General features: G+C 40.4%; 7 protein-coding genes across 11 annotated transcripts; 5 read left to right on the forward strand and 2 right to left on the reverse strand.

Annotated features, from left to right (window-relative positions):
- Nucleotides 1-4,737: 4,737 nt before the first annotated feature.
- LOC103723137 (protein YABBY 7) lies at nucleotides 4,738-6,349 on the reverse strand. Its single transcript, XM_008813958.3, has 6 exons — nucleotides 6,032-6,349; nucleotides 5,791-5,925; nucleotides 5,528-5,636; nucleotides 5,380-5,428; nucleotides 4,942-5,017; nucleotides 4,738-4,839 (listed from the first exon to the last, which is right to left on the reverse strand). Exons 1-6 carry the CDS (start codon nucleotides 6,188-6,190, stop codon nucleotides 4,738-4,740), a joined length of 630 nt encoding a protein of 209 aa, XP_008812180.3. The 5' UTR covers nucleotides 6,191-6,349.
- An 8,560-nt stretch (nucleotides 6,350-14,909) lies between these two features.
- Nucleotides 14,910-17,093, forward strand: LOC120113343. Its single transcript, XM_039134497.1, has 2 exons — nucleotides 14,910-15,117; nucleotides 15,175-17,093. Exons 1-2 carry the CDS (start codon nucleotides 14,910-14,912, stop codon nucleotides 17,091-17,093), a joined length of 2,127 nt encoding a protein of 708 aa, XP_038990425.1.
- A 5,093-nt stretch (nucleotides 17,094-22,186) lies between these two features.
- LOC103723125 lies at nucleotides 22,187-28,901 on the forward strand. 2 transcript variants are annotated; one of them, XM_039134449.1, is made up of 9 exons: nucleotides 22,187-22,516; nucleotides 23,465-23,816; nucleotides 24,408-24,441; nucleotides 24,626-24,853; nucleotides 26,227-26,316; nucleotides 26,943-27,008; nucleotides 27,106-27,197; nucleotides 27,298-27,345; nucleotides 28,313-28,901. In XM_039134449.1, exons 2-9 carry the CDS (start codon nucleotides 23,494-23,496, stop codon nucleotides 28,428-28,430), a joined length of 999 nt encoding a protein of 332 aa, XP_038990377.1. In that variant the 5' UTR covers nucleotides 22,187-22,516; nucleotides 23,465-23,493; the 3' UTR covers nucleotides 28,431-28,901. The 2 variants fall into 2 exon arrangements, with proteins under 2 accessions (XP_038990377.1, XP_038990376.1); XM_039134448.1 differs by lacking the exon at nucleotides 22,187-22,516 and having other exon boundaries at nucleotides 22,654-23,816.
- A 10,252-nt stretch (nucleotides 28,902-39,153) lies between these two features.
- Nucleotides 39,154-44,008, forward strand: LOC103723126. The gene is made up of 5 exons (XM_008813945.3): nucleotides 39,154-39,511; nucleotides 40,055-40,159; nucleotides 41,520-41,775; nucleotides 42,745-42,822; nucleotides 43,471-44,008. Exons 1-5 carry the CDS (start codon nucleotides 39,464-39,466, stop codon nucleotides 43,614-43,616), a joined length of 633 nt encoding a protein of 210 aa, XP_008812167.2. The 5' UTR covers nucleotides 39,154-39,463; the 3' UTR covers nucleotides 43,617-44,008.
- Nucleotides 44,009-46,369: 2,361 nt separating this feature from the next.
- Nucleotides 46,370-52,284, forward strand: LOC103723127 (ATP-citrate synthase alpha chain protein 2). 2 transcript variants are annotated; one of them, XM_008813946.4, is made up of 13 exons: nucleotides 46,370-46,529; nucleotides 46,772-46,880; nucleotides 47,165-47,341; nucleotides 47,453-47,614; nucleotides 47,787-47,867; nucleotides 48,038-48,089; nucleotides 48,216-48,330; nucleotides 48,465-48,546; nucleotides 49,643-49,738; nucleotides 49,822-49,923; nucleotides 50,187-50,303; nucleotides 50,398-50,514; nucleotides 51,886-52,284. In XM_008813946.4, the coding sequence occupies exons 2-13, from the start codon at nucleotides 46,782-46,784 to the stop codon at nucleotides 51,955-51,957; spliced, it is 1,272 nt and encodes a 423-aa protein (XP_008812168.2). In that variant the 5' UTR covers nucleotides 46,370-46,529; nucleotides 46,772-46,781; the 3' UTR covers nucleotides 51,958-52,284. The 2 variants fall into 2 exon arrangements, with proteins under 2 accessions (XP_008812168.2, XP_038990378.1); XM_039134450.1 differs by lacking the exon at nucleotides 46,370-46,529 and adding an exon at nucleotides 46,541-46,657.
- Nucleotides 52,285-53,770: 1,486 nt separating this feature from the next.
- Nucleotides 53,771-62,025, forward strand: LOC103723128 (anthranilate phosphoribosyltransferase, chloroplastic-like). 3 transcript variants are annotated; one of them, XM_026799979.2, is made up of 10 exons: nucleotides 53,771-54,508; nucleotides 54,661-54,804; nucleotides 54,887-55,048; nucleotides 55,153-55,236; nucleotides 55,526-55,609; nucleotides 59,434-59,524; nucleotides 59,709-59,768; nucleotides 59,978-60,096; nucleotides 61,455-61,589; nucleotides 61,703-62,025. In XM_026799979.2, exons 1-10 carry the CDS (start codon nucleotides 54,299-54,301, stop codon nucleotides 61,715-61,717), a joined length of 1,104 nt encoding a protein of 367 aa, XP_026655780.2. In that variant the 5' UTR covers nucleotides 53,771-54,298; the 3' UTR covers nucleotides 61,718-62,025. The 3 variants fall into 3 exon arrangements, with proteins under 3 accessions (XP_026655780.2, XP_026655781.2, XP_008812170.2); XM_008813948.4 differs by having other exon boundaries at nucleotides 53,772-54,508; nucleotides 55,526-55,714; XM_026799980.2 differs by lacking the exon at nucleotides 55,526-55,609.
- An 897-nt stretch (nucleotides 62,026-62,922) lies between these two features.
- On the reverse strand, nucleotides 62,923-68,036 carry LOC103723129 (glutaredoxin). Its single transcript, XM_008813949.4, has 4 exons — nucleotides 67,798-68,036; nucleotides 64,403-64,491; nucleotides 63,564-63,662; nucleotides 62,923-63,264 (listed from the first exon to the last, which is right to left on the reverse strand). The coding sequence occupies exons 1-4, from the start codon at nucleotides 67,914-67,916 to the stop codon at nucleotides 63,185-63,187; spliced, it is 387 nt and encodes a 128-aa protein (XP_008812171.2). The 5' UTR covers nucleotides 67,917-68,036; the 3' UTR covers nucleotides 62,923-63,184.
- Nucleotides 68,037-69,076: the final 1,040 nt, after the last annotated feature.

Genomic DNA, 69,076 nt, shown 5'->3' on the forward strand with positions numbered 1-69,076 from the left:
TGCTGCAGGAGATCCTCTGCCCTTTGTGAACTTGAAACCGGGAGGAAAGCCATGAAGCCTATAACATTTTTCCTTTGTATGGCCTGAGATCCCACAGTGGCTGCAAATTGGCTTGTCCTTCCTAGAGATTTGATTTTGATTCTTGTAGTTTTGTTTCTGTGTAAACCTTTCATTTGAAGAATAGGTACCTTGATTCCCTTGTTGCATAGATTTGCTGACGAAGGCAACTGATTCTACCTTTTGAGTCATTGAGGATACCACTCTTTGTCTTTCCTCTTGAAGAATTAAAGCAAATACCTTATTGATTTGTGGAATAGGATCCATTAGCAAAATTTGACTTCGAATTGCTGAGTAAGATTCATTCAATCCCATAAGGAACTACATGACTTGATCTTCATATTGATAAGGACATTGATGGTGAGGCCTGAAATTTGACAATTCCTCCCAAAATCCCTTTAAACAAGTAAAATATGGAATGACAGAGTCTTGATTCTGAGAAAGAGAGGAAATATTTTTCTGCAATTGAAAGATCCTTAGTCCATTGCTTTGATTGAACCTCTCTTTCAGCTCAAGCCATATCTTTCTGGCCGAATCCATGTAAATCACGCTTGAGCTCATTTCTTTTGGAATAGAATTCAGAATCCATGAGGAGACTACCATATTGCATCGTCTCCATGCCATGTATTTTGGATCATTTGGTGGAGGCTCAATAATGCTTCCATCAATGAATCCCTCTTTGTTCTTGACACTCAATGCCATGATCATGGATCTGCTCCAGGTAGAGTAGTTGTTTTCATTCAGAATCAATGAAACTAACTGTAACCCCGTGTTATCACCATGATGCAAGAAGTAGGGGCTGGCTGGATCTTCGACGAAGCTTTGCAATGGAGAAGAACCTGACTCAGACATGATCGGAAGTGTTTAAAGCTCTAATACCATGTCAATAATTGCTAACTGATGAAGTAGAACAGCAAGAACAGAGATGAAGATCGAAAGAAAAAAAATTTGATTAAGAATGGAGATGGGAAAAGAGAATCGTCGCAAGAAGATTGAGAGTAAAAGTGTTTTCATTCTCTACTGTTTTTAGAATACAAAAACTGAATACAAGAAGTCTAAACTCAGAATACTAGAGTTGAATACAAAAACACTTCTTTCTCTCTTCTGTCATACTACTCTATTTATATAACAGCCTCATTAACCACCGAGTAACTGGATGCAACAGTATAATAGTATTTCTAACTGACTAACAGTTCTAATTGAAGCTTAACAAACTTAATTGAATCAAATGAATTACAGCTAAGTTTAACAAACATAGTAAAGGCTGTATAAATAGAACTGCAACACCTCATCTTACGTGAAGGCTCCGAAATCATTTCATGCTCCATTCAATGGGGCTAAGTAGAACAAAGGACACATGCAGCTGAGTTTGGCCGCAAAAAGTTGGTCTAAGTTGGGCTTGTAGAATGAAGCTTTCTAAGCACCAGACACAGCCGAACTATCAAAAGAGATCAAGTCATAGAGCCCCTTTGTTTTCTCGAGCCCCACCCCGTGTGGCTTGGAATTCAAATTGGTGTTGGCTAAACCGAGTTCATTGGCTTGTTTGTTCACACTTGGATGGCTTGTGAATCAGGAACTACAGCCACCTGGATAAGGGATCGAGGCAGCCATGCACCTTCTTGCCGGATAGATCACCATCGCCTTTGTGGATCTTAGAAGAGGAAGGTGCTGGTCAAGCATCCTAAGGAACAACCTCCCGGTGGATTGTAGCAGCTCTTACATTCGAAGGTTCCTCGGTCATCTTCTGTAAAGTTCTCCTCCTGAAAGTCATCCAGGTGTGGCAAAGGATGGGGCCTAGCCTGATCATCAAGAGAAAAGGGCCCCTCTTTGCATCCAGTCACCTTCCCGATCAGATCTAGGAGCAATATCCGATGGCAAAGGTCTTCCTGCTGAGGCATCCTTGATGTTCACGTATGCCTTGAAGGTTGCATCCTCCAGGGTCATCCGGACGATCTTGGGGATTGCTTCCAAGCGCTCACAAAATGCAATGATTTAAGACCGGCATGTCTGTGCCCACCAGGGTTCTTGGATTCACTCTCTCGAGAAGAGCAGACCAAGCTATCAATCTCTTGAAGGATTTACTATCCCGAGCATGAAGCGGGACCTCGATCAGCTCCAAGCTAGCTTTGTTTTGCAGGTTGCGAGGAACAGCACCCTTCCTACAAGGCCAAGGTTGTACCCTGAATTCAAACCACCGGTCTCTTTGGTTAGCTTGGCGGAGAGCCCTAAGGATGCATCCTCTCGAGGCAAATAAAGCCATGAATGTGTTGTATCCGACGGGGACTGGATCCTAATCAAAAAAAGGATGGAAGTTCTTCAAAGTATAAACAATCCTCTGTGGTCCTGATGGCCAAGTTCTAGGTTTCCAAGAGAGTACCTCAACAGGAAAAACCAGCATGGCCATCTCTAAGACCACATCCGCTGACCTTAAAGAGTCTCTATTCCACCAGCCTCCTGGCCTCACAACTCTTCCTGATCGGCGATCAGTGTTCCTCCGACCTCGTTGTCCACGACCTCCACCTCAACCTCCTTCTCTGCATTGACATTCCTCCCACTTAGACTACTGGTTTTTCATCTTCCAAAGAAGGTTTATGCAAGGAGTTTGTGCAGGAAAATATTTTTCCAAAAATAAAGTATTTTGCTCCATACACGTACCTATAGTGCCAATGATCTGCATCATGGTGCATGCCTTAATTGTGGCCGGTCATTTCCCAGCTTTAATATCCCAGAATACTGCTCTATTTGTTTTTTGTTTCCTGCTTTATGAGTTCTCAAGTGGCTCTATCTTTACTTTTCCAATCCCAGCTTTAAGATCCCAAATGGCTGTACCGGCTGTGTTTTGCTAAAATCCTTTTTTGTAATAAAAGAAAGGGCCTCACACAAAAGAAAATGCTAGTAGCCTTTCCCATTCACATTAGTTCATCAAGAAGGTTATGCACTATTTGCTTAACATTTAATAACTGCAATTATTGGTTTTATTACTATGCATTGCCTTTGGATTGATTAGCCTAAACTTGTTATCAATCAGAGTCATGCAGAATGCGTTCTACAATCATGTAAGGGTGGAAGTTGGAATCCTAAGATACTTTCAATCTTGTTATTTCAATTACTTTTTTTCTAAACCGCAATCTTTAATTAATCTTCCAATTCACATATATATATATATATATATATATATATATATATATATATATATATATATATATATATATATATATATTAATTACACCATTGCTGTAATTTTTCTATATTAAGCATGAGAAAGACAAGATTGATCTAATAATTTCCACCAAAAGAGGGTGATGGACTATAAAAAAGCTTAAAGTAACTGTTTTCAAATTGATGAACTTGGGTTTGCCCCAGTGGTCATGTCTCTTAACGACAAAGAGATTCTGGATCAGAGACTTGGATAACGCAATTCTAAGTATTGGACCTTAGCAATGAGGGTCTCTCTCTCTCTCTCTCTCTCTCTCTCTCTCTCTCTCTCTCTATGTGTGTGTGTCTACATATATATAATTAAAAGAAGAAAAAAAAGTTAATTTTTGAACTATCTACCTCTTTTAGTGTGAGTTATTAGATGAATCTTTTCTTCCTTAAGGTTAATATAGAGGTAAGGAGGATATTTATATTTTCCCTCAACAATACATACAAATTTGTAGCATTTAGAGTTATCACTGCCATCATCATCATTTGCTTATCAATAGAGGAGGACATCTCAATTTTCTGAAAAAAGTCATGCCATCATTGTGCCTGTATTATATATAGGTTGTTGTAGATGCATATAAGGAATAGCTACCCTTGCCAAGGACTTCTTTCCACCAGCTAAATCCAGCTTCAGAAGCATCAACTATAAGAGGACGGGTCATGACATCATATGTAACAGTACATCTTGTAGAAGGAAGAAATTAAAGATAGCTTCAAATGTAGCTAGCAAGTCTTTTTGAAAATGAAATTCCAAGCCAATATTATGATATCCGTTAACCTAACTCCATGTCTTAGCTTTTAGAAAAGACCCATTTCCACCTTGCTCGAAAGGATGTCCCTATCAATAGAAGTTACCTTGATGCCTTCCTCCTGCAAATACCTTGGCTTCTTCCATCCACCTGAAAGAAATGGAAGTCCAAAACCCCATTTCAATGGCAAGTAGTGATAGTATTTCAAACCCTATCGAAGATTATAGAGCTTCCCAAATCAATGTGAACAAGAAAACTTCAACCATTACTCCTATTTCTCCAAAAAATGCAAATGATTGCACTGGTGTAAAAATGAATCCTTTCTAAGTGTTTGCAGCATTCGAAAAAAATATAGTGGCCACTTGGGAAAAGAGTCTAATCATTATATATCTTCAAGAAGCCATGGCCAACCAAATGTATGTAAAAATTAGAAAAATGTATTTCAAAGAGGAGAGAACTAATATACTGGAGTCCCTTTAGGGTGCTTACACCATTTTTTCTCTCTCAAAGAAAGCATTGCCGAAAGCGATGTCGACACAAGGAAAGAGTAACTTTTCCCTTTTAAAGAAGATTAGTGTTTGAGTCAACTAATCGATGACTGCATAATGTTGTATAACTCTCGTTAGCCACCATTTGATTGCCATTCATCTTATGGCCATGGAGTATTGTATAGCACTCTACAGTGCAAACCGTGCATCCTAGAAGAATTATGCTTGAGTCAACTAGCTTATATATGCATACATATTACCTCCTCATCCGTGGCGTTTTCCCCTTTTCCCATGCTGCAGCTCTCACCTCCCTTGTGCTGAACTCGAGGGAAGTGAGCCCACTGTAATTTTGCAACAAACAAGAGCTAGTGAAACAACTGCCTTCTTGTGACCACCCTAGCCATTACGACACAATAGTAACAAGAGTCCAATTGAAAACTCACATTTTTAGCAGCCGTGCTAAAGGCCTCCTTGTGGGTGATGTTGGGTTCTTTAGCTTTGATCCTCTGAATCTCTTCTCTGCATAATATTTTTTATCACCAATTTGGTCTTTAGATTTGTATCTTTCAGCTAGTATAACGTGTTATATCTGACCGTCGTATGTAATGTAATGTGGGTGGAAGCGGTTTTTAGTGACTTCAGAAGTTTTCTTTTAAGTAGTAACTTGCGAGTTTGAAAGTTTTGATCTTCTCTAGCTAATCGGGGGGGAAAAAATTGTGGAACTTCAAAAGCATACTCGGTTGGCAACTTGATCTAATACTCTATTGGGAGGTCTAAATGATCAACTAAGTCTGTCTGAACTCGATGACTATCACCATCACAAAAAAAAAAAAAAAAAAAAAAAAGGAGGAAGAAAAGTCGATGGAGAAGAGTTCTTTTACTTGATGAAGCGGTTATAAGCTGATGGAGCTCGCTGTCTCTTCTCTGGAGCTGTAGAGGAACCAAATGAAAAATATTATGCCCTGATTCTTCTTTCTCTAGAAACCTGAAAAAAGATGGATATGAGTGGGGAGGAAAATGAATGCTTACGTTTATTTACCACAGGGGTCTTAGGGGGACCCTCTTTTTCATTGTCTTCTTCATCGTCTCCATCTTCGCCGGCCCTGGGAGGCGCATCCCCACATTCTTCATGTTTTTCCTACGGAAGTTTAGAAGACATGATTATTAGATGTAGATCCATGGAACGATTGGCAATAATTGTGCATGAAGTTGTAGGAGAAGGTTGACGACATTGTCGATGCAGCATATACAACAATGATGCAGGAAGTAAGGTCCAGGTGGTCAGAGACTACCTCATCAGTCCCTAGGGAGGCTAGGAGCTGCAGAGGAAGAAAGGAAGTCCGCACCAAGCTAACAGAGAGGAGACCAGTGCAGTGTCCACATCGAACTGTCACCACCTTCAACAGGCTGCTGCATGGTACACTGACCTGTAGCTCATAGGAGGAACAGAAGGAACTGAGAAGCATGGAAAGATGCCGTACGATCAAACGAGTAACCGATGAATTCGAAAGATCATGGAGGGAATGCATCTACCAGCAGAATGGTTGTGCAGAAACTGCACTGGACATAGCCTAGTTGCTCTGGGAGCTCCAGGAACGAGTTGCACGCAGACATGGTTTCGCTTTGAGCTGAAGACTGCTTCAAGGATAAAAGATGAAAGAAGCACGGTGGCCGCTGGGCCTGTTTGATCATAGCAAGGTGGTCTTATAGGGGGCTATAGGACATGGTAATGACGATGGAATGCTCGCTGTTGTTCTGTCACATTATAGAGAACAATCGGTTCTCTCTGATTAAGGAATTTTTGTTTCCAAAGCATGAGAAAAGCTTCGCAAAGCCAGCAGTGTCATGATCTTATCCGAATCAAAACTATGCTTATCTAATCTGGCTGTTACTGTAAACGACATTAAAGTGCCCCACAGGTGTGCTTGAACTTTTTATATGCCTAGCTAGCTGGCCGATCAGCACAAAATTCAAATAGAACTGCCACATTATTTTGGAGGCTATATATATATATATATATATATATATATGGTGAAGACATCCGACTGCGCTGTCAGTGGTATCAGCCAGGATCGAAAATAGCATCCCTGAGTGAAGATGGTGAAAGTGGCTGTTTTTGGATCCAGAAAAGACACAGTGCTCGTTTTTGCTGTTTGCTTCATACGTTGTTTTCTCCGCAATTACTCTCCACTCGTCTCCTCCCCTGCCATCTTCAAAGGAAACGGCATCTAATCTCCGTCTCAAGTTTCTTCCCTCGTTCCAAGGCCGCTGCCTGCTTTGCCGTGGTCGATCCCATACAGGGGAAGTGGATGGTTCTAGAAAGGGGCATTGGGCGAAGGAAGATGGCATCTCCGCACCACTAGATTTGTCTTCCCTCGAGGGTGGGTCGCTTTCGCCAGCCACAAATGCCTCCCCCATTTCTCCAGCCGACTCCTCTTCTTTCGGGGCGTCTCTGAAAACGGATGGATTCCCATCCGTCCGAACTCCCACCTCCCCTTTTTCTTTGCAGTTTGCACCTGGGCTGCAAACTTTAAAAGCGGCACCTACTCCCCTACCACGAAGAGGCATCCCTGACGGGGTACCTGAACCGCCACCTGCTCCCTTACCAATCTCGCACCCGAGCTGCTCGCTTCTCGCTGCATTGTCGCTGTAACCTTGCCGCATCAAGCCACCCTCGTTACTGCCTCAACGCCGGAACCATGTGCGGCGCACCGGGCTGCTCACGTGCAACATGCGTGAGCTTGATTGGTGCGGGGTGTCAACCTTTTGAATTGTTAGAATGTGTCTAATGAGTAATGAATCTCCACAACAGTGTCCTGTTCTTTGGTTGCGGTTTGTTAGGATAGTTATTTCAACACTTACTTAGATAATGTTTGTTTATTTATTTATTTATTTATTTTTTTTTAGGATAGTACGCTCAGAAACTCGAACGAGATGAAGAAGGTGGAAGGCCATGACCTCAGTTGAGATGGCAGGGAGGAGTCGAGGTGGGGATTCGAAACGGAAGGTAGGTCAAAAAAACAGGGGAGCGACGGTGGTTTTGCGCACGTCCTCCGGCCACGCCAGCATACCCAGCCAAAGGTCTCCGGCGGCAGATGAGCACCCGTGCCCCCCTTCCGGCTGGCGTCCGCCTGCTCCCATCCTTTCCGGCCGAGGATTCCGCGTTCGATTTCCTCTTTCGGGCGGAGCCAGGGAACTCGCCCAGCTTCCAGCTAGACGGTTCGAGCAATCCGGTCCATTCGAACCGGCCGTTGGCTAATGACGGTCGACTCTTCACATTTCAGCAGTGTATCTAAAATTTTTGGTCTCTCAGCGCGCGCGCGCGCGTGTGCATATACCATCATTATTTCTTAAACTTCTGATCTGATACAGAAGTTTGATTTTGTAATTTTGTTTGACTGCAGTTTAAATTGCCCATGGATCTTAACTTCATGACAAACTCTCTGGTGTGCATATTTTGTATCAAGGATATTTATGTATATTCTTGCGTGGATGTTGCCGATCTTAATAATGCACATGCTTCTGTCCCTAATTACTCAAATCAGAGAAAATGAAAAGGTGTTGATATTGCTTGGTACCGAGTATAAGGCGTGCAACCGCCCCTTTTTTTGTTTAATTTTCACATCCTAAGCTTGCCGGTAAAGGATTTTAAACTCCTGGAGCATAATGGACTGCACTAAATTGAAAATTTATCCTTGGAAGCCATCATCTATTATTTTTGATGAAAATGCAAAGAATATTTAAAATCAAATTTCATTAAAAAAAATACTATTTTTCTTTTGCACACAATCGCATCACTTAATTTGACTTTTTCTAAGGGATAATTGGCAAATGCTATTGTTGATGCCCTTGTGAGTAATGGTAATAAATTGAATATTGCCATGCTCAGTCCTGTTATGAAATAAAATAAGCCCAATTTTATCTGGGGATAATGGTTTGGTGGTAAGTGCAGATTGATGGCTCCTTGTGAGGAATGGAATGAACGTTTGCCATGCTTTTCTCTTTCTCTAATTTATTACTTGTGTGCTTTTTCTCTCCTTTTATGCTGTTCTCTCATGTTATATAAGCTCTTTGCCATCTACTAGTGCATACATTAGCATGCACATATGCTTGTGTATGCTTTCAAGGTATATACTGTTACACGCAATTAACTCCCTAATCTTATTTCTATAAGATCCCATTTGGTAGCTGAATGTAGAGTCAAAAGTGTTTAGATTAAGGGGAGGAGACAATCAACAAAAGGGTAATATTTTTTCTGCCTATTGGATTAGAATCACTAAGGCCCTGTTTAGATTTTCTTATAAAATTATGCTGAAAATTCTGTAAGAACCGAGCTTGTTGGCCCATGTAGATTGCATTTTCTAAAGGACTATCCAAATCCAGCCTAGATCTTAGCCTTTGAACTGCAAGAGAGATTTTTTTTTTCTTTCCATAGAATTTGGGCTAGGTGAAGTCTGGTAGATACTGAGCCATGCTTAAATGGAAGACCCAGTCTATGAATTCTACATTATTTTCAACCTAATTCTATAAAAACAGCGGCCCTAATACCATACAATGTCCTGTTCAACTCCTTAGGAGGCGTTGGATCATAATAGATGCCAAAGGAAAAAAACTGTGAACGTTGGGTCAGCACACTTTTAATCATTATTCCAGTATTCTTCAGCATTCTATTTAATATTTCCTGTTATACATTTTCCCCTACTGGAAATGTTCTGTCTCCTTTCCAGCAATGTTGGTGTAATAGGAGAGCAGCCATTATTCTTCCTAGGACTGGACATGCCCATTAAGCACCCCTAGTAGAAAATTGAATGAGCAAAAGGAGAAGATTATCCAGACGTTCAAAGGCAGGAGAGCTTTCATGCAAGTAATTTTTGGGTTTCCAGATACCATACATTATGATTTGTTTATTATGCTCTTGCCGTATTTTATTCTGTTTGAGAAGAATTTTTGGCATATTTTATCATGTGTCTTTTCAGAATGACTTTGTGCAACATTGGTTTTGATTACATTTGATTGAGAGATCCATTGATAGTTTTGGACTCCTTGGAAATATTTGGGTGCCGGCTCCTCACACCAAACAAATATGAGTATAACCAACAAAATCAAAAAAAAAAAAAAAACTATCTAAGCAGATCGGAAATGTCCGCCTAGTTCACCAAGAGGAAGCCCCCAGAGTGATGCGCGCGCATTAAAGGCCACCCAATCAGCAGTTATGTTTGCCTCCTAGTAAACATGTGCTGCCCTAAAAGCCCCACAGTCCTCGGTCATCCTCCATATGGTTTGGATCAGAGTCAGCTCGTCCGCCACGGTATGCCGCCTGCTGATCCTCTCGATCACAAAAGCGGAGTCACTCTCCATGTAAATATACTCGACACCTAGAGTGTGCCTCATGTAGACGACATCCTCCCATGTCGCCCGCAACTCTGCTCCACTGGCTGAGGTGTCGTGGATCCGGTACCCACCAGCCACCATAAATCTGGAGTGGTGGTCTCTAATCATAAATCTAACATCTCCCCTCATGCCCTGCTCCGCAGCACTGTCATCAAAGTTCATCTTAAGAAAACTAGGGGGTGGGGGCTCTCAGAAAACAAAAATAAACCTGGTAGCTAACTCGGCTGAACGAGAGACTCAGATGTCCCTAGCCGTCTCGGGGGACTGAGATAGTGCACTGTTGATGACCTCCGATGCATGAAGCAGGGCTCTAGCTGCCACCATCTTCAGATGCAGCCGCCTATCGCGAAATAGGCACACAAGACTCCCACTCCACCATATCTGACCTCTGGATCCACAAGTAGAGTGTCGGATTCACCAAAATTTCTTACCTTTTATGCTTTTCAATGTTGCCATTGCCCCATTCTTCCTTTCCAGCTGTAATAAACGTAGGCAAGTGGGCCAACTTGGACAAACTCGTCTTTAAATAGGTTGCTTTCTGTTAAGATGACGTCGACTCTCCAAGTTTCCCATCCGGGTTGGCATCTATTCCCCCGTCTCCCAAGTGAACTGGGTTATGCCTCTTCGAGAGGTAAGCAGCAGAGCGGTGGGATCCATCTAAAACGTGTTAGGTGGCGTAAAAGCATATACAACGTGTTTGATAGCAATGCTCAAAGAGATTATAACAGATTGGCCACCAACCATGACATTGACACCAGGGGATAGCAATGAAATAATATGATTTATTTTTATCAGCACATTCATCTCAATAGAGTCAGAAGCTCATTAACTATTGCTATCAGGAAGGAAAGGGTTTCTCTGAATAAATGCACATCCAAATCATCTTTGATCAACAGCAGGATGGTCACGGTGAAATGGACCTGTCCGCTTAGCCCCTTCTTCCGAAACTGATGCAGGTGCATGAATGCCAGACAACTTGCATGCCATTTTCAGAGTATTAAATGGCCGAATTTAGAAAAGTTATTAACATAAAGGTTTCAGGTCTCTTTCTCTTCTTTCCAACAAGCCTAAGAACATTATAATCCGAGTTATGGTTGGAAAGTTATAGGTATTTCAAGAGGCAGGTGTCTTTTGACCTTTCAAATTTTCTAAGAGAATTTAGTTGGTTTTGATGTCTTTTATTGTGTGAGATACCCATATTAAGGTGACTTTTGACCTTTCATTTTCTTTTGTCTTTTCATGTTACCCATGACTTGCCTATAAATAGTCATGAATTGTAATGAGAAGGCATCCAAGTATTTGAATGAAAGTTATCTTCCTCCTTGCACAAGAAATTTATCTTGTCTTTTCTCCCACTTCCATTGGATTGCAAATTGATCCCAGCGGTATCAAGTAGTATCAGAGCGAGGTTATCATCTCTTGATGTTTCGAGAGGAATCCTATCGCATTTCTCGTGGTGGTGTTGACGCAAGCTTCAACCAACCATGGCAAGCCGAGGCAACCAAAGTCGTTCTAGCGATGAAGAACCTCGTAGAGAGCGAGATCTTCGCGACATAGAGAATGATGAGTTGCGGCGGCAAGTCCAAAATCTTACTGAAAGGTTAGCTCGTTATGAGCAAAACCTGAGTGAAGAGGAGGGCGGCACCACTGAAGAAGATCGCAACACCTTCCGTGACTAAAGTTTACGTCGTGGTAGGAGGAGCAACTCTTCTTCATCTCACTAACATCGTCATCAATTTCGATTTCCAGACATCAGGGTAGACATTCCTGAGTTTGAAGGAAAAATGCAACTCGACATCTTTCTAGATTGGCTTAACACTGTTGAGCAGATCTTTGACTACAAAGAGGTCCCCGATGAGCTTAAAGTGAAGATTGTAGCCATCAAGCTTCGAAAGCATGCATCAATATGCACCAATGAGAGAAATTCAACATTGCATTGATCTTATGCGAGGTGCAATTTTACCAAACAAGGCGGCATATAGAATGAGTCCCAAGGAGCATGAAGAATTGCAAAGACAAGTGAACGAGTTGGTGGCCAAAGGCTTGGTACGTGAAAGCATGAGTCCATGTGCGGTTCCTGCCTTACTTGTCCCCAAAAAGGATGGAACATGGCGCATGTGTATTGATAGCCGAGCTGTTAACAAGATCACCATCAAATACCGTTTTCCTATCCCTCGGCTAGACGACATGTTAGATCAACTTGCCGGCGCTTGCATCTTCTCCAAGCTTGATCTTCTAAGTGGCTATCATCAAATTTGCATGAGACCGGGTGACGAATGGAAGACGGCATTCAAGACAAGAGATGGACTATATGAATGGCTTGTGATGCCATTTGGGCTCTCTAATGCACCAAGCACATTCATGCGCCTCATGAATCAAATCTTCAAACCTTATATAGGTAAATTTGTCATTGTTTACTTTGACGACATTTTGGTCTATAGCAGGGATCAAGAGCAACACTTGGAGCATCTTAGACAAATTTTTATGATGTTGCGAAAGGAGAAGCTCTATGTCAACCTTCGCAAATGCGACTTCTTGACCGATAGCCTAATATTTTTGGGTTATATGGTCACCGCCAACGGCATCAAAGTTGATCCTAAGAAGATTGAAGCTATCTCTAGTTGGTCGGTACCTCGTACCATTCACGAGATCCGGAGCTTTCATGGGTTGGCCACATTTTATCGAAGGTTTATACGACATTTTAGTTCTATTATGGCCCCCATCACAAATTGTTTGAAAGGTGGATCCTATCAATGGACTATGGAGGCTCAAAAAAGTTTTGAGAAGCTTAAGGTATTAATGACAACGGCCCCTATCCTTGCCTTGCCAGATTTTGAAAAAGTTTTCGAGGTGGATTGTGATGCCTCTAATGTGGGCATTGGCGCAGTGCTTAGTCAAGAAGGACGCCCTATTGCCTTCTTTAGTGCCAAACTTGGAGATGGGCGAAAGAACTATTCAACATATGATAAAGAATTTTATGCTATTGTTGAGGCTCTTCGTCATTGGCGGCACTATCTTGTGACTAAGGAATTTGTTCTCTACTCCGATCATGAAGCCTTGCGATTCCTCAATACTCAACACAAGCTTAGTGCAAGGCATGCCAAGTGGATTGAATTTTTGCAATCTTTTACCTTCACCATCCATCATAAAGCCGGAAGTCTCAATCAAGTTGCGGATGCTCTTAGTCGAAAACATGCTTTGTTGTCAACCTTGGAGATTAAGGTAATCGGTTTTGATTTCATCAAAGATCTCTATTCTAATGATGATTATTTTGGCGAGATTTGGGCTCGATGCAGTGATGCTCCTCATGAAGATTATTCAATTCAAGAAGGTTACTTATTTAAAGGTAACGAATTATGTATTCCTAATTGCTCTCTTCGCCAAGCAATCATCAAAGAAGCCTATAATGGAGGACTTGGAGGACACTTTGGCCGAGACAAGACTTTAATCCTTGTCAAAGAAAATTTCTTTTGGCCGAAGATGAGAAAGGATGTAGAGAGACATGTCAACTTATGTCGAACATGCCATATTGCCAAAAGCCGAGCTCAAAACACCGGCCTTTATACTCCTCTTCCTATACCTCAAGCTCCATGGGAGGATGTAAGTATTGATTTCATTCTTGGTCTTCCTCGCACTCAACGTGGAAAGGATTCGATCACGGTGATTGTTGATCGATTCTCTAAAATGGCACATTTTGTACCTTGCGAGAAGACCTATGATGCATCTAAAATTGCTGATCTTTATTTTCGAGAGATTGTCAAACTTCATGGCATTCCAAAGACTTTCACTTCGGACCGAGATCCAAAATTTGTAGGACACTTTTGGCGGACTTTATGGGCGAAATTGGGCACCAAACTTCAGTTCAATTCTTCTCATCATCCACAAACCGATGGTCAAACGGAAGTGGTGAATCGAAGCCTTGGCAATCTTATTCGAAGTTATTTGGGCAATAACAAGAAGCAATGGGACTTAATTCTTCCTCAAGCGGAGTTTGCATACCACCACTCAAGTAGTTCTACTACCAGTGCTAGTCCTTTTGAGATCGTCTATGGGTGCAATCCTAATGGCCCCCTTGATCTAGCTCCCCTTCCTCATGTTGTTCGATTTAGCGGTGATACAGAAGCAAGAGCTAATGAAATCAAAAAGATGCATGAGCAAGTTCGATCCAAGATTGAGAAGAGCAATCAAAAGTTTAAGGAGAGAGCTGATAAGTATCGACGCTCGGCATCATTTAAAGAAGGCGACCTTGTATAGATTCATCTTCGTAAAGAACGATTCCCCATGGAAGATATAGCAAATTACAAGATCGTGCTGATGGACCATTTCGAGTTCTTAAGTGTATTGGAGAAAATGCCTATCCAATTGAACTTCCTGATGACTATGGAGTTTCTGCTACCTTCAATATTTCTGATCTAATTCCATATCATGATAAAGAAGAGGCATTGGACAACTCGAAGACGAGTTGAGCTTCAACCGGGGGAGTATGATGCAGGTGCATGAACGTCAGACAACTTGCATGCCATTTTCAGAGTATTAAATGGCCGAATTTGGAAAAGTTATTAACATAAAGGTTTCAGGTCTCTTTCTCTTCTTTCCAACAAGCCTAAGAACATTAAAATCTGAGTTATGGTTGGAAAGTTATAGGTATTTCAAGAGGCAGGTGTCTTTTGACCTTTTAAATTTTCTAAGAGAATTTAGTTGGTTTTGATGTCTTTTATTGTGTGAGTTACCCATATTAAGGTGACTTTTGACCTTTCATTTTCTTTTGTCTTTTCATGTTACCCATGACTTGCCTATAAATAGTCATGAATTGTAATGAGAAGGCATCCAAGTATTTGAATGAAAGTTATCTTCCTCCTTGCACAAGAAACTTATCTTGTCTTTTCTCCCACTTTCATTGGATTGCAAATTGATCCAAGCGGTATCAGGTGGTATCAGAGCGAGGTTATCATCTCTTGACGTTTCGAGAGGAATCCTATCGCATTTCTCGTGGTGGTGTTGACGCAAGCTTCAACCAACCATGGCAAGCCGAGGCAACCAAAGTCGTTCTAGCGATGAAGAACCTCGTAGAGAGCGAGATCTTCGCGACATAGAGAATGATGAGTTGCGGCGGCAAGTCCAAAATCTTACCGAAAGGTTGGCTCGTTATGAGCAAAACCCGAGTGAAGAGGAGGGCGGCACCACTGAAGAAGATCGCAACACCTTCCGTGACCAAAGTTTACGTCGTGGTAGGAGGAGCAACTCTTCTTCATCTCACCAACATCATCATCAATTTTGATTTCCAGACATCAAGGTAGACATTCCTGAGTTTGAAGGAAAAATGCAACCCGACATCTTTCTAGATTGGCTTAACACTGTTGAGCGAATCTTTGACTACAAAGAGGTCCCCGATGAGCTTAAAGTGAAGATTGTAGCCATCAAGCTTCGAAAGCATGCATCAATATGGTGGGAGCGCCTCAAGTTGCAAAGAGCAAAGGAGGGCAAAACCAAGATTCGTACTTGGAAGAAAATGAAGAAAGAGCTTCGCAAAAAGTACCTTCCCGAAACTTACCTTCAAGATGCATTTCTCACTATGTATCAATTCACTCAAGGGATGCGAACCGTGGAGGAGTACACTGAAGAGTTCGACAATCTTATGGTTCGTTGTGGTGTAGCAGAGGCCGAAGAGCAAACAATAGCTCGTTACCTTAGCGGATTGAGGCATGACATCCATGATATGGTACACCTCCATTCTTTTATTTCTCTTAATGATGTTATTAAACTTGCTACTAAGGTGGAACGCCAACTTCAACAACGGCGAGAAAAGGGTTTAACAAATGCTCCTGGAGGCCGAAATTTCAAGCATGAGGGCATTCCTAACCGGGGGAGTGCATCGCAATCTCATTCATCTTCTACATCTAAGCCAACCACGATGGTGAAAAAAGATGCTTCATCTTCTTCTCGGCCAACATCATCTCGACCTCAATGTTTCAAGTGTTCTGGCTATGGGCACATTGCTTCTGAGTGTCCAAATAGAAGAGTGGTTTCTCTTGCCGAAGAAAGTGATAGTGAAGAAAATGAGTCAGATTCTATATATGATGAAATTGAAGGAGACATCACATATAGTGATCATGGTGAAGCTCTTGTGGTCCGTCGAACCCTGAATTCAATACGAAGCGAAGATGATCACATGTGGCTCCGGCACAATATCTTTCATACTCGATGTACGGCTCATGGCAAAATTTGCAATGTTATTATCGATGGAGGAAGTTGCGAGAATTGCGTCTCAATGGAGATGGTGGACAAGTTGAAACTCAAGACAAAACCTCACCACCACCCATATTCTCTTTCTTGGCTCAAGAAAGAAAATGAGGTAAAAATTTCCCAACGTTGCCTTGTTCAATTTTCAATTGGAAAAAATTACCATGATGAAATATGGTGTGATGTGGTTCCTATGGATGCTTGCCATTTACTTTTGGGGAGGCCATGGTTATTTGATAGAAGGGTTGTTCATGATGGATACAAAAATACTTATGCATTCTTGAAGGATGGTGTCAAAATAACCCTTAGGCCTTCAAAAATGGACAACACACCCAAACCCATTAAGGGAGAGGGAAGTACCTTTTTGTCCATGGCAGAGTTTGAAGTTGAAATTCGAGAAGCCTCCCAAGCATATGCTCTTATAGTGGTGGAATCTAATCCAGAGGGCAATTTATTGCCACCCAAGATTACTTCTTTTTTGCAGGAATTCCGAGATGTGACTCCCCATGAAATTCCTTCTGGACTTCCACCAATGAGAGAAATCCAACATTGCATTGATCTTATGCCAGGTGCAATTTTACCAAACAAGGCGGCATATAGAATGAGTCCCAAGGAGCATGAAGAATTGCAAAGACAAGTGAACGAGTTGGTGGCCAAAGGCTTGGTACGTGAAAGCATGAGTCCATGTGCGGTTCCTGCCTTACTTGTCCCCAAAAAGGATGGAACATGGCGCATGTGTATTGATAGCCGAGCTGTTAACAAGATCACCATCAAATACCGTTTTCCTATCCCTCGGCTAGACGACATGTTAGATCAACTTGCCGGCGCTTGCATCTTCTCCAAGCTTGATCTTCGAAGTGGCTATCATCAAATTTGCATGAGACCGGGTGACGAATGGAAGACGGCATTCAAGACAAGAGATGGACTATATGAATGGCTTTGTGATGCCATTTGGGCTCTCTAATGCACCAAGCACATTCATGCGCCTCATGAATCAAATCTTCAAGCCTTATATAGGTAAATTTGTCGTTGTTTACTTTGACGACATTTTGGTCTATAGCAGGGATCAAGAGCAACACTTGGAGCATCTTAGACAAATTTTTATGATGTTGCGAAAGGAGAAGCTCTATGTCAACCTTCGCAAATGCGACTTCTTGACCGATAGCCTAATATTTTTGGGTTATATGGTCACCGCCAACGGCATCAAAGTTGATCCTAAGAAGATTGAAGCTATCTCTAGTTGGCCGGTACCTCATACCATTCACGAGATCCGGAGCTTTCATGGGTTGGCCATATTTTATCGAAGGTTTATACGACATTTTAGTTCTATTATGGCCCCCATCAAAAATTGTTTGAAAGGTGGATCCTATCAATGGACTATGGAGGCTCAAGAAAGTTTTGAGAAGCTTAAGGTATTAATGACAATGGCCCCTATCCTTGCCTTGCCAGATTTTGAAAAAGTTTTCGAGGTGGATTGTGATGCCTCTAATGTGGGCATTGGCGCAGTGCTTAGTCAAGAAGGACGCCCTATTGCCTTCTTTAGTGCCAAACTTGGAGATGGGCGAAAGAACTATTCAACATATGATAAAAAATTTTATGCTATTGTTAAGGCTCTTCGTCATTGGCGGCACTATCTTGTGACTAAGGAATTTGTTCTCTACTCCGATCATGAAGCCTTGCGATTCCTCAATACTCAACACAAGCTTAGTGCAAGGCATGCCAAGTGGATTGAATTTTTGCAATCTTTTACCTTCACCATCCGTCATAAAGCCGGAAGTCTCAATCAAGTTACGAATGCTCTTAGTCGAAGACATGCTTTGTTGTCAACCTTGGAGATTAAGGTAATCGGTTTTGATTTCATCAAAAATCTCTATTCTAATGATGATTATTTTGGCGAGATTTGGGCTCGATGCAGTGATGCTCCTCATGAAGATTATTCAAACCGATGGTCAAACGGAAGTGGTGAATCGAAGCCTTGGCAATCTTATTCGAAGTTATTTGGGCAACAACAAGAAGCAATGGGACTTAATTCTTCCTCAAGCGGAGTTTGCATACAACCGCTCAAGTAGTTCTACTACCGGTGCTAGTCCCTTTGAGATCGTCTATGGGTGCAATCCTAATGGCCCCCTTAATCTAGCTCCCCTTCCTCATGTTGTTCGATTTAGCGGTGATGCAGAAGCAAGGGCTAATGAAATCAAAAAGATGCATGAGCAAGTTCGATCCAAGATTGAGAAGAACAATCAAAAGTTTAAGGAGAGAGCTGATAAGTATCGACGCTCGGCATCATTTAAAGAAGGCGACATTGTATGGATTCATCTTCGTAAAGAACGATTCCCCCATGGAAGATATAGCAAATTATAAGATCGTGCCGATGGACCATTTCGAGTTCTTAAGCGTATTGGAGAAAATGCCTATCAAATTGAACTTCCTGGTGACTATGGAGTTTCTGCTACCTTCAATATTTCTGATCTAATTCCATATCATGATAAAGAAGAGGCATTGGACAACTCGAAGACGAGTTGAGCTTCAACCGGGGGAGTATGATGCAGGTGCATGAACTCCAGACAACTTGCATGCCATTTTTAGAGTATTAAATGGCCGAATTTAGAAAAGTTATTAACATAAAGGTTTCAGGTCTCTTTCTCTTCCTTCCAACAAGCCTAAGAACATTAAAATCCGAGTTATGGTTGGAAAGTTATAGGTATTTTAAGAGGCAGGTGTCTTTTGACCTTTTAAATTTTCTAAGAGAATTTAGTTGGTTTTGATGTCTTTTATTGTGTGAGTTACCCATATTAAGGTGACTTTTGACCTTTCATTTTCTTTTGTCTTTTCATGTTACCCATGACTTGCCTATAAATAGTCATGAATTGTAATGAGAAGGCATCCAAGTATTTGAATGAAAGTTATCTTCCTCCTTGCACAAGAAATTTATCTTGTCTTTTCTCCTACTTCCATTGGATTGCAAATTGATCCAAGCGGTATCAGAAACTCAAGCTTTTCATTATTGGAGATGACGCTGGCGAACCCCATTAAGCGTACAGGGAGGTGATGACATCGTTTGTGAGTGGCTAAAGATTGTTTGGGGATTGAAGGGGAGGCAAAGCCAGCCAATTATTCAGTTGTTAATTTATTACGGCACGATTTCAAGACAGTTGTTAAATAATGATCTTTCTTTTCTATATTTTTTGTTTATACAATATTATTTTTACATCGAATAAATTGTTAATCAATTTATATGTGATTTATGAATTTTATGAGATGACAATTTGAATGAGAAATAGACATGTAATTTGGAGTAATATTTTTCAAACTATTGTTATATTGTTTACTGATCTTACAACATATATGTATATTTTGATTGGATTATGATAAATATGTTATTTTGTAAAAAAATTTTTGACATGTATCATATTTGAACTCTCATCCTGATTATATAATGGATCCTGCCAATTTGGGGTTATGCATTATCACTTTGGCTATTATTAAGGTCATTGATTTTGCTTATGGCCCCATCACAGAATATAAATATGATATTCTGGTTCACTCCATAGGATATACGTGCGGCATTCTGGCCTCGCCACAGGGTATAAATGTGATATTTTGGTTCATTACGTAGGATATAAGTGCGACATTCTGGCCCACTCTACAGGATATAAATGCGGTTCTTTTTCTGTTCTAGCCACAGGATATAAATGTGGCTATAGTAAAAAGCTGTTGAGTTGAATGTGATCTATTTTGAATTGAATTTATAATTATATATATGAATATTTGAAAGAAATAGATTTTAATGGATTCGTATTTTAAAGCGGAATTGGTTATGTCTTTATATTGATTTGTGGTAATTTGTGTTTTACTATTGTATCTTATATTATTACTGGTACTATCTAATTAAAACATTCATTACTTTCTAAGTCGTCTAGCTCATTATACGACTTCTTATTTTTTTATAGATTCAGAGAACTAGTCTGATCTGAGTTCTAATACGAGCGACTAGCAGAAGGTTGACACAGTTATCTTAAATTAGAGTTTATTTAAATTGATATATTACTTTAGAATATTGTTAGAATTGTGAAATATTTAAATTTCTGAGTTAGTTATTAAAATAAGATTTGAATACTATTATTTAAAATTATTTTACTTTATGTTTATGATAACGTGATGAGATGTCTTGCATACTTGTAGAGGGAGTTTTTTATGAGTATGCGGTGGTTGCTGCGACTCTCAGCTTGTGATCTTAGGTCAGAGGCGTGGCACATTTTCTCAAGAGGGGAAAAGGACCTGCCAAATTGTCAAACATATCTCCTCGTCCCAATGCCAACCCAGCACCATTCTTTTGGTTTGCCATCACTACGCCTCTCATCGCCCGAGCTCTACATATCCCCTTATATCTCTCTCTCTCTTCAGAATCCAACTCAAATTCAGTCAGGCAAGCTTCTTGCAATGAAAGGTATACAGTCGACCCTCCCTAGCTCCAATTTTTTCATAAGTAGGAATGAGTAATTCTCAGGGGCCAAATGTGCTCTTGCTAGCTATATGTTCGGTAGTGGACTGCGAGGTGGCAGGGTGGATTTGCCCTGGCTGATTAGTTCATACAGCCATGAACTTTGTCGTGATTCCTCGGGCCAGTTAATCTCCTCATCCCATAATGATCCTATATTCACTAGAGGTGTCCTTTTTTTTTTTTTGTGTGTGTGGGGGCATAGGGAATGATCAGTTTGACTAAAAGAAAAGCTAACGAACGACACACCTGTACACTAGAGGTGGTTGATGGCATAGCTTGCTTAATTGGGTTACCTAGTGGCTGTTTGTGTTTGGACCGCGAGATGGCTGGGTGGATTGGCCCTGACCGGCTAGTTTATAGAGCTGGGAAGTTTGCCTCGATCCCTCAGACCGGTTTAATCTCCTTATCCCATGATGCATGTAGAATACTGCAGGGAATAGGATTACCATTGAAGCTTGTCAGCTCCCAGCAGTCAATTATAAGGCAGAGTGATACCATGTAGACATGGTTCTAACATAACTTTCAGAAGCCAACAACCGGTTGACTAACTTCGCCCGTGAACTAAAAGTTGGCGGCATGCATGTGTGTATATATGTATATGTATGTATATATGTGTGTATGTATCTATCTATGTACGTACGTATGTATGTTTGTATGCATGCATGCATGCATGTAAGTATGTATGTATATATGCATGCATGCATGCATGCATATATTTTTTTGAATTGCGATCATATTCAATAATACCACTTTTAAATATATTTCTATTTTTTTTTTAAATGCATAACTCCTATACCGTACACCATTTTAGGCATAAGCTAGGAAGACGACTGATTAAAGAAAATTTGTGGTCCCTTGACTCAGGATTCAAGATTGGTTGTAACTTGGAAGCGGGAAATAGTAGTTTCTGTGGGATAATCGTGGCCAAGATAAATTGATTTATGGCTCTCGGTTTGTATGAATCATTAGGACCATTTTTTTCGTGTGTGTGTGTGTGTGTGGGGCATGGAATCATGTTTTGTTTGAAGTATGCAGTTACGTCTAATTGAACGCATTCTTATTTAATTTTGTATACACTCAATCTTCACATGAAGATCCAGGGTTAAATAATACCAGCAATTACAAGCAAGGTCTGGTCAACGAACCCTAACCGCGAACAGCGAAATCAGGGGGAGGTGATAATTTTCGGGCGCCCAAGATTCTCAGAATTGCTGTGGACAAGCACGTAGCGTTGCTGATGTTTCTGTAACTCTGTGGCCGTACAATAATTTATAACAGAACGGACAGGAACAAAAAGAAAAGCCTACGGTTGTTGAGGTGTCGCCCTGAGAAAAAGAGAGAGAAAAGAATCCATTCAGAAACACAAAAAAAAAAAAAAAAAAAAATGGAGGAGGTTCGCAGGGGTGTTTTGGTCCCCGGACTGGTCCCGAGCTTTCAGGTTGCGTCCCTCGCACACCTTGCCCGAGAGGACTGGAAGGCACCGCCCCCCCGCCCCCCCGAGCATTGTGATAAGCTCGTCTTTATTTTTTTCCATTCTTATGAAGCAATCCGGTAGCCTATTATTATACGCATCCTCCGTTCCCTTGCATCCACCGCCTATCTACCTATACACGGGTACTTTCCCAGACTCCCCACCCTCTCTCCTGAGGACCGAAGGAAAAATATATGCATATATTGGAAAGGACCGGTCGCTGGTGTGTCTGAAAGAAGAAAGGACTGGAGTGGGACTGTTTTCCAGCCCTCCTTTTCTACGTATAGAGGAGATTGAGGACCGACATTATATAATATTACGATATAGGGAGGTGCCTGCGTGCTCCCGCTTTGTTGCTTTTCCCTCCAAAGGGAAGAAGCAAGGTATCTCGTCCAGTTATCTGCTTTTCTTGGGCGTAAGTATCCGCCTTTCCCTTCCTCTTTGTCTGTTCATGTTCCCACTAATCAATCGATCGATGATAATGATACTAGTAACAATAACAGCAGCAATAATATTAACGGCTTGTCCCCTTTCCGGCCCGGCGGAGAACCCCATGATCCAAAGTCTGGCTTCTTTCCTCGATCCCGTCCGTCTATTAATTAGGTGCCGAAATGCAATTAGCATAAAGGGGTTGCGTGCTGAGGCGATGGCATCTCGGGTCCCTTTTTGGATATTGTGCTCATTCCCGGCAGTTTGTTTCTGGATAATAAGCCCGCTTTGAATTAGGAGGCGTCTTTATCGCCCTTGGGGTCTACCGCTACTAAATTTTCTCCGAATTAGGCTTCCTTCGAGAAATGGGCTATCCTCTTCTTCCTTACGGTCTTTCGGAGCTGCTGCTTAATTTCAAGTGTTCTCTCTCTCTCACACACACTTTCCTTTCCTTTTCTTTTCTTTTCTGCTGAACTGGTTTGGATTGGCGAGTTCTGTCGTAGAACAGAACAGCGGTCAGGCGAATGGCTTTCCTGTTATTTTCCTTCGCAGGGTTCCTCTTCCTTTTTATTGCTTCCTGACCTTCGAATTAGCGGCAAATGCTGTGGAAAAAATGCAGATGTAGTTTTCATCCCCCCCACCCCACCCTTTCGTCTTCTTCTTCAGATAGTCGAGGGGCTTGCGGTTGGACATGGATGTTCTACTCTTGCCGGCTTTCTGAATTGTTTCCATGTCCTACTTTCTAACTTAATTTGCTCTAATCTTCAGCTCGAGAAAGGAGCTTGTGATTGAAATTCATAACCCGGCATTCTTTGTTTCATTTCACTCTGGGACTGGGGGAGTAGTTGCGAGGAGAGAGGAAGCAGCAAAAACAGTAGGATATATTATTCGGATGCGGGAGTGAGAAAATAATCCTCTATGCATTCCTCAACAGGACCTTCAAGAAGTTCTTGGCAGCCAGCCATGACTGCTGATACCACCAACCCGGATTATTGGCTCAACTGGAGAGTTTCACTATGTGGGATATGGGTGCTGTCTTGCGTGATCGTAGCATCCATTCTGATATGGAAATATGAAGGTTCCAACTCAGAGAGAGAAGAAAGAGCAGAAACTCAACAGGCGACGCCGGGAACTTTGTACATGGATGAGTCTTGGAGACCTTGTCTTCAAGAAATCCATCCTGCTTGGCTGCTGGCTTTTCGGGTCATAGCGTATTTTGTACTTCTGGCATTGCTCGTCGTCAATGCCATTGTGAATGGAGGTGACATCTTCTACTACTACACACAGTAAGCCAACTTGTTCCTGTATACGCGGTGCTACTTTTGCTGCATACTGTTCGAATTTCTTCGAGTATCATGCATATGTAAATCAGCTTTCCACTCGTATATGTAAACCTCTCTGCAGTCCTCGGTTCAAAGAGTACTCTTTGCACCAAAACTACTCTATGAGTTATAAAGTGGGAGAAATTTTGCATATCTGCACTCTTATGGAAATTTTCTTCCATGCATCGGTTGGAAACTTAGTTTCTTTCACCCTCTGTTTCCTTAATAGAATCTGCCTATTCAGGGCACCCGATTGCAACGACATGACCCTAGTAGCTGCATTTGTGTCGCCTAGGTTCTCTCCCCCATTGACAACTCTAGTTCATGATCGTGCCATCATCCGAATATCATTTCCTTCTTCAGATGCTTCGTGCCTCATTATTTGACCATTTGTTGCTCAACGTTTAAGCTAAACTCTGTATTTTATGAAGTCGCAGTTTCAGTGAAGCTCTTATTCTTGTTGCATAGAGTTGACGAAATTCTTGATTCGTTTTCTTGTTGCCAAAATAAATGCCTTCTCTAATGCTGGATGTGTTTATCATGTCGTTGGCTCAGGTGGACTTTTGTGCTGGTTACTGTTTATTTCGGGGTATGTGATTTTAATCTGGAGCTTCACTATTTAAATATCTTTGTACTTGTACTGCTTCCTCAGAGTGGTGATTAGTGCCATGAGAAAAATTTTAGAGTTATACTTCTGTCTGTAATATGTTAGCTTAAATTTGTCGGAATCCATCGCTTCTGAATCTGCTGTCACATGAAACCATTTCTTTTAGCTTGGTTCGCGGCTATCTGCTTATGGGTGCCATCAATACCTCAATAAAGTTGGCGCAGACAAGCTCGACCTTGTAAGGCCAGATGAAGAACGTGGCCCATATATGGCTCCTACAATTGAGGAGAATTCAAATGTGCATGATGAAGTGAAAATCTCTGGCTTCCATGAAGAAGACAACATTCAGGAAATTGCTGGATTTTGGGGTTATGTGTTTCAAATCATCTATCAGGTAATCTTTCATGAATCAAGTAACTGCAAATGTCATCTTAATGTCATTTAATCTCTTCCATGAGTGGCAGGCATCAGGCGTGACTTGGAAGAAGAAAAAGAGTTTTCTCATAAATATTAATTATGGCGAATCCTGAAGATTATGATTCTATCCATGTGTGGCATTAATATCATGAACCAAGTCTTTTGTTTGAGTATATCTTTGACCATAATGGTTAGTAAAAATATTCTGAGTAATTAATAATTGGTCAAAAGACTTTCTAGAACATTTTTTTTGCTTCTGGATATGTGAGGCATGACCGGTCTTGGGAGATATGAATTTAGGATAGCCTCTGATCTATGATGTCAGGGCCCAAGCCACATTTATTAAGCTACGGATGTTGAACAGACTGGTGCTGTTACTAACCTGATACTCCAAACATCCCACGGTTTTCTAAGACAGATATTAATCTAATTGAAGTGCAACTTATTGTCCAGGTTTCTATGATGAGGACCGAGATAATACCTCCCATACAACATCTGTGTCTTCAGGTGTTGGACAGAAAATTGAATACAAATTGAAGTTAGCATTTCTCGTTCATAAATGAATGAATTGGATGATTGCATGCCAAGGGTGGTCTTATATATGAATGCCATTTTTTGAGCAAAGGATGAGGGAAACCTCCAGCAGAGTTTGAATTTTACTAGTGCAGGCATATGATATACCATAATTTACATGCCCAAACAGTTTATCCACGAATAATTTGTTCTTGGCAGAAAATATAGTTCGAAAAGAGAGGGAATCCAAGGACTTGGGGAAGTCTTGGAGCCTCTAATCCCTATTTTTCTGCGATGAGGAAGACCACCTCTCATTTTGATTATTTTATCTTCCAAAATCAGGATCAGAAGTTTGATAGCGTCTTCCAACTGCTCATGCTTATCTTCATCTTCTTGTTCTTTCTGAAGTAGCGCTCTCACCCAGCACATTCATCCATGAACAATTAGTTCGAGCATCCAAACAACCCTAAGAGTTTCTGATAAGTTGAATTAGATGTTCTTGAAAATTAGATCCAAAATGGAGGATAAGGCTACAAAGTATCTATATTAGTGCACTATTTTGCAACTGGATATGTCGGGCCTGTGGCGGAGGAATTCTGAAATTGCAGACTAGGTTTTTATGTCCACCCTTTATCAACTCATGCGGATTTCTATTTAAAGAAAACAAAAAAATGGAATCATAGACAACACATGATTTTAATAAACAAAAAATAAACAAGATATTTTGCACTTGTTCATTCAGTTTTCCTGTCATTCTTATGTCATTGCTTTTACTTAAACAATTCTTTTCTCATTTCCTTGCAAGTCAACTAATTTGCCTCTTAAAATTGTTGCCAGACAAATGCAGGCGCTGTGATCCTTACTGATTGCGTCTTCTGGCTCATCATTTTCCCCTTTCTTGCCATCAAAGATTATAATCTAAATTTTGTAAGTATGCAGGTTATGGAATTCCAACTTTTTAATTTCCATGTGTTTTTCTAATAATTTCCATTGGTATTATCTTGCTTTCGTATGACCAAATTTGAGGGTTCATCTAATAGCAGATGGTGGGAGATGTCAACATGATGACCTTAGTACCATCTGTAGAGTAGTGCTGCTTCATACTATTTGTGCAATGGGCTGAATATTATTTCATGTCATCACTAGATGCAAACTGTGCAATCTCATTTGTGAATCAGGAAAAGTAATTTGAGCTTTAAGTTATTGCTTAGAATAAAACAACGAATCCTCAATGGCAACATGTGATGTGATTAATTACAACTTCTTAAAATTAAGCTTGATGAAAACACTGCATTTGATTACCTGATTGAGATGAGAATGACTCATAAATAATTGGTATGCTCTCACTTATGTATGCTAATATATATATATATATCCAACAAAATTTACCATTTACCAGTCGATTCTAACAGTTCAGATGTTACATACACCTTTGGTTCTGTTGCAAAATTTAAATCATTGAAAAGTAATATATGGAAAAACCAAAAAAATTGATGTTTGTATTTCTATCCTGGTTCTGTGCTAAAAGTATATGTGTTTTCCTTGTGTTGCAGTTACTAATTGGTATGCATTCGGTCAATGCAGTCTTCCTCCTTGCTGATACTGCCTTGAATAGTTTGGTACACCCTTCTATCCTTCGTCATCATTACCGGTGGAGTTACTGTTACTATATTAGTGATTTTGCTTAGTCTCTATTCTTTTGTGTGTATGTGCTAGCGGTTCCCATGGTTCCGGATTGCATACTTCCTACTCTGGACAGCAGCATATGTCATTTTCCAATGGGGGGTCCATGCTTGTATCTCAATCTGGTAGTGTTACGCTGCTTTTTTTATAGTTTGCAACAAGAATTTTCTCGTTCCATTATGTCATTTTGTATTTACTTAGTTATTTAGCTATTTATTTTTACAGGTGGCCTTATCCATTTCTTGACTTGTCATCATCTCATGCCCCTATATGGTATGCCCTTTCTATTTGACGAAACTTTGCGTGTTTCATTTGTATGGTATTAGCCAATGATGTCATAGGTATCCGGTGGTGTTAAGTTACAAATATATCCAATTATCCACTTTTTTAGTTTTGAGTAAAAGTTTTGGAAATAAATAACATGTTTTTATATACCAATACCTGAGAAATAGACCAATTATGTTTACAGTTGAGCAAGATTTACACTTGAGGTTCCCAGATAAGATGTCATCTTTGAGAGGAATCAAGATAATCATTCTAATATCTTTTCATCTCTTCTTCATTGACAAAACATTCATTTTCCAAAGATATCGTCAGCATCCTTTCGACCCTTTGGTTATTTATTGTATATTGTTTTTAGGTTCACAGACTGGCAATTGCAGGATCCTTTGAATCTGAACTGGCCGCAATAGTGGCTAGAGATTCTAATAAAGAAAGAAACTTGCTATAACCAACAATGAAATGCAAAAAAGAGATGAACTCAAAGATAGTATCTAGAAGAAAAAAGAAAGGAAAGAAGAATTGAATGAAAGAATGGTTCGAAACAAAGAAATGAATCCAAAGTCAGTTCTAACTTTTGGAACTGCAAGCACTCACTAGCTAAGCTATAATGGTGCTAGTTTTACTCTCTTTTCCCAACCCATAGAACCGCAATATGATTATATCTGTTCGCTCTAAGCATAACAAATTCAAATGTGGAAAACATGTTCAAACATTCAAATCTACATGTGTAATGTAATTTTATTCGTGTTCCATTGCGAATCATATTTAAGCAGTCCCTGCAACTTTTTTGAGTTGGCATGGATTTTTGAAAAGCAAATTTGTGGAGACTTACCAGAGAAGATAAAAAGAGTAAATTTGACCTCCACTTGCCACAGAGAAGCTGACAATCAGACTACTTAACTCTGATAAGCAGCGTTGCCAGAAGCTGACACCTCTCCTGTTCCTCCCATGACAACAGGTATTTCGTGGTGGCATTGATGCATGTCCCTTGCTATGCTGTATTCCCATTGGTTATAAAGTTGAAGCACATTCTGCTATCCAGATGGTTTCCTCAGTCCTACCATGGTATGAGGTAAGCCAGCATGAATCATTAGCATCAACTGTGGCTTCATTCAGCACAGTAAATCGCCAGAGTACGGTCATTCCCCAGCTAGCTCGCCTTTCAAAACAGCTGCATCCATGATGGTGGGTTGGAGCCGCAAATAGTCAGGAGATCTATCTAATAAAATCAGATATGAAGTGCCTTGATGATCTCTGCATCAAGGGCCTTGATGAAAACGAGGCATAAAAGGATGCATGAAAGGAGCTTTGCTCCTAGACTCGAGCTGCTAGTTCTATCCATATTGGAATATACAATTGTATAGGGAGCTTATAAATTTTTTCAACACTCCTATCCTCTTTGTTTCAGTGCATATTGTGATAATTTTCACAATCATCTCCTATCTACGTGAGTAATCAACGGGCATTCACGTTTCAGATGGCTAACAACTGAATGTTGCAACTTCAAGATGAATGGAATTAAATCAGCTGACAATTAAATCTTGCAACTTTGAGACGGATTTACCTTCTTATCTTTCTTTTACTTCTTTTTTTTTTCTTTTTTTTTTTTTGAAGGAGATTGCTCTGGTTGAAGACTTTGGAGAGAGAGAGCTCTCCCTTTGTAGAGGAGCCCTAGGGTCTTGGCAGCCCTTAGGACTCCGACTTCTAGTCAGAAACGTCGGAGGAGAAGAAGACTCCAACAGCCGGAGCCTCTTCTCTCCTGCCTCGTGCCGCAGGACACGGTGGCTTGGGCTTGGCCTTTTCGGGCCGGCCCACAAGCCCAAAAGTTGGCTGGGCTGGGCTTCTACAGCATTAGAGCTGCCCCTTTGTGTCGCATGATTGTGCACGCATGCGTGCATGCACAAATTGCGACTTTGGGATTTCCTGGCACCGGTTATGGGACTTACGCTAATACGAGGCTTAAGCTAATCCCTTAAATGGCATTCCGCCAAACGGCTCTAGTGGTTTGTGAGCGACAATGTAGCATGTTTTGATGATCATATATATAGGCAGCCATTTTGCTATGTTTTTCTATGCGTAAGGTCAGTGATGATCGGTGCATCTACTCCACAATATAATCTAACAATAAAGTCGCTGGTCAGCAGCTTCTCTATGATTATATTTTTTACTGTGAATCACCAAGTGAGAAAGAAGGTGGTTCCTTTCCAAAATTTCTATTTCTTCGCATACTGCCTATGTACCAATCATTCAGCCCACTGCTGCTTCCTATGAGGCCATATCTCTCTCCTAGTAACCCCTCATTGACATGGATCATGACATCATCCCATCCCAGAAAGTACAATGCTCTATATTAACTCAATAGTGAATCTCATTTCTCTGCTCGCTTGTACTCTGATCTGCCATGCTTCTATATTGGATGGGCATCAAGCCATTTATTTGCATCTCTTCTTTGATTTTCTTTTTCTATTTGGAATTGAGTTCTCTGCTCCCTTATATTATCATTTGCCTTGTTCCTTTATTGAATAAGCATCAAGCCACTTTTGCATCTTCTTCATTGGTTTTCTCTGTATTTTTTTCTTATGACCGTAACATATGGTATAAGATTTTGAACAAATGCTAAAGATGGTAGTAATGATTATGGTAACCAAAACTCAGAGAAGTGACGGTTGTACTTCAACCTATTCTATCCGTAAAATTTAGGGCACCATGTTTCATGCTTGATAGAGAGTTGCCGCCGAGGCTAGCAATCAACTCAAGCATTGGCCCTACTCCTTCACTAAAACTGTATAATCATCACCTAACCATTGGGCACCGAAATGCCGCCTTTTATGTTGTGAGAGTTGTTATAGGTTCATCCTTCCTGGAGCACACTCAACTTAAGAATCTTCATGGGATGACTTAAAAAAGCAATAACAAGAAATTCAAGATTAGACTATATAGAGTATATTAGACTGATCAATGCATTCGTAGAGAAATAAAACTACCATAACCCAACATATATTGGGAGGAAAGGCAGGAGGAAAGAAGTACGATAACTCACTTTCCCCACTAATTAAAAATCTAGAGAGAAAATAATAGGTAGGTGTAGACACAACCTAGTTATAGGAATAATATCCTTACATAGTGACAGAAAATTCTAATTTGACCTGAACTCTAGTCTATCCGGCCAAAACCCTAATTTGACCAAAAATCTCTAATTATATCCAAATGATATTCGTTCAAGCTCAAGACACTTGATCAAGCTCGATCATACTTAATCAAACCCTTTCCCAACCAATTTAACTTTTTCTTAGACCTATGACATGCATCTTGCCTCAATTCATCCCTTTTTTAGAACCAAGCCTAGCATATTAATCTAATTAGTTCCTAAATCTTATATTTACACTCATATTGAGCTTGACATGAATCCAATATAAAATTGGGCCAAGCTTAGATGTTATTAGATCTCTCGATATTCTCACCTCATGACCCGTATCTCTTATCAAGAGTATACCCTAAGAAGAATCTAACTTACTTACAAGGGTGCACTATGATCAAACAACACCTATTCCTCTCCTCCCTTAGAGATCAGTTGCCAAGTGGTACCATCTGATCCCTCAACCTCATTATTGTCTCTAACTTGATTTCCTTTTAACTCTTCATTTATCATGTGTCCACACCCTACCAAAATGCTGTTCCTTTGCCATGCGTCCATCCTCCCAAAATTCTCTCAAGCTTCCTCCATCATATTTAATCGTAGCTCCAATAAGTGACAAACTTAAAATTCTTCTCAACCACTTTGTCCATTTAGATGCCAAATCTTTGACATGGTATCCCATGTTTGACCCTCATATCCTTCCTAAAAGTTTTAAATAATCTTAAACTCTCTTCTAGATCTAATAATATTCACATCAATGACATCATTAACCTACACCATTGGATTCTTTCTCCCTCTTCTACAATATCGTAGCCATCCATCCACCTTCCACATCACTAATCCTTATGAGCAGAGGAAAAATCAATTTTCTCCATCTATGTGTCTTTCTCATTGTTAGATTAAAATCTTAACCCTAATCTTAGTCATCTCCTCTCGCCTCTAATCCTAGTCTTCCGATCATGGTCTTAGAGAATGCATGACTAACCGATAAGGATGTTTGATTAAAATATACTGTAAGTACTAGATAATCTTGATAGAGTTGATTGACTATAGATTGATTTCCTCGAGCTCATCACTCTAAGATTTTGCTTCTCATTATTCTTGTGTCAATTCAATCTAACCTAATCCTTCTAAATTGCTATATAAAAGAGACGATCCGATCGAGCATCCATTAAGGTGGATGGATGTATAGTAAAATTAGGAGCACAATTAAAATTAAAAATTTTAAAAGGTATAAGTAGGGGAAAATTCAAATGGCTTATATCAAAGTAATGTAGGTCTAAGATGATTGTTTCATGTCTAAAGAAAGAACCAAAAAGAAGAAAAGTTCCTTGATGTCATCTAATAGTGGTGCAATCTAAACATTTCTTAACCAATTATAGCAAATGCATGGTAGGATATAAGTGAATATGTTTATCATCAAATCAAATGTATCCTCTTTAAATCTCTATCATCTACAATTTCAACCCTCTCTTTATACTCCTTAGCTAATAGTACCTTCCCATCTCAGCTTTGTCACAATACTTAAATCTCTAAAGTTTAATCATGACCATCAAACCAAACCACCTCTTTCTACTATTTAGCAATCTAAAGAAACACACTCTTCTCCACCATCCGCCTCTCTAATCGTCTTTTCATCTAAAGAAACAAACTCCTCATAACCCTTAGATCTCTTCAAAAATTGAATTGTAGCTCTCAAACTAACCCCTCCCTTTTTATACAATTTTAGTTCTACAAAGAATACAACTTAGGGAAACACACTTTCTATTATCTTAATCCTCCATTTATGCCACCTCACCAGTCTCCACTTAAACTAATTAGTCAATAGGATTAAGCCATCTAATCCCACTTTGCTAACTGCTAGATTTAAGGCAACCCTCATCCCTCATTAAATCCTAAAAATTGAACTCCTCATCTCTCCCAATAAATAGCCCTCTTATTTTCCAAAATTCTAAGGAAGAAATCACAACAAAAAATTCTTTAGAATTAGACTAGAATTTAGAAATCCAAGAAAATCCATCTCTCTCTGGAGCCTCTCCAAACCTTAGCCATCTCCTTCACAACCCTTACACTCCACTAACTGCTTGATAAGGAAGAAAAAAGGAGCTTCAAAGGAGCATCAACACCTGCATCCCTTTCCTCTCTTCCCCCTCTTCTTTTTCTCCATTTTTCTTTTATTTTTTCCATCCATGCATAAAATCCTAAGGATGAATTAGGAGACCTATTATACTTTAGAACATCCTCATGGGAGGGGTGATGTAGTGTGTTCATATGATGTGAGTCTGTGCCTATTGCATACATCGATTGGAGAGCAGCGCTAGACAACCCGAATGAGAAGATGTGGGAAATAGTCCAGGTATGTCCCATCTTAATTTATTTTTATAATGTAATCTATTCCTTTTCACATAAACATGACTTAAATATGTAGTATTCTTCCATTAATGCACCAAACATATAAACCTTCAACATTTAAAATTTTGTTCAAACTACATTTGTTGATTTATTACATGTGTTGAAGACAAATTAAGATCCAAATTGACACGATAGCCAAAGATTGGATTCTCTATCTATGAAGTGGAAGGTTTGGAAAGCCCAACTTAAGTGACAATATTTTGATATCCATGAGAATGATGAGGAAAAGCACAGAGCCTTTCAAGATCAAATTAAGGCATATATATTTGCAGTTTCTCCTCACTGATGAAATGAAGGTAATTGTAGAGTAATACATAACACTTATTTAATAGATTTTACTTATATCCAATTCCTCAATATTTGTTATTGATGAAAGAAAGACAGCGAGACTGACAAGGATAATTGTTCAATGCAAGAGACGACCCACACCACAGGAGCAAAAAACTTTACAACAAGAAGTCATGGAGAGGTAAATGCAATGATCAATTATTAACCATATTTCTTGCCTATCATTTTATGTACTCAAGTATCAATCATAGTGCGATCATAGTGCAATAATATACGCTCGGAGGAGGCCTAATGGCTTGCATCCTACAGGGTTGAACACCCACTAGACCTTTTCCTAGTGTAGACCTACCTGCCTGATAATGATGAGATTTGTTGCGGGGTTTCACCTGGCAGCAGCCCACACACCAGCCGAGCAGGGAAAGCATCTGTGTCCCTCCCGAGGTATTGTCCGCTCTGGGATTGCCGCTTCGGGTCTCCGGGAGGTCGCCCAAGGTCTTTGCCCAATGACAGTCCCGAGCCCTAACGGCGCAGGGGTCCGCGGAGGTACTACCCCTACCCTCACGGTTTTGTCCTACAAAAGGGCCCTCGCAGAGAGAGTGCTGGAGCAGCTCAGCTCAGAGCGAATGTAGTATTGTCCGTTTTGGGGATCGGGTGAACCGGCCCAGCGGCTGCCGCCCCCCCGCACGGTTTTGTCCCTCCTTAGAGGGGCCCTCTGTACGCAAGGGACCTCCATAGAGGAGCCCTCGGTAAGGAGAGGTTATTGAGCCCCCCATTTAAGGCACAGACCTTTCCGCTGATTAGCCGATGTAGGACTAAACTGGGAACCCCATCCCACAACACAGCCCCCCCAGTGGGAAGGTCTGTGCGTGGCCGGGGCCCTTCCTCTAGCGCCAACTGTTGCGGGGTTTCACCCCGGCAGCAGCCCACACACCAGCCGAGCAGGAAAAGCATCTGCGTTCCTCCCGAGGTATTGTCCGCTCTGGGATTGCCGCTTCGGGTCTCCGGGAGGTCGCCCAGGGTCTTTGCCCAATGACAGTCCCGAGCCCTAACGGCGCGGGGGTCCGCGGAGGTACTACCCCTACCCTCACGGTTTTGTCCTACAAAAGGGCCCTCGGTAAGGAGAGGTTATTGAGCCCCCCATTTAAGGCACAGACCTTTCCGCTGATTAGCCGATGTGGGACTAAACTAGGAACCCCATCCCACAACACAGCCCCCCCAGCAGGAAGGTCTGTGCGTGGCCGGGGCCCTTCCTCTAGCGCCATCTGATGCGGGATTTACACCCCGTCACCAGCAGAGCCCACACACCAGCCGAGCAGCAGAAGAGAGAGTGTCCCCTAGAAGGTATTGTCCGCTTTGGGTCCGATTCGGGGGTCGAGCGTACCCGGAGCCCTCCTCACGGCGCCTCACGGTTTTGCCCCACAAAAGGCGCCTCCTTAGGGAAGGGTGATTGAGCCCCCCATTATATGGCACAGACCTTCCCGCTACACGGCCGATGTGGGACTAAATTCGGAGAACCCCCCGTAACACAGCCCCCCCAGCGGGGAGGTCCTGTGCCCGGGTCGGCTCCTTGCTGGATAGGCGGAGGGCCGAGGCCCTCCTTCTAGCGCCAACTGTTGCGGGGTTTCACCCCGGCAACAGCCCACACACCAGCCGAGCAGGGAAAGCATCTGCGTCCCTCCTGAGGTATTGTTCGCTCTGGGATTGCCGCTTCGGGTCTCCGGGAGGTCGCCCAGGGTCTTTGCCCAATGACAGTCCCGAGCCCTAACGGCGCGGGGGTCCGCGGAGGTACTACCCCTACCCTCACGGTTTTGTCCTACAAAAGGGCCCTCGCGGATGAGAGAGTGCTGGAGCAGCTCAGCTCAGAGCGAATGTGGTATTGTCCGCTTTGGGGATCAGGTGAACCGGCCCAGCGGCTGCCGCCCCCCTGCATGATTTTGTCCCTCCTTAGAGGGGCCCTCTGTACGCAAGGGACATCCTATCATTAATGCATGAGACCCCCTCAGGCATCCGATGCACTCAGTCATTAAATGAATACGGCTCAAGATGATCTCCGGATCACTGAACCATCAAAGCGTATGGCTCTTTCTGACCACCGGTTCACTCAGCAATCAATGCACTTGTCATCTACGAACCCCAGGCCCACCATGGCCGGCGGTTCAACCACCCCAACGGGTCCGATCAATCGTGACAGCTCCCTGACAGTGACGGTAACCCATTAATTCGTCCAGTCACATCACAGGTAACCCTGCCACTCTCCCTATAAAAGGAGGAGGCTTCTTCTCCCTCTAAAAAGAGGGAGGAGGCTTCTTCCTCCCAAGGGGATTTTTCGGACTTCACATACAGTCCCTCTCTCTTCTCCAAAATTAAGCCCCCCTCTGACTTAGGCATCGGAGGGCCGGCGCCGGAAAGCCCGGCCACCGGCTTTCTTGCAGGACTATCCAGGAGGACGCCACCAGTCGACGCACCGCCATCCACCGCCCCGGCAGCGGAGCTCCTCCTCCTCGGTTCGCGGCTGCCCCCGGGTCCAATTTCCAGCAACAGTTGGCGCTAGAGGAAGGGCCCCGGCCACGCACAGACCTTCCCGCTGGGGGGGCTGTGTTGTGGGATGGGGTTCCCAGTTTAGTCCCACATCGGCTAATCAGCGGAAAGGTCTGTGCCTTAAATGGGGGGCTCAATAACCTCTCCTTGCCGAGGGCTCCTCTACGGAGGTCCCTTGCGTACAGAGGGCCCCTCTAAGGAGGGACAAAACCGTGCGGGGGGGCGGCAGCCGCTGGGCCGGTTCACCCAATCCCCAAAGCGGACAATATCATATTCGCTCTGAGCTGAGCTGCTCCAGCACTCTCTCATCTGCGAGGGCCCTTTTGTAGGACAAAACCGTGAGGGTAGGGGTAGTACCTCCGCGGACCCCCGCGCCGTTAGGGCTCGGGACTGTCATTGGGCAAAGACCCTGGGCGACCTCCCGGAGACCCGAAGCGGCAATCCCAGAGCGGACAATACCTCGGGAGGGACGCAGATGCTTTCCCTGCTCGGCTGGTGTGTGGGCTGCTGCCGGGGTGAAACCCCGCAACAGTTGGCGCTAGAGGAAGGGCCCCTGCCACGCACAGACCTTCCCGCTGGGGGGGCTGTGTTGTGGGATGGGGTTCCCAGTTTAGTCTCACATCGGCTAATCAGCGGAAAGGTCTGTGCCTTAAATGAGGGGCTCAATAACCTCTCCTTACCGAGGGCTCCTCTACGGAGGTCCCTTGCGTACAGAGGGCCCCTCTAAGGAGGGACAAAACCATGCGGGGGGGCGGCAGCCACTGAGCCGGTTCACCCGATCCCCAAAGCGGACAATACCACATTCGCTCTGAGCTGAGCTGCTCCAGCACTCTCTCATCTCCGATGGCCCTTTTGTAGGACAAAACCGTGAGGGTAGGGGTAGTACCTCCGCGGACCCCCGCGCCGTTAGGGCTCGGGACTGTCATTGGGCAAAGACCCTGGGCGACCTCCCGGAGACCCGAAGCGGCAATCCCAGAGCGGACAATACCTCGGGAGGGACGCAGATGCTTTTCCTGCTCGGCTGGTGTGTGGGCTGCTGCCGGGGTGAAACCCCGCAACAAGATTAGTTCAAGCTAACTCGAGGCTTGTTTGCTCTAACCTCATTCAAGTTAGAGCTACCCACTGACCAAAGTAATCCAAGATCCATGCTAGGACTGGACGAAACATCAAGGCCGAAATGGTTACAGCGTGGGTATACTTCACCCTTGGCTTGACCGAATCCCAGGGCAAAATGATTTATATTTAATAAATATGTTATTTTTTACATTTCAAGGTTAATTGTATGAATGATATAAGGACGGTAGTTCCATATCACTATCAATACGAGCATTCCACAATCGACCATGCAGACCAAATTATTAATCTTCTTCCTCGATCTCCAAGCTTCCCAAGCACGAACCTGGTATAGCCTACTCAACGAGCTCACTGTCGTGTGGCCTCTCCTGCTTGACTTCACCTTCTATTAATTGGACCCTCATGGCCCTCACCGCACCATTGGGTCATTTTGTTGTCATTTCATCTCTCCCCCCATTCCCCCTCTCTCTTTCTATCCATACACACAGCCATAAAAATTCCTTTCCGAAGAGCTGCAGATGTCCCAGTGCCTCGAGTTACCATGCAGAGTATTAACCTGTCGATAGTGACAAGCTAAGGCAACGGCTCGAACGGCAATAATATCAGGATCGGTGATGCAATGATTGAAAAATCTATTATTCGGGCAGTTCCATAATAACCATCCACAGTATCCAACAATAGATTGGTGAAGCGATATGACCGACTGTTAAGAGAGATTTGTTGTGTAATTCTTGATTGGTTCGCTTGTCTCGGCTGATAACAAGTTCCAGATCTGGGATGCAGTAGAGCAGTGGCACAAGATGTGGTCAAGGTTCTCCTCGGCACCACATTGATCACAGTTAATCCTTCCAAGATCCAGCATCCAGCGAGTAACAAGGAAAGCTTTACTCCAATTTTCCACCAGAACAAACGAACTCTAGGAGGCACTTCAAGTTTCCAGATTGCTGAAAAGACATGGTTAGGCTGAACAGTAATATCACCATCCGCATCGAAGGTGTGGTAAACATCTTCCACTTTTAACTGAAAGAGAGCCAGATTGATACCAAACCTTAATATTCTCACAAACATTCTTAGAAATAGCAACATCCATATTGTAATCAACAAGGTCACAGGAGCAAATACTCCTTGAGCTGGTTCAGGAGCTCCATCTTCCATTTGGTTTGGAGCTCGTGTACCTTTATCCTCACTGTACATTATTATTGTCAGTATCATAGACAAACAAAGATTTTGACAAGTTTCTTGTTTGAAGTGCCAACAAAAGCAATCAAAGAATCAATGCAGTCATCATGGAAATTTAAACCAAAAGGGAGAGGAGGGAGTGAGGGGATCATTTAATTGCCTACCTCTTTCTCTCTCTCTCTCTCTCTCTCTCTTTTTTTTTTTTTTTTTTGCTTTTTGTATCTCTGTTTCTTGTACGAGCGAGGAAGACACTGAATGGTGGGACGCACACAGGAGAAAGAAGAGCGGCTCTTGATTCTTGAACTCGCAGTGCTTCCTGGACGGGGGTTGAGGAGCGAGGTCGAGGAAATGCAATCGGCGCGCAGAGACACGCAGGATAGCTGGCGGACTTCAAACTTTAACTTTAATTACAATTCATTTTAAATCGAGCCCGAGGGGCCGTGTTTCCTCCCGGCAATTCATCAAACACATATCTCAAAGCTCCGAGCCCCTATCTAACACCAGATGCTCCATCGGACCATCAAGTGGTCGTCCAAACCCTGCATACATGCCTCCATGCCTACATCAAAATTTATTATATACACAAAAACCGGCACGTCACCGGATCTAACCCGGGCCCCCTCCGAACATCTTTGGACTCGTTTGGTTCGCAGGAGGTATTTTTTTTAAAAAATATAATTTTTAGAAAGTAGATTTCTAGGAAGAGGATGCCTAGGAAAGTACTTTTGGCATGTTTGGTTGACGATGGGAAGTGATAGATTTCCAAAGAGCTAATGTTTGGTTGATCATCCACTTTTCTGGAAAAGTTATGTATAATTTCTATTATACTCTTAATAAAAATTAGATTTTTAATGCCTCTTTAATGCTTCTTTAATGCTAAAGGATTTTTTGGGAAAAAAATAAAAATGGAATGATTCTACTTTATGGGAAAGTAACTTTCCTATGTTTTTCATGGAAAAGATTTTTCGATGAAATGTAAAAATCATATTTTTATGGGAATACAACTTTTTCATCTCTCTTTTTTTGAAAACTCCAATCAGACAAAAGACATCTCATTACTTTTTCATTGACCATATTCTTCTCCTTCTTTTCCTTGCTAACCAAACCAGCCTTTCGTGGAAAGAAGCCTCCCACCTTTAACCACAAAAGAAAAAAAAAAGAAAAAAAGCCTCACACGGACGGGCTAACGCGTGCAGCGACAGCCAGTGGCTCCTGAACCTAGCTGAGGCTGCCGGCTCATGCTCTCCGACTCTTCTTCTTCCCCCACCCCAACACCCCAACACCCGCACAGAACACAAACTGAAAAAAGGGAGGCCCGCCTTTAAGGGCTCGATCGCTCTCTCGCTTGCGTGCGGGCTGGATGGATTTGATTCTGGTATTTGGTATTTTCTAGGCTTTTGAGTGGGCGTTTTGGTGATTTTGTTTTCAGGGGAAAAAAGAGAGGCGAAATTGATATCCTACTTCCATATTTTTTGGGGGATCATGGCATGTGCACAACACCCAGAGGAGGAGGAGGAGGCGATCCCAACGGTACGCATCTCTCTCTCTCATAGGATCTGCCCAGATTCAATTACTAAATCTTAAAACCTCTTGCTCAATTTGTTACCGATTTGGAGAGGAGATAGTATGATGGGGGTTTATCGTTTCTAGTTAGGGCTGCCAAGGGGTGGATCCTTCAAACGCCCGTGTTTAGCTTCCTCTGGAAATCGTTCCATGAATATAATTCTTTCAGTTAGAAAGAATTTCCGCTTTTTGTACTCCTACGATTTGCGGGAACGTTGCAGTTCGTTATATTTAACTCGATCCTGCTTCATTATGAGAGCACCTGTCGACAGAATGAGTCATTTTTTTGGTTCTGCAAGAGTAAAAGGGCGAGGAGTGCACCAAGAAATGACCTTTTCCTTTCTCCAAAATGAATAATCACTGCTAGAATGGAGTGATGATGCACGAATACTTTAGATTAGATGCTGCTGTTGATCATCATAAACACTTATAAGGACGTCCTGGTCGGATTTGATAATAGATACTTGGTACTGTTTCAAAGATTTCTAATCCCATGTTGTGCTAATCCAGGGAAGTCCAAGAATACCAGGAACAGTTAATTGGGGTACAGCAACAGTCGTCGCAGTATTCGCTGGCCTGCTATATGGAGGAAGCAGGGAGGCTGCTGCATCTATTGTAAGCTTAATTTTTCTCTGAGTTCTTTAATTTTTTTTTGTGGAGAACACGTTTGCACCTAAGGCTCTTAGGACTACCTCTGGATTCCTTTTGGATACATATAGTAATAATGAAATGATCTGATTTTTAAGAATATTCATCTATAACATGGATTTCCTTTTTCTCATATCCTGAAAATTTTCTTGTTATTTTGCCTATTGGTGTCAAAGACTTTGGAGCAAACCTTCTAGAATTAGATAAGTGGCACCATGAACATTTGTGGAGTGACTGGTTGCATGAATGTTACCTTGGTGGGCATGGTGGAGTGATCGGCTCACCATTTTTGTGGATTGCATTGCATGCGGCGTAGTGGGAAGTACAGGAGAAATGGAATTTGGTGACTTGGGAGCATCATAGTCTCAACATTGGTTGGGATTTAGGACTTCACCTTAGACTACTTTCTCTTAGCTGCTGATGGTAGGAACAATTTTCAGTCTATATCTTGATGCCAAGTGTTGTTTGGAGTAGGTTTTATAGTTTCTCTTATTTCCCCAACATGGTTGCATTTCATCTGCTTGATAATAGGCAAGGTCTCCCAATATTTCCTGGACAATTTTGTTATTTTATTGATGCAATCTCCAACTTGAAATAAATGTGGTTCTTTTTGTTTATTAAAAACTAAGTCGCTATTGTTTTCATTTTCACATTGCAAAAGTATGCCGGATATGTAGGTGCTTCTTGTCAAGCTGAGTTTTTTCCCCCCTTTTTAACCAATAGCTTATTTTCTGTCACACAGATACAAAGGAATAACAGAAATTGTTGTCATCATTCTTTTTCTTCCTGCTCTCACCTAAGGTCTTCAAAACCAGATCCTATGACTGCCTAAATTTCGCTTCAGAAATCTGTCTATGCTTTAAGTTAATTCCACGCCTTAATCCTGTATTAGGTATTTAGTTCTATTTCATTCAATCTCTAAACCCAGAAATTTCAGATTAAGCTTGCATTTTTTTTCCCCCAAGTTTTCAACTTCCCCAACTATCATAGCCCCATCGATCCAGAAACATCTTATTTCACCCTTTCCTTGCTACTATTCTTTAACTTTCTTCTCAATCTGTCCAAAAGCTTATTTTCTGATAGCAAACATACAACTAACCTTGGGCATATCATACCATTTTTGGGTCAGAGATCTAGATCTTGTCTCATTCCACCAAGCAAAATATAGAGAGAAGAGGAGTTAGAAAACAGATTAAGTGTGGAAGATATGTATGGGTTAACTAAACTAACAATGTCTGTTCGATACAATTTGATTTTCCATAGGGCATGAAGAGTTTTCATTTTATTTCTTCTTTTGTTGATCGATAAGAATATGCTATCTTGGCAGAGCAAAGATGCAGAAGTGATGTTGAAGCTTGGGAGTACACCAGATAAGCGTGAGCAGTACAGACTAATGAGAGATGCCATGGAGAAAAGGTTCATCCGAGTTGCTCGTGGTTCAATAATTGGTGGTGTTCGCCTTGGCATGTTTACTGCTACATTCTATGGCTTGCAGAACCTTCTTGCTGACAAGCGTGGTGTACATGATGTGTTCAATGTTGCTGGAGCTGGTGCTGCCACTGCAGCAACCTTTGGTCTTATATGTGAGAAAACAGTTTCTATCTGAATTCTTTCTGCATTTTCACTTAGTTTTTCTGATACATTAGACCAGTGTTTCGTTGATATTTATCATTTATTTGCATGCGCTTGTCCCCTGTGCCTGCAGTTATAAGGAGCGCTGTGCTCTTTCTTTCTTTCTTTTGTAAAGGAACTTTCTAAATGCACACTAGTTTGTTATCTTAAAATGTGGAGTCGTCATGCTACTTATCACATGAATATAAAAAGCAATGTTTGCTTTATTTTTCAGTATATCCAATGCCTTCTACTTTGAACATAAATCTTGTTCAAATTTTTGAGCCCTAATTGAAAAATCACCTCCTTGTTTCTAAGGCCACTGCTGTTCTATGTTGCCCATGGCTAGGCCATCTCGAACAGGTCTCGATGCCTTGTTCTTCATAGATGCAGAATTTAGAATTTATTTCAGAATTTAAGATTTTGTCCAACTGGCTTTTGATGCCAAATCCCTTCTATATTGGTGCTAGATCTCTGATAGAGCTAAGTTGCCACAGAGTGACAAAACTATCAGATTATAGAAAGCTCATCCAATTATCCATGTTTTGTCATTGTCAAACAATGATCCATGTTATTTCCTTGTTGTTCATCTATTTGTTAAGTTAAAGTGATTTATTATTCCACAGATTATTCACAACTTGATCATGATTTCATATTGATTATTGGTTAGTTAAAGTTGTTTGTTAGTGTCCTTGCATCTCTTATGCTTGTTGTCTTTTGGATGTACTACTTTTCTTACTTTCCAATTTGAGGTACTTCTCTAATTTCTTTAAATTCTTTTTTATTGCAAAGTTCCACACTTTTTTATGTCATAATTTTTGAGTTCAGTAGTTATCGAGGCCTAAATTCTGCATTATGACTATGATAGTCGGTAGGGATTACCACCCACAAGAAAGTTGTTCCTCAACTGATTCCAATTTTAATTTATTCTGTAATTTCAGTGCCAGGTTCTATGTTGTGGCGTGCCAGGAATGTATTGCTTGGTTCAGTCCTTGGAGCTGGAATTTGTTTTCCTCTAGGTAATATAATCTTTTTTTGCTGGTGTATTCTCTTTTTTTTTTTGTTGTTGTTGTTGTTGCATCCAGTGCTAATATGGCCAAATCAATAATTTGAATTTTACTATTAGCAAAATAGCTTGAAATATTTTTGGTTAAAATGCTTCCTCCAAAACTGGAGCTAATACAATGGCATTTGTCTTTGGATTGTATGTTTTACATATTAAATATCTCCATCCCTTCTGACCTTTATTCAGTGGGGTTATTAGAAGGTATGATCTATGGAAACATTGAGAGAGCAGCTTGCGAAAAACCTTAAATGTATAATCTGCATTTGGTAGCACTCTATGAATGATCTCGTGAACTCTGAAAAATGATGATGCAGGAATTTTGAGAAATTCAATCTTCCTTGTTCAGTTTCCTTTGTTTACTGTAGCCGAGCTTGAACTTCACATTTTTACTACTATATAATGAGCGTTGCTCCATGAACATTTGGTACATCATGTTCTCTAATATCTAATGGTGTTCATTGTTCAGGAACTCGTTCTTCAGCTATTTTACTTTTCAAGGATGAAGCATGCTAAACTGTTTTCTGTTGCTTAACTAAATCTGTTCCTGACGTTTTGGAAATTTTTGCATGTATCCTTGGTTAATAGATGATGATATTTACAGGCTGGTTACATCTGAAGCTGGTGGAGAAGGCAAATGAAGATATGCCGAATTGTAAATCGTCATCTGATTTAAGTGAGAGGGGAGAGATGAGTGGTACCCGTGTTGGCGCTGCAATAGAGAGGCTGGAGGGCAGCGTACAAAAATAACTGTTTTCTCCTACCGAGCCTGGTTTCATCTGTTTTGGTACATCAGGAAGGGGATTAGGTGGAAATAAGATGACCGTTCGCCAATAAGAAACTTGACTGGGATGATGTGTGCTGGTGATTGGTGGGGCCGGTGTAAATTGACCCGGAGCTTTTGCAAATCCTTTGAGTGCATCATTACTTTCTTGCTTAGGCAAAGGTCTTTCCTGAGTTAATATGCTATGTTTTTTCATAAACCATCTGAGTTTTGGTGCATACAGCTTATAGTACTGAAGTGGCCAGATGCTGTTCAGCATGGCAGGCATGATTGGCAATGGTATACATGCACCCCTTTACATTATTGTTTGGAACTTGCTGTCGTTTTTTGCGAGAGGAATTCTTGGATAAATTTATGTATTTAGTTTTTCTACTGAGGCAATCAATCATTATCTATTGATGGCAAGCAGCCATCGGAATCTATTACTCAGCATTCCAGAGCGAGATTTGTCACATTGGAAAATCTAGTCACAAGTCAAATTTTAGAAGGTCATAATTTGGTCATACGATATCCGATTAAGATCTTTTTTTTTTTTTTGAAATTCGGTATCTTTTCGAGATCTCTACAACTTTGAGCCAACTTTCTAAGAGGTTGAATCGGGGCCCAAAATAGGCCAGTCAAATCGAAAGTTTTTTTTTCGGGTAAGATTTTGACATGGAGTAGCTCTTTATCCAAGAAAAATTAGGCGGAGCGATAGAAGACAGAATTAATATAGAAGTCGAGATCGGCTGCTTTGAGGATTTTAGCTTCTTGTAGAAGATTTCTATTAAATATGTCTATTTTAGAAAAAGGAGTCCTACTGGGGTTAGGAAGAAGATCTAATCCAATTTGTGTTAGGGCGGATCTCACACTATAAATAGACCCAATTTGATTATAATATCTATTTTATATTTAGTTAAACATGTCAGACATGTTAATGTTATGATAGAGAATATTTTCAAAGTATATTATGTGATATATTATGAAAAATAGAAAATATGACTGGGCAAATTATGAAAAATCTGTTTTGTATGTATACATTCTCAGTATGACTATGATCTAGCCCCGCTAATGGGGATTATTTGTTGGCCCTATAGACTTGTAATCTATAAGAAACTGGTTTCGACACCGCACCACCGGTGATTAGAATAATGAAATTTGGACATCATACCACCCATGGTTAATAATACTGGTGTTTGACACTTTATTCATTCTAACTCATACCACTAGGTTACGTGGTCATAGCCTATTGATGTTGGGTTTCTAATATCAGTTTATAAAAATGATAATATATTTCAAATATATATATATATATATATATATATATATTATTGGTGATTTATTTTACGGTCAAAATTTTATGCTTTAATTAAATATTTGACATGCTTTGACCCCACTTTGGGGTATTATATTACTTACTAGGCTAGTATAGCTCACTATTATATTTCTCTATTTTTCAAATCCAAATGCATAGACGCAGATTGCTCAAGACTTGGGGAGTGCATTAGATTTTCTGAAGATATCTTCAGTTATTGGCATTTTAGTCAGACTAGTTAGAATATTTGATTTATGTTATTAGTTAGCACATGCTAACTTATGTCACATTGGAACTATTATCAAATTGATTTGAATAAATTATTAATAAAATAAATTTTTAGAATTTATTATTGCTTTAATATGATCTCTAGTCTTGCATATTTTAATGGTCCGCCCTACATGTGTGCAGTGTCTGTTACGCTCTAGGTTTGGGACAAGACAACATCATTATTATTATGCATGTTAATTATCTTCCCTCCATAAATACTATATTCTAAGTAGTTGTACCACTCCTTCCATATTCTGGAAAGTGGTAAGATATATGCAACTATTTCACTTCTCTTATATGATGAATAGTTGTAAGATAGGTACGACTATCATCTTGAGACTCCGCTCCACTAAGATCTCATCCTAAGTCGATAGTTCCTGCTCTCTTAGATCAATATCATATTCATTTGGCTTGCATCTTTGATGATTCGATCTACAGCTCCCTTCATATAGCGGCTTTTATATCACAATCGTTGGTCCGAATGTGGTGTAAATAACTAGATTGGCTTCAATATTGATCGGTTCGCTTCCAAAAATTACCTATACAAGATTGTGTGATTTTAGAGTTGCACCACTTCATTATATCTCCATTGGAGATTCCTCCACAACTAATAGATAAATTTAACAAATTCCAAAAATATAAATACAATCATTAGAAGGAACCAATATTATTTTGAAGCAATGGAGACCATAACTCATCCTTGACACAATGATGGTCACCAGTATAGCCAAAAAATCACGAGCCATCGTTTCAAGCATATATATTTTGCACAGTTGATCTGTCATCCATTCGAGATGCCAAAGTTATCCCTGTAAGAAGAGCTCTTTTCCTGAGTCCTGATGATAATACGATCGCAAACGGGCGAATCCGGGATTTGGAGGAGGTGATACGCCCCCGCCACGCAAATAAAGAACCATCACTGGGTGACCTCGCAACACCCCACACACACAGCCAGCCGAATCCAATTATAAGCTCCCTGCATCGTCTCTTGAGTTCTGTTTTAGAGTGCGATCAACGATCGTTGGCCTATGTAAATTTAAAACAGGTGCACGAGAGCGCGTTACACGAGGCATGGCGTGGCGCGAACTCCGGGTGGGTTTCACATTTTTTATTTTATGTTTTTTTTTCTCCTTTGGATACCAAACGCACACCGATGAGGGCAGTAGTCATGACGTTTGTCCATTTACTCCATCTTCCCACCAACCCCCGAACCCCACCCTCCTCTCAAATCTCTCGCCGTGCCCTCCTCTTCCAAGTAACTCACTCGCCCACCGCATCGCATTGCCTCCAACCGATCGAGGAGGATAGGATACGGGTGCGTTCTTCTGCTCTGGTCTTCCACTAATTTCATTTGTTACTGCAAAAAAAAAAAAAAAAAAAAAACAATGAAGAAGAAGAAGAAGAAGAAATCTCCGCTCTCTGCGTCCTTCTGATCATCTCTAGGCAATAGCATGATTTTTTTCGTGTCATCACAATGCAATCATATCTTGTCCTAGCAACAAGATTTCTCTCTTTTTCTTAAAAATAGGGAGATAAGATTTTGAAAAAAAAATGCAGGTCTGCAACGATGGCGCGGAAGAAGATCCGGGAGTACGACTCGAAGCGGCTGCTGAAAGAGCATCTCAGGAGGATCTCCGGCATCCATCTCGACATCAAATCTGCCCAGGTTGGCACTGGAACCCCCCACCCCGCGTTTGTTCTTTCTTTTTTATTTCCGGCATGGAATGAGATGTCGTCGAGATTGTACCTTTTCTCCCTGAATCGGCTCGCGATGAAAGTCTCTACTTTAGGGCTCGTAGTTCTGATCTCCTTTTGTTCGAATTCTTTCTTGATATTTTTGTTTTTTTTAAAAAAAAAGAAAAAGAAAGGAAAAAAAAAACTTTAAGATTTGATGGTTTTGCTTCTGTTTACCTATTTTGTGCATATCTTGCGCTCGATTCGTGTCGTCAGGTGACGGAAGCCACTGACTTCAACGCATTGGCGGAAACAGAGGCGTGGCTCTCCTCGGAGAAGCTGGTCGTGAAGCCTGACATGCTCTTCGGCAAGCGTGGAAAGAGCGGGCTGGTGGCGCTCAATCTTGATCTTTCCCAGGTCGCTGCCTTTGCTAAAGACAATCTCGGGAAGGAGGTATCTCGATCCACCACCATGTGGCATGGCATCAACACCTTCTTTCTCGCATGCATTATGAAACAAACTTTTGGGTTTCTGTTTTTTTTTTTTTTTTTGGACATTTGATAGGTCGAGATCGGCGGCTGCAAGGGACCGATCACCACATTCATCGTCGAACCTTTCATACCACACACGCAAGAGTATTACCTTTCCATCGTTTCGGAGCGACTGGGGTGCAGCATTAGCTTCTCTGAGTGTGGAGGGATCGAAATCGAAGACAACTGGGACAAGGTAAACATGCATATACTAGTCCGGGAAGAAGAAAGAAAAGAAAAGAAAGAGAGAGAGAGAGAGAGAGAGAGAGAGAGAGAGAGAGAGAGAGAGAGATAATATCATGCCACAAAAAGCACATCAGATATCGTATCCATCTTTGATAGCCCTGCTGACATTCAGTTGCAATCAGGTGAAGACTGTGTTCATCCCAACCGAGGCATCTCTCACAACAGAAACCTGCGCTCCTCTGCTTGCTACCCTGCCGCTGGAGGTAACTTCTATTTACACAATTAATCTACAGGTTATTTGTCACCTAGGCTTAATCCTTCTACTATCAACCCTGCTTGCTTGGGGCATGAACATGTCTGAAGTAGTTTCTCTGTTTTTTGTTAGCATCAACGAACACGAGATTGAAATGGCTGATGTTTTTTACTCCTACAGGTTAAGGGAAAAATCGAGGAGTTTACTAAAGCAGTCTTTGCTGTATTTTTAGGTAAGCGAGATTACCTGTGCTGTTGAATGTATATATATACATATATTGCTTTAGAGCTGCTTCTTCCCTTGAATTATGTGTCCAACCCCTAAATTCTAACCATTTACAATCAAAATTCGCTCACAGACCTCGACTTCACATTCCTTGAGATGAATCCTTTTACATTGGTTAATGGAAAGCCTTATCCTCTGGATTTGAGAGGGGAGCTGGATGACACTGCTGCTTTTAAAAACTTCAAGAAGTATGATTTCTTCACCTCATTATTGACTGCATAATTTTATTTGTAGTCCCATAATAAGCCAAATGATGATAGCTGGTCTACTTGAATACAGATGCCATCTTTTTATGTCCCTTGTAAACACTTTTTATGTGCAGGTGGGGTAATCTTGAGCTCCCACTGCCATTTGGTAGAGTTATGAGTGCTACAGAAAGTTTCATCCATGGGCTGGATGAAAAGGTACATATTATTTCGCTCCACTTGTTGAGAGAACATTTATGTGTCATCTCATGCATTGCTCCATCTCTTGTCCATGACAATGGATGTGGTTTCTGTTATAAACACAAGAACAAGGTAGTAGATGGTGGGTACTTTTTCCTCCAAGAGGGAAGGCCATAAAAAAAAGAGAAAGAAAACAAGAAAAAATTCCCCATCGAAGTCCTAGAATTTCCAAAGCAGTGCAAAAGACTCCTCACTCCTCATCCTTTTTCTTTAAAAGGAAGCAAGAAAAAAAATGATTATCTGACAACATATTAGATCAACTAGGCTTTATTAAATTGAACAACCTATATAAATCCCGTCTTTTATTCTTTTTCCTTTTCTTTGAGGTGGTAATAATTTCTTGGATCAGTAAAGCTTTTGAAATAGCCATTGGGAACATTCTCCAGCCATGACCTCATTATATTTCAAGAAGTTGCTTACCTGCATAATTACATCTGATTGCATATGTGATCCTTAAGGTTCCATCTTATACATAAAATGGAGAAGTCTCCTTGAGAAGAACACCTTGCAAAAGATGCCTGTTTGAACTGAGTGCAGTTCATTAAATAGACATAGTCATCGTCTTCCCTTCATGACTATGTTTGCCTTATAAAATTTTTTGTTAGGTTACGTTACTCTAGGCCTGACACAATCCTGCATTTTCAGGCTTTTCTTGCGATATTTTAGATGTTTGTTGAGACAAGCCTGTGATGTTGTTGTTTGAAACATTAATTTAATGGCTGAACTTGGTCCCCCCCCCCCAACCATCTTTCTTTATTTCAGATGCTTTGATAATCTTTTTATGATTGCAATTGATCTTGGACCACATTGGACACCTGGCATGTTTCTTATTTATTAAAGAGATTAAATTCGCATATGTTACCAAATAAAAACTTACAGCTTCCTCAGATCAAGGCTTTTGTTTTCTTCATTCAGTTTATTTAATTAGTCCTCTTAATTTGTGAATAAAATTCTAGTTCATGAGCATTCTTTGGGATACATTAGTTTAAGGGTTTGCTGTCCAGGCCTATCAAATTACATCTAAATAGTTTTCTGACCCACTCCTTGGCTGCAGACTAGCGCATCTTTGAAATTCACCGTACTGAACCCACGAGGACGAATTTGGACCATGGTAGCTGGAGGAGGAGCTAGTGTCATATACGCTGATACGGTAGATCCTTTACCTGTTGCACTCTTTACTGTATGGAATCCTTACTTGGTGAAGTAATACACTGAAATATTGGAGCCTGTCAGGTTGGAGATCTGGGTTATGCCTCTGAACTTGGTAACTATGCAGAATATAGTGGAGCACCAAATGAAGATGAGGTGCTGCAGTATGCAAGGGTTGTTATTGATGTAAGTGCTCTCTAATTCTTGCATGTTATTTTGTGAACCTGCATTTATGTGTATTACACTGCCTTTTGCAAATACATGATTATATTTTGTATTCATATTTCTTTCAATATATTCTATAGTCCTCTTACATGCTTAGGTTAAGTTTGTTCTTGAAACTACATTTTTGTGCATGAAGGTATGTTTGACCATGTAAGCATGTGTTGTTAGTGCTGCCTGGTTTTGGTTTCTGACTTTATAAATTTGTTGACATGTGAACTCTACAGTGTGCAACTGCAAATCCTGATGGCCGTAAAAGAGCTCTTGTAATTGGAGGAGGAATAGCCAACTTTACTGATGTTGCTGCTACATTTAGTGGAATTATAAGAGCTTTAAGAGAGAAGGTGGCCTCATCATTTGACCATTTGCTTATGATTTTTCAGCTGTCCTTCAAGTGTTACTTTTCCCTCATTTCTGGTGTTTGCTTTGGCTTGACAGGAATCAAAGCTTAAAGCTGCAAGAATGCATGTATACGTGAGGAGAGGAGGTCCAAATTATCAAACAGGTCTTGCAAAAATGCGATGTCTTGGCAAGGAAATTGGCATCCCTATTGAAGTAAGAAAATGAATTCTGAAGCTGTATGAAGTGCTATAATATTTTTAATATTTTTATGTTATATGGATTGGTTAGGGTGAAATATTTTTTGCTGATGGTTATAGACAATTATGTCACCAAGAATTTTGAAATCCTTCCTCTCAAAACTGAGCCTTCTTAATTACCCGTTCCACTATTCGAACTCTTACCCTCAAAACTGCAGCCGCTGCCTGTGAGTTTATCCTTTGGTTTTCCACATCCTTGACACGGCTATGTTGTATGGTCTCTTATCACCTTATCCTCCTTCGGTGCATGGTGAAGCTTAGTCTGATGTACTCGGTTCTAATTTTATACTACATTATACTATTCATTTCATGCGGCATTCTTTTTTCTCCCAAAATTGATGATATATGTTTTGCTGATGGTTATAGACAAATATTTCACCAAGAAATTTCAAATCCTTCCTTTCAAAACTGAGCCTTCTTAATTAGCTGAATCACTATTCTAACCCTTACCCTCAAAACTGCAGCCCCTGCCTATGAGTTTATCCTTTGGTTTTCCACTTCCTTGACATGGCTATCTTGTATGGTCTCTTATCACCTTATTCTCCTTCGTTTTCAGTTGTACTCTTTCATAGTCTTATTGTCATAGTCATTGATGTTGTTGACTTGTTGTATGGACAACTGGCTATTGAACCTTTTATTTATCACACTTTCATATTCACTGCCCCAATATTAACTGACCATTGTCGATTTTCTGGCCTCTCCCATTTGGTCCTGTGAGCATGAAAATTTAATCCTTGTTGTCACTGTATCTGCTCTCTGTTTTTGAACTGTTTCTGCTGCAGGTGAAAATTTAGTTTTTTTTTTTTTGGTATTAAAATCTTTTTTAGATCCCAATAATATGCATAGGGCTGCTTCTTTGTGCATTGGAATATTATTTCTAGCTTTTTTTATTATCTGACTTGGTTTTGAAGCATTCAAAATCAAGGGACCAATCACTCCTTAGAAGTCCATCAATCATAATATAGTTTTGAACTCTTTCCTTTTTTTTAAAAAAAAATCCAGTAACAGCTATTCCAACTCACTATTGGCTTCCAAGTTAAACGTATTTTACCCTGAAAATTGTGAGTTGTAAATTGATGATACATGGGCTTCTTGTCAGATGTTTTCCTTTATTAGCCATTTTATCTAGTGTATGGTCTAGCTTGCGGCTTTTAGTGCAGTCAATCTTATCTGGTCATCAGTTTTATGCTTGAAGTACCTTCACATATTAGATCAGAAAGCACGAATCATTAGCTATGCTATACCCTCGATCATTCCTTTATTTGTTGGGAAATCAGATGTGGATGGTGTGGTTCAGTTTTTCACAGCATGTCTTATTGGCATATAGGTTTATGGGCCGGAGGCAACTATGACTGGCATCTGCAAGCAAGCCATTGACTGCATCACTGCTGCTGCATAAATTTGGAACGTGGAAGACTGAATAATGTTTCCTTCTCTCTAGGGAAATTCAGAAGATGGGCATGAGAAGGGGAAGAAACAGCATAGAGAAGTTAGCTTTAGTTTTGTGGTCTGAATTGGCTTTGTAGTCCAGAACTGGTGGTTTAGTGGTTGAACTCCCATTTCTCTGATGTGTCAACTTTTCTTAGAAGGTGTTGTTTTATAGCAGTCTGGCTGATGGCCTGCAAACTGTAGCGAACCACGAGGCCGTTAACGTGGAAAGCTTTTGATAATTCCTCCTCCTCTTCAAAGAATGTTTTGACCATGCGTGCCTGGTGGCTTAGAAGTACTCGGTGCCTCTTTTGATGAATTTTGTTGTTGCAGGCAACCCTGCCAAATATTTTTTTGAAGGGTATCCATCCAGCCTTATCCATTTGGGCAGGTAAAAAGAGACCCACCAATTCCCTTCCAGGTGTGGATCGATTGCAAGCTGCAGCGTGGCAAAGCTTGCAACGAAGTGAAAAATGATGAGAGGCTGAGCGATAGCAGAGCCTTCTTCACCCTCTCCCTCTTCTTAGGTTTTCAATTTCAAGCAGGGTTCAAGGCTTCAAGATTTTGTCCCATAGGAATGTAGTCCAGGGATTTCCGGGATCCAAATCTCGGCTTCGTGTCCCAGGCCAGCCCTACTATGTCCTCTTCTACAAGTGGGACTGACTTCCTTTTTTTTTTTTTTTTGCTCTCCCTCTTCTTAGGTTTTCAATTTCAAGCAGGGTTCAAGGCTTCAAGATTTTGTCCCATAGGAATGTAGTCCAGGGATTTCCTGGATCCAAATCTCGGCTTCGTGTCCCAGGCCAGCCCTACTATGTCCTCTTCTACAAGTGGGACTGACTTCCTATTTTTTTTTTTTGGAAAAAAAAACAAGCGCTGGACCAGAACTTTTGATGTGGATTTTAATTTAGTCAGAACTTTTGATGTGGATTTCCATTTCTGACAGGCCTCACCCGGTTGGTGAATATGATGCTCACGGAATCCGCTGCCTCCTCATGTCGATGAATTGTCCAAGGGAAAACTGGATCCGCTGCCTCCTCAAATTGAGGAATTGTCCATAGTATATGGAATATCAGCCAAAACGGGAATATATGGAATATCATAATATGCATATCCATATTTATTTAAGAAATATGCGCAAATATTAGTTAGATGTAAAAATTTATATTTATATTTAGTTTAAACGTCAAATAATTAAATTTTATAACTATAATATCAAATATATTACTAATTACAAGTAAATCAAGTTAATAATAATTAGTATGTTAATTTATTTTTTAAAAAAATATTTGTTTGGGATTTGTTATTATATCATAGGATAATTTGATGTGAATCATTTATTTAAAAAAATAATTATGAGAAAAAATAAATTTTACTATTTTTAGTTGGTGGAAAAATTATTTTGGAGAAAAATTACTGTATTTAGTTGGAGATAATTTTATATAGAAATATTATCAAATTTCCAGCAATACTTTTGAATAAACAATTCAACTATTTTTTTAATATATTTTTTGGTCATTTAGGCTTTCTTACACGGAGGCCATCAAGATGGATCATTTTGAATATTTAGATATTCCTCCATGAGTTAACATATATTTTTAAATTAATTATACATATATTATAAAATATATTTTTTATTTTAATAATTTTATAAATATATTTATTAATAATAAATATATTATTTTTTGATATATAATAATAATAATAATAATAATAATAATATATTATTTATTAATAAATTAACTATTAAATCATATCCATATTTTTTGGGGGGTACAAAAATCATATCCATATTCATTTCCTCATCCGGATATATTTCGATAGGAAGTTAAATTTCCGGTCCACTCCCAGGTTAAAAACTGCCGAAACTGGTTGCGCGAGTAATAATGAGAAAATTTGAGGCGATCGGGCCGGACGAGAGAGAAAGAATAGTGGGGTTGCAAGTGGGCACGGCGAGGGAAGGGAGAAACGAATCCTGCTTCGATGGCTGCGATGCTAGTCCACCATCACTAACGCTGTCTCTGTATTCATCCATCATCTTCTTCGTCTTCTTCTTCTTCTTCTCATCCCCTCCGCCGTTGCTCCCACCCCACCCAGAACCAAACTGAAACCCCTCCTTCGTCCGCGCTGCCGCTCTGATCGATCCCGTGTCTGTCTTCCCGGGTCCTAGTCCCAGCTGTTGGTTGTCGTCACCGTCATCTTCTTCTTGGATCTGGCTTCTGGGCCTCGTTCGTTGGTGGGGTTTCTTTCCAATTCCTCCTGGGTGCGGGGCAAGGCGTGAGCGCGATCCCATCCCACAGATATATCCGTAATAAATGGCGCTATACGGATGCTTGGGCGGCCTCTCTCCTCCGTACGAGGGGAGGCCCTTGCAGCAGCGACCATATCACAAGCCAAGGGGCCTCTTTTCCACGTACACGCCGGTCCTTCGCCGCGCGGGCGCGCGCGCAGGGAGGCCCTCAATAACTTCCCTGGTGCCCGCTCTACCGACATCCCTAGGGCCGGCCCAGGTCTCATTCAAGGAGGTAACGAAATGAATACCCCATACACCTCCGGGGGCCTCCTCCTTCCTTGTACTCTTCTGTTGTATCCATGGTTGATTTTAGGGTAAAAGGTGATGATGCACTGCCATTCTTGCTGATTGATTGCTCCATTGATCGATTGCCTGGCTGTCTAGGTGATTGAGTTGCTGATAGACCGGGTCGATCTATCCGAAGACGAGGCCGAGGCATCTCTCGACCTTCTGCTTGCGGAGGCGAATGAGGCTCTGATCAGCGCCTTCCTCGTCCTACTGAGGGCCAAAGGAGAGACCTTTGAAGAGGTAATCCCCTTCCATCTCTTCTCGCCGTCAAGATCTCGGCCGGTAACCTGTAGACTGAAGCATACGGCTTAGCTGGATGCAGATTGTGGGATTGGCAAGGGCCATGATCAAGTGCGGCGTCAGGGTGGAAGGACTGGATGATGCAGTTGATGTTGTTGGAACGGGCGGTGATGGGGCGAACACCGTGAACATCTCCACCGGTGCTTCTATTCTGGCTGCAGCTGCTGGTGCGAGTGTTGCAAAGGTGAAATAAGTTATGCTTAAATGTTTGTCCCGTGAAGCTTGTTGGTGCTTGGAATTCTAAATGTCATATAGGGGAAATGAATGATGCTCTTGTGTGCCTTCCAGCAAGGAAACCGTGCCAGCTCTTCTGCTTGCGGGAGTGCAGATGTGTTGCAGGCATTGGGCGTGAAAATTGATTTGGGCCCTGAGGTACAGAGGATGAATGATTGTGATAGATGAAATAACATTTCTTCCATTAAGCTGTAGTCTACAAGGCTATCATTTCTTCTGTTCGTATACCATGGTATTGTCCCAGTAAGCAAGCGAGGAACACCTGAACTGGGTAATCTGGATAACAGAACCAAAACATGCCCTGAAAGCTAGACATGGCATAACATGGTTTTGTCGTGCTGTTGCGTTTTAGACCTTATGTGCTTTTATAATCTATAAAACATAGTTATATTGATCTTTGGTGCTAATATTATATTTATTGCGTAAGGAGGTGAAAAGGTGCGTCAAGGAAGCGGGCATTGGGTTCATGATGGCTCCCAATTACCACCCAGCTATGAAAATTGTCAGCCTGGTACGGAAAAGGCTTAAAGTGAAGACAGTATTTAACATTCTTGGACCAATGTTGAATCCAGCACGGGTACCTTTTGCTGTTGTTGGTGTGTACAACGAAGATATCGTAAGTAGATAACATAGTAGGCGTTGGTTTGATATTTTTGCTTCTGATTAAAACATTGCTAATAGCATACCTTCTGAGATTTTGTTTCTTAAAATATAACCCTCTAAATGATGGTAGTATTAATGTTATTAGTGCTCTTCAGTCTGGTCGATATGGCCGTGAATTAGGATCAGTAATATTTTGCAAACTGAAAGCTTTTCCAAAGATAGCAACAACTTAATGAGAGAACCAAACCAGCACTCGGAAAGAGTGGAGTAAAAGAAGCAAATTTTGGCAAACATGGTAAGTGAAAACTACTGCGAAACAGTGATGGTAGGTCCCCTCCAATTTTAGAAGGAATTTAAGGCAATGGAAGAGTTACCCATGAGTGGTAAGGATATGAAGTGGGTAGAGAACTAGAGATGAAGATTAAAATTTTGGAAAAAAAAATTGTTGAGTGGAGGCTTTCTTGATAAAGGGCTCATCGGTTCACCATAATGACCAATAGCTCCCTTTTCCCCACACTTTGTTCATCACCACATTATGGACATTTAATGGTTGATCAGTCATAACATCATCCACTAGATTTTGGGGTCAATATCTGCACAACAGAAATGTCTGATGTAGTTTAGTTGCAGTTTAAGTTTTTTTATTATTTATTGGTTCTGTTGTTAGTTAACTTACTGTTATTGAATCTAAAGAGACTTATTACTAGGTCTTTTAGGAGTTGGTCAGGATTTTCTAACTTTCTAGGGATTTTCATAATCAATTTTTTCTTTTTTTGCTGAGATTTTGAGCCCTATTATAAGTGGGAATATCATCTAAAGGTCATATTATCAGGTTTCACTAGCTTGCACTGCAAATTTCATTAAACTTTCGTCTGAAGCTAACATTAGACTCTGGTGTTCATTATACCATTGAATAAATTAAGAAACTTTTGAACCCATTAGGATTGCAATTTGAAGAAAATTTTATGGCCTTTTATGTGGAATCATATAAAATTGCAAGTTTTATTTTCAAAAAGTTTTTGTGGTCGTTCTTTTTGCTTTTTCTCCCTGCTCTTTATCCAGATAAATGCCAACCTTCAGCTCCATTATTGTTCTCCCCTCATAGCCATTTCATTTACTCATATTCCATTCCTTTAAGCGTGACCTTTATTTTTTTGAAATACGAGTGTGATAGACCTAAATCTTGCCAAATGTAACCTCCACCTTTTGAGTTACACTTGCCCATTTTGGAATTTTCTTGCTGCTCATACTGAAATACTACTAAGATGGTTAAGACTCTACCAATCTCTCACTGTCAATTCTATTTCATGTTTCAACGAACTTTTCTTAACATAACATATCTCAGCCCCCAATTGTCTACTACTTGTCATGCACTATGCAGATTTCGTTGGAAGTAGGCACGGACAATTCGGTTAGTTCGTGCAACGATAAATAATCTTCCAATACTTGGTCAACGATTGGTTTTGACTAGTTGAATTTATTAGAGGAAATATTGACCAGTTTATGTCTTTACTTACAGTCTAAGAAATCAATTGGACTCCTACTAAACTAATAACAGTGTTTAGAAGATGTATGTTGCAATCCTATACTAAACATCAATTCTCGTATAGTGGCATAAGATCTTATATATCTCATGCCATAATTGTAATTGACCAGATTGTTATGGCATAAACATTAGTGACATCCCCATTTTCTTAAAAGTAATAAGCTGAAAAGTCCCTTTTAGATGCAAACAAAAGCACCATCCTAGGAGAAACATGTCTAGTTATGTTTCCTGTGAGCAACCCCTTGCCTCCACCAACCCACGCCCTTCCAAGATTTTCTGTTGTGTGAATACTAATCTACTATTTGTGCTCTCATATGTGTTGTATTACAAACAAACCAAATCCAATAGCCTTTTAGACTCCTAATTGCCAACCCCCTCTAAATTTTCACATGTTCCATGATGAGATCTTCATAAATTACCAGCAATTTCCCACTTTATTCCACATCCCACCCCATTTGATCAGACCCTGCAATTTGCACTCTAAAATTGCTGTGTTTATGCTCTTGAATCTCTCTTTTCCAATCATCAGAGTTACAATTTTTTTGGAAAGGAGCAAGTTTTCTTTCCTCTGCACATGCTAAAAAGACGCCTAGCTTGATGTATTTTTCAAGGTAAGGGAAACACCTTTGTTATCTCCTATACTATTTAACATCTCGTCGGGCCAACCCATCTAACTCTCTGGTCCTTTGAACACATTGATATAATGCACCTTATTATATTCCCCATTGATCTTCTTAGATTTCTATGTTTATGGTGTGCCGCCTGAAGGGGTGGCAGAATCTAACACCTAAACCTGCCAATCTACATGAACCCACCCAGAACAAATGGGTTTGGGTGAGGTTTCTTAGAAATTGGATTAATTCGAGGTCAACCCATTTTGGGTTTAGCCTTGGACCTGATGGATCACCCTGAGTGATCCAATCAAGAACCAACTAGCTCGTAGGCACAACATAGTTCGTAGTTCTTTAATTTTTCCCATGTGGCTCAATTCACTTTAAAAGGGGTAATAGAGAGTGATGGACAGGGCGAGCCATGGGATTTTGGAATTCGGGGCTGCATTTTAGCTATTTTACCCTTGATTAGTTTAGGACTATCATATAGCCTAAATTCCTAATTTTTTTATTGTGATTATGATGAGATATCTGAATTTAAATCTGATTTCCTTGTTTGTGATCTTTGCATATCATGTTTTGCTTTATTTTTTAGTTATATATGGACGATTGATGGATGAAGACTTAAATGGGTTGGTAGGTGGTTAGGTTTCTATAAAAGAAACAGGTTGCTTATGAGCTTACAATTTCCAACCCAATCATTAATGGGTTGAGTATAGGCTGAGAGTTTTTTCTATATCAAAGCTGGCTCGGACCAACCCAACCCATTGCCACTCCTAGCAACCCGTTAAAGTTGCTTTACATTTCCACAAAACCAAACTTGAGAATGAGATTTGTTTGACTTAGTTGAGAAGGCCATTTCTCTTCATTCTTGAACCCCCTCACACTCTCTTTGCCTTGTTCATTTCTTAGGACAAAGGCTAATGCCCCAAATAACTGCGGTTAACGACCATCAAAACGTCACATCTCAAAACTTAAACTCTCCCAAATTCTCTCTATCCCTTCCCTCCTAACTCCATGGAGGATAACATTTGTTTCTTCTTCTTCCTTACACCAAACAATTCAAATCCTCTCAACCTCCCACCCGTTGCTCTCTCCTTGCGCATGTTATCATGAATAAACAAGAATGTGGGAGGATGTTGCACAAAAATAAAATGTGAAGGACTTAGGTTACTAGTTTAAGTTTCCTTTTGTTGCACAAGAAATGACTACTAATCTAAGTTTGTTTTGCCATCAAACTTGAGTCTATCTTATTCAAACTAAGGTCGCTTTTGTATCCTCAGTATGGCTGTCCCATTGAATTATTAAGCTAAAATTAATGGTAGAGATGCTATGAGGTTTTGTATCTCTAGTCTTTGTGTAATTAGATAGCAGTCCACCCCAGTAGTTTGCACTTGTAAGGCAACAGAGGTGACCTAGGCTTATATTGGGTATGTTTAGCACGTTTGCTGAAGGACTCATGCATGCCCTGTGTATGTTTATGTTAAATTAATCTCATGTTAATATTACTAAAAATTTATTTGTATAATTTCAAAGGCAGATTTTATGAAAAGTTGGGATTAATTGCTTGAATAGGTAATGAAGATGGCCAAAGTATTGCAACGGTTTGGAATGAAAAGAGCATTAGTAGTACATTCAGAGGGTTTGGATGAAATAAGTCCACTAGGTAAAATCTCATATAACATTTTCATTTCGCCTGCTCTGAAATCATTCAATTTATTAGAAGTGTCCGTGTCATGAGTTCCTGACTTGATGAGTATCCTTCGATGCTATTTATCTTTGAACTCGTGTAGGGGTATTTTCCTCACATTGACTCACTGATTTGTAACAAACTATTGTGCTTTTTGCAGGACCTGGATATTTTCTTGATGTTACTCCTGAAAAGATTCGGAAATTACACTTTGATCCATGTATATAACTTTTTTTGATCATTCCCTCAACACTTTTGACTAGATGAACTGAAGTAAATGCTGTTAGTCTTACGGAAACTTGTCTCTTGCAAATGCATTTTGTTGGAACTCGTAATCAAGCACATCCACGAATAAAAGCTCATTGGCCTTGGTTTTTATCTAAATATTCCAAATTTATGTTCCTACTAATCCAATCCTTGATGATGCAGTGGAATTTGGTATTCCTCGATGTACTATAGAAAGCTTAAAAGGGGGAGATGCAGAATTCAATGCTAAAGTTCTTAGAGATGTTCTGTCTGGTCAGAAGGGATCAATTGCAGATGCTTTTGTAAGTCACTCTATCTGAATTATCTGCTTCATGAGGTTGATTTTGTTTCCTTTGTTCTGTTCTCAAGGAGGCAAAGTTTTTCTGTTTTAATTAGTGCTTACTAAGCACTACGTACTTTTCAGTTTATTTTACCATCTGAAGCTCTGTTGTGGCCTTTGTAGGATATCATGGTATTGCCTTCAGTTATAAAATTGATTAGTACTTCATGAGCATAAACTGGACTGACTACAAATATGGTCGGGTCTTTGAGGTTATGTTGGTATCACAACGTATATAATGGTTTATTTTAAGAATTTCCTAAAGAATCTTAATATCATCACTCGGCAAAACTTTGATGAGTATGAAACCATCACATCACAAAAGAAAATCAAGTTGCTTAAGTTATTCATTAAGAAGATAAGATGTCCTCAATTACATATCTTGTGCTAATTTTTTAGAATCTTCAAGCCAAGAACATATGACCATGAGTGCATATTGGACAAAATTTAACTTTTGGGGAAAAAAGGAGTAGAAACTTTTACAGACATCATTCAGAGTTGTCTTAACCGATGGCCACAATAGTCTCTTCTTTCACATGTTTATTTATCACTGAGCAGATTCAAATGTAGGGTATAGTTTCACTATGAGGGTTTTTGAGCATTGAGATTTCCTATCCAAAAAAATTGATTGCAAGGTAAAAAAGTATGTAGAAGGTTAATGAAATTCTGCAATTCAAGTAAAATTGATTGTGCAATCATTAGTCATCTGATAGCAAGTAGTTTGGCAAAATGTGCTAGTTCAAAATATCAAATTGATAAAAGGGCAGCCCGGGTGCACAGGTTACGAGGGTTAGAAGTGAGCAGTCTTGCCCTTGCATGCAGAAAGGTTGTTTTCCGCATTCTGAACCTGTGGCATCTAGGTTATGATGAAGCAACCTTACTCGCCCTCCTAAAAATATCAAATTGATCATTATACTAAAATTTTAACCTGACACCCAAATCTTATAGGACTTAATGTGGATCTCCATTGTGATCATTTGTGATCAATTTCTTAGATACAGTAGTTTCAGTTCTATTCTTTTTATAATATAGCCAACCAAAACCAAACATACACACCTGAGCTAGATACATTGTTGGCATGATAATTCCTTCACTCCTGCTTTATTATCATGGCAGGCTGCTCATAACTCCAATAGTTTCTTGCTACAAACAGTGGTTTACACAGCTCGTTCTAGCCAGAATCTATGGAATAAAAATTAAAACTGGCTCTAAAATAAGTCACCAACAGTGCAGCACTTAGCTTCTTTAACTGACTTATTACTGGTAGAGATGCCTCTGAACGATTACCAGATGTTTTACTAATTTTCCTTGAACATGCAGGTACTGAATGCAGCAGCTGCACTTTGGGTTAGCGGTCGTGTGAGCACTTTAGGCGAAGGAGTGGCTCTAGCGCAAGAGACACATCTGTCTGGCAAAGCCATTGATACACTGGAGTTATGGATAAGACTCTCCAATGTAAGTGTATTTAGTCTGTAAATGGTTGCTTCTCCAGTGTTGCTAATTGATTTTGTAGATTCCCGAAGTTCAGATTCAATTTCACTTTTCCTCATTTCATGTGGTGAATGCAGAAATTGAGAGGATAAGCCAGCCGTCTGTTAAATCTTGAACAATTCATGCCTGTGATTCAGAAGTATCTGAAGATGTAGCACGATAGCATCAGTATAGGTCTCCAATTCTGTAACTTATGGGGCATTAAAATTTTTCCATGGATGCTGTATCACTTGTTGATAGTTGTTGTTTCCTTTGATTTTTTCTGTTCTTTGCATTAAGAACAGGAGGTGTTGGGATTATGAAATTACTCTGGTATTTTTACTTGGAAAAAAGATAGGAAGGGGTTAAGCTAATAAGTTTACCGACTTGACGAGTTGATAAAGATTTTTGTTTCATCTCATTAGCGACTTGACAAGTTGGCATCCACGTTATTAGTCCTAGATGTTGATAAAAATTCTTGTTTCATCTCATATTGAAAAACACAATCAAGGTCAATAATGATTTCAATGCCTGGTCAAATCATGGAGCAAGACCATGGTCGGTGTTAGCGAACGATGTCTAGATTTGTGACCTCAGGCTTGATGTTCTGCATGGGGCAGTGGTACAGGCTGGAATGCGGTCAAGGTTTCGATGCCTCTGAGCAAATAATTTTTAAAAGATATTCACCTTAAAAAGAAGTTTAAAAATCTCTCCCATTAGCGACAACAGAACCTTGAGACAAATGTTTCCAAATTAGAAATTCGGCCGGTTCCCAAGCAACCATTTCATTCCCCGTGCCTCGGTTATGCTGGGAACATGGAATCGGTTTCTCACCATGCAGGGAACATGGAATAAGTGCTTTCTCACCATGCGGGGAACATCGAATAAGTGCTAGAGCCGAATAAATGCTAGATTGAATGGATCCAAATTAGCAAGAGCAGCAATTCAATCTATCAGCCAGCATTATCAGCCGATGAAAGATTCAAAACGGAGGGGCACTTCCACTCATGCCCATCCAGCAATCATGCCCAATTCATTGAGTATAACCCAATTGAAAGTCTCATGAATCCTTCATTGAGTATAACCCAATTGAAAGTCTCACGAATCCTTCATTGAGTATAACCCAATTGAAAGTCTCATGAATCCCCAACGTCATCATTGTGGTTCCCAATTCATTCATCATTGTGGTTCCCAATTCATAAAACCCAATTGAAAGTCCTCATGAATCCCCCCAATGTCTTCCCTGTTCATTATTCTTGCATCAACATTTTGAAATCTTCAAACACACGCACGCGCTAACTAATGCATCAACATTTTGAAATCGGCATTGCTTCAAAAACAAACATGAGATCAACATTCAAATATCAGCTGCATATTAAAGTTCAAACTACCGAGACAAGCGAGGAAAGGCATGCCAGTAACAGTGAACAGCTAGCCACAGTTTAACATAATTATATGATAAGACAGGACTGATTCCTTATTACTGATTCACAGCTGATATTAACTCTCTTTTTAACATAATTATATGACAAGATAGGACTGATTCCTTACTTTTCCCTTCTGCACCTAACCATGACCATCTATGCTGCAGGACCAGCAAGAGCACCAGCTTCAGTTAGCAGGGGTACCAGCTTACCTCCATTGTGCCTCCCCATAACACCTGTTAAAATAATCAGACATCTCAATGAGCGACAACAATATAAAAAGGCTTGAAAGAAAAGCTCCCAAATGAAAGGAACAATCCCTTAGACAAAATTCACTGCAACAAAAGGCATTGCCATATATGGGAATTGTTATTTCCACTGGTTATTTCTGTCCATATATCATGACCAGGCAACAACCGAGACAGAATTTCATTTCATGCCAGATGAATGATAAAGAAACAGAAGCTAAGGTTTTTAGGAATAATCAGTTTTCCTACATACAACCGCACCAATGTGAGTAGGTTATGGAACATACTGTCGCAACCACCAATATGATTTCCACCAATAAAAACATTGGGAACTGTCCTCTGTGCAGTCCACTCTGCCAGTGCTGACTGTATCTCAGACCCATCACCTTCATGATCAAGACTGAATGAGTCAGTTATTTATTAAAAAAAAAGAAAAAAAAATCCACCAATACTCAAAGATATTCCATAACAAACTTGCATGACAGAATTAATAAGCACTAGTCAGAATAGGATGTTGATCAATTGAATTGATGGTGAATGAAAGAAAGAATCATTAAAACAGAAAAAGGTGATAACTGATTGGTTCTCAACCAGTGCAAAATGCACCATCACCGTAATGATTTCTGCTAGCAACCTTAGAGCTTAGCACTTAAAAACTTGGCAAATACTACAGAGGCAATAATGCTAGTTCAGCGGTAGCCCTGACTACATTTATCACATACCAAACAGTTTATTGCATGCTGACACAATAATTACTAAACAAGGAACAATCCACAGATTATATAGTGATTTCCTGCCTTACATCCCGGATGTCTGAGGCAACAATTTAATGAATAAAGAATCACAATTACCAAACCCATCTTCCAATGTTTTATCAAAGACATAGCTGCCTCAATCTGAACAGCATATTGTTACATTAAAAATTTAGTCTCAAATATGTAAACCACAATCGGAACAGCATATTCCCAAACTAAGAATTTAAAGTCAAATATATAATCCAAAAAAAGAAATAAAGCACTGATATCAACCCCGACTATGGTTAGTTGCTTGTCCATAAGAACTTCCAGAGAAAAATAATCTGACTTCAAGAATTAAAATGACCCAGGGTTTAGCAAAGTGGACTCACTTTCCACATCCAGCTCAATCACTTTATAATTGGCACCTAACTGGGAAAGCAACTGCTTAACCCGCGTGCAGAATGAACAGTACGACTTGCTGCAACAACCAAGAAAACAAAAGTAGAAATGCATGAGCTCTGATGGACAAAGGGTAAAAAAAATAAGCAATGGGTTTAATGAAGACAGAGTTAACATTGACAGTTAAGGCAGAGAGATGAATTTCTTCAAGGGAAACCGTCAGTTATCATGGTAGAGAACTACATTTTTACAGGCACAAATGCAGAATTTTTTTATGCATCTCCGCCACTCAGCAACAAGAATAAATTTAAGTTCTTAAAATTCAACTTTAGTTCACATCAATCTCCAGAACTTAGTAAAATAAAGACGGGTAAGGCAGAGCTCTGAATACAAGTTAAAAATTTTAAACAACATATGGCTAAAAGGTAAGAAGCCAACTAATAAAAAGTACCTTAAAAATTGTATGTAACTATGACTTGCAAAATGATTCCAAATAAGTTTGTCAATAAATAAGCTCTTAAATCTAATTATCACAATTTGCGGTTTCATATGTCAACAATGAATACAGTTCCAGTGGCTGCACTGCCATAGCAAAATAGTTACCGATTCATCCAGACTTCCACAGCAAAAATAATGATTATTATTAGTCCATGAATTATAAGGCTAAAGGTTTAGCCCACATGTCCACAGGAAGTCAGCTGCCAATTTATGGCATTACTTTACATAAGTTCCATTTAAGCTAGGTATCTTCACTTGTATGAAAATCAAAGCAAGAAAATTAATGTAACATCAAAAATGCTAAAATTACCTATATGAAGTTGATAGGTTGATTCTTAATATTTTCACCTTTTATTAGGCAACATAAGCTAGAGCTCACTTAGGTCCTCTTCATCCCCTCATACTTCATGGAAGTGGAAGTACAGAATGGCATCTTTCATTCATAAATCTGGGTGCAAAATGATGATGCATACACAAAAACTAAACCAGAATTGTTGGAAAAATCATTGTTCAGATATCCGAAGGCTTGTTGAAATGCACTTTGACAAGTACAAGAAGTTCAAATCACTAATGATTTTAATTGTAATCAACCATTTGAACATATTCAGAAGCACCATATATTTGTGTTAGTATCTGGATGTTTAAAAGCTGAACCCTCATATTGAAAATTGTATCTCAATTTTGAGAGCAAGGTTTTATGTACCTAGAGTATCATTGCAGTGATCAATTACCGCTTGTAAATCACACAAAATTTCATGCGCAAACCATAAGAAATTTAAAAATAATTCTGACACAAGGACAAACTCCATATTTAACTTTCAAAAGAATATCCAAAATAAAAAATCCTTATAAGCTGTCTTCTTATCTGCTGATTGGTGTTTTTGGCTGCATCTGGCTTTGGTTAAAGGAGGGTTAAATGGAATCAAGGCCACTTTTAGCCATTCGTTCCACTTTAACTCACCAAAGACTAGATGAAATAGATTACACCGGCAATGTCAACATTTTAAAGAGTTGGTAAATCTACCTTTTCCACCTAACTTGAAGCAAAATGCTCTATCATATAGGGTATAGTAGTTTATTACAGAGTAAAGTGGGTTAGGAGTAAATTAACCAAATTGCTCTGAATTAACTTATTTTGGAACCAAACACAGCCTTTAGATTTTATCTGAAGACCATGGATATCACCCAAAGTTGCCCTGACCAGGAAATTGGCACAGAAGATCACCTCTTAGCCCATTAGGCCAATGAAAAGTGCATCCAGAAACCAATAATGAATAGACCCAACCTCCAAAGGGTTCATGATAGGTTGAGAGCCAATCAAAAAACATTCTCGGACATCAAGGATCATAACTCGATTCTTAAATCAGAGCCCTTCGAGGTGAGATCTGTTAGCATGAATAACAAGCACTCACTAAAGTTGCAAAGTTAAACACTGGATATTGAATTTGGATGTCAGTCAGCCTAAGATAGATTTAGCCGGAGATAAAAATGGTGTTTAAAAAAAATATAGGACTAGTCAGAAATGTTTAACAAAAGACTATGGGTACTAAACCAAAAGTGTAAGTTGCATTTAGTATGTCCAACAATGTCTATCACCATAATGGGGAAGGGAAATGCTTAAGATCAAAAAGAAATGTAACCTTCATAGCTTGCAAGATAATGACCATAAAAACCTAGCTGCCAGCATGTGTTTGAGGAATGTCTTCTATGAGTAGGAAGATGACTATACGGTCCTTAAAATTGTGTTTAGTGCGAGATAACCAGCCAACTCACTTCTCGCCCTTGATAAACATATAGACAGTGCTTACTTGAAATTGCTGGTACAAATTCCTTTATACCCTCGTGCAGTAGTCCACTCACTGTAGAATTTACTTTCTGGATTTCAATTCTGACACTAGGACTGTATCTAACTGAATCTAATACTACCCTACAAGTGTGCTTTAGTAAGGTGTTGAAACATAGACTAAAGTTCCTGCTTGGATTGTCCTTTAGAAGCCAATATGGTTGTGAAAGGGGGAAAAAAGTTCTCAATCAGAATCATCTAAGAAGGTAGGGAAACCACATAACCAGCCTTGGAGAAAATTCTAACATCCAGACTCCCAGATTGGAGGACATCAATCCTATGTCTCTTTCTCTGAGCCAAGACATGGATTTTTTTTTTTCTTATCAGAATTTGCATTACAAATCCAAAATGAACCCTCTTTGATCAAACCCTCAATGAATTCACATTCTTACTCCCCGATGATGATGCTCAGATATATGGAATAACTTAGCCCTCTGGATAGTTGACCTGATAACCCATTATATTTCAAATTAATGCGGACGGATTATAGTTGACCTAGGAGATCGGTTGACCGCATATCTGTGCCTATCTCCATACGACAGAGGATCCAGGATCCCCCCAATCGTGAACCTGCTTGATGGATGATATAAACGGAGAGTAAAAAGGGGATCCCTGGATCTCGCAGCTCTTTCACTCCTCTCAACAACTCACCCCACTGGATCTCGGACGCCTAAAATATATCCCGATGCAGCCGGCACCCATAAACCCTACCTGATTCCTACTGTCGGAAACCCTAATCCAACGATTTTTGTTTAACCTGGAGAGAGAGAGAGAGCACGGGATTCCTACTCCATGAATAGATCAAAACAGAACAGAACGGAAACCCTAAGCGCAAGAACAGACCATGACGCAGCCAACTCAAGATTCCCAAATCTCCGCAAGCATGGCATCAAGAAACCGTGAGAGTCACCACGGACTGAACGAGGGATACGAAGAGAAGGAACGATCGATCGCAAGAGAGAGAAAGGGAGAGAGGAGAGAAAGTATCACGCAGAGAAATGAAGAAAAGGAAAGGGGATGTGGGAAGGGAGAAGAAGAGCGTACCTGAAGACCATGACGGGATTGGAAGAGACGAGTTCCTTGGCCTTGGCGAGCGCCATCTCCCTCTCCTCTTTCGAAACGCCGCCGCTGCTGCTGCTGCTGCTGCTCCACAGCCCTCCCATCTAACTCTATTCCCTTCCTCCTCGTTATTTATAGACGCAGGCAGGAAGATCGTGAGCAGGACGACGACGATGCTTCTGAGAATGGACGGCTAGCGAAGCCAAGCTACCCTCCAGCGAAAAAAAAAAGCCAAGCTAACCTGGCCCTGGACTTGGGTAGAGCTCATCGCAGGCCGGACCTAAACTCTATTCATTGTTAGCCCGATTTCAGCCTGGGTCTATTTAAAATTTATTTATTTATTTATTTATTGCGTCCAAGGCCGGCCGTGATCAGCTTTACCGCCGCCCATTCTCTACCATATACCATTGAAATTTAATATTTATCTCGATTTGGAGCTAACCTTTTGGGATTTCTTCTTCCATGCGGATTCCGGACCACAAATAAACAAAGATTAGACCATCACTTGCTAATGAACAACTAAAACCATTTTTTGCAACTAAACAAAGAACATACAAACCACATGACACTTTGGATAGTTGACTGTTATGAGAGTGCAAAAAGAAAGAAAGAAAAAAAAACATGTACCCAATATATATATTTAGAGAGAGAGAGAGAGAGAGAGATTTTAAAACCAGTAACAATCACATTGATCTCCTAGCTAGATAATGGTGTAAGAAATTTAAATAAGAAATAAAGGAATTTGGTTTCGAAAGCAACAAAGCGGAGAGCTTTGTGTTTACTAAAGTTGCTAAAACCTATAAAGTTTTGCTTACGCTTTATGTAGATAAATTATTAAGTTTTAGTGGAAATATAGAAGGTACTAATGAGATTAATTTTTTTTTAAAATAAAAGTTTTTTGTTTATAGATTCAGATGAAGTCAATGTGATTTTAGGAATGGAAGTAATAAAACAAAGTGATGCATCTAGTTCAATCCAATCACATTATAATGAAAGAATATTAAGAAAATTTAATTTCTTTGAATGTGAGCCTAGTGTAGCACCAATTGGTCCTCATCATAAAGGTAAACCTGTTAAACAAAAAGAATATGAAAAGACTACACAGTTTAATAAAGGTGACCTAATATTCATATGATGTTGCTAGGTTATGTAGATTTATAAAGTAAACCTAATAAAGAATATTGGAAAAAGCTTACTAGAGTTGTGAGATATTTGAAATACACCACGAATTATACTTTGCATTATAAGTATACTTCGCATGTTT

The sequence above is a fragment of the Phoenix dactylifera genome, chromosome 15, assembly GCF_009389715.1.
Source record: "Phoenix dactylifera cultivar Barhee BC4 chromosome 15, palm_55x_up_171113_PBpolish2nd_filt_p, whole genome shotgun sequence".
In the NCBI taxonomy this organism is placed as follows: Eukaryota; Viridiplantae; Streptophyta; class Magnoliopsida; order Arecales; family Arecaceae; genus Phoenix; species Phoenix dactylifera.

Excerpts from the sequence above, each read along its gene's own strand:
- LOC103723137 (XM_008813958.3), bottom strand. The coding sequence starts at position 6,190 with ATGATCAAACAGGCCCAGCGGCCACCGTGCTTCTTTCATCTTTTATCC. Across the intron at positions 5,926-6,031 it reads TCTGCACAACCATTCTGCTG|GTCAGTGTACCATGCAGCAG; the intron begins GTAGATGCATTC and ends TATGAGCTACAG. Across the intron at positions 5,018-5,379 it reads GCTTATAACCGCTTCATCAA|AGAAGAGATTCAGAGGATCA; the intron begins GTAAAAGAACTC and ends AATATTATGCAG.
- LOC120113343 (XM_039134497.1), top strand. The coding sequence starts at position 14,910 with ATGGCAAGCCGAGGCAACCAAAGTCGTTCTAGCGATGAAGAACCTCGT. Across the intron at positions 15,118-15,174 it reads TGACCAAAGTTTACGTCGTG|ACATCAAGGTAGACATTCCT; the intron begins GTAGGAGGAGCA and ends TTTGATTTCCAG.
- LOC103723125 (XM_039134448.1), top strand. The coding sequence starts at position 23,449 with ATGCATTCCTCAACAGGACCTTCAAGAAGTTCTTGGCAGCCAGCCATG. Across the intron at positions 26,317-26,942 it reads AAGATTATAATCTAAATTTT|TTACTAATTGGTATGCATTC; the intron begins GTAAGTATGCAG and ends CTTGTGTTGCAG. Across the intron at positions 27,198-27,297 it reads CATGCTTGTATCTCAATCTG|GTGGCCTTATCCATTTCTTG; the intron begins GTAGTGTTACGC and ends TTATTTTTACAG.
- LOC103723126 (XM_008813945.3), top strand. The coding sequence starts at position 39,464 with ATGGCATGTGCACAACACCCAGAGGAGGAGGAGGAGGCGATCCCAACG. Across the intron at positions 39,512-40,054 it reads AGGAGGAGGCGATCCCAACG|GGAAGTCCAAGAATACCAGG; the intron begins GTACGCATCTCT and ends GTGCTAATCCAG. Across the intron at positions 40,160-41,519 it reads GGGAGGCTGCTGCATCTATT|AGCAAAGATGCAGAAGTGAT; the intron begins GTAAGCTTAATT and ends CTATCTTGGCAG.
- LOC103723127 (XM_008813946.4), top strand. The coding sequence starts at position 46,782 with ATGGCGCGGAAGAAGATCCGGGAGTACGACTCGAAGCGGCTGCTGAAA. Across the intron at positions 48,331-48,464 it reads GCTTTTAAAAACTTCAAGAA|GTGGGGTAATCTTGAGCTCC; the intron begins GTATGATTTCTT and ends TTTTATGTGCAG. Across the intron at positions 49,924-50,186 it reads ATGCAAGGGTTGTTATTGAT|TGTGCAACTGCAAATCCTGA; the intron begins GTAAGTGCTCTC and ends TGAACTCTACAG.
- LOC103723128 (XM_008813948.4), top strand. The coding sequence starts at position 54,299 with ATGGCGCTATACGGATGCTTGGGCGGCCTCTCTCCTCCGTACGAGGGG. Across the intron at positions 59,525-59,708 it reads GGATGAAATAAGTCCACTAG|GACCTGGATATTTTCTTGAT; the intron begins GTAAAATCTCAT and ends TGCTTTTTGCAG. Across the intron at positions 60,097-61,454 it reads GATCAATTGCAGATGCTTTT|GTACTGAATGCAGCAGCTGC; the intron begins GTAAGTCACTCT and ends TTGAACATGCAG.
- LOC103723129 (XM_008813949.4), bottom strand. The coding sequence starts at position 67,916 with ATGGGAGGGCTGTGGAGCAGCAGCAGCAGCAGCAGCGGCGGCGTTTCG. Across the intron at positions 63,663-64,402 it reads GATTGAGCTGGATGTGGAAA|GTGATGGGTCTGAGATACAG; the intron begins GTGAGTCCACTT and ends TTGATCATGAAG. Across the intron at positions 63,265-63,563 it reads TCATATTGGTGGTTGCGACA|GTGTTATGGGGAGGCACAAT; the intron begins GTATGTTCCATA and ends TTATTTTAACAG.